This window comes from Mauremys reevesii, linkage group 2 (assembly GCF_016161935.1).
Source record: "Mauremys reevesii isolate NIE-2019 linkage group 2, ASM1616193v1, whole genome shotgun sequence".
NCBI classification, from domain to species: domain Eukaryota; kingdom Metazoa; phylum Chordata; order Testudines; family Geoemydidae; genus Mauremys; species Mauremys reevesii.
The window spans coordinates 190,398,181-190,470,269 of NC_052624.1; the positions used below are offsets into that span (position 1 = coordinate 190,398,181).

The following is a 72,089-nucleotide window of genomic DNA, read 5'->3' on the forward strand; positions in this document are numbered from 1 at the left end:
TTCCTACTGTATTTTCCACTACATGCATCCAAAGAAGTGGGCTGTAGCCCACGAAAGCTTATGCTCAAATAAATTTGTTAGTCTCTAAGGTGCTACAAGTACTCCGGTTCTTTTTGCAGATACAGACTAACACGGCTGCTACTCTGAAACCAATTTTTCAGGTGCTCTTGTATGCCTAATGATGGCCCTGCTAGAGATGTTTTTCCCCTTCCTTTGTGCAGACAGAGAAGTTTATAATTGTAGCCTTGCACACGTGTGGGTTGCTGGCATTCATATAAATATGTTTTGGGGAAAAAACAGCTTTGTAACACTTATTTTGGATCAACCCCCCCCCCCCTTACAAAGAATTACATTGGTTTCACAATGTGGGGTGGGGGTGGGGACAGTAGATCACATCTGGGGCCTTCTAATCTTGACACTGTTTTTAAATGTTTCACCATGGCAAGTGCTTCCTGTGCAAAGACATCAGAAGGGGGCCCGGTGTCAAGCTAATTGCTTTCATCTTCCAAGTGGATGGGAATCAGTAAAATGTCAATGTGACTTTGTGCATACTTGCTTATTTGCTTTTTAATGCTTTTTATGTATTTATGTTGTTCCCGGAGCTTTTCAGCCATAGTGTAGGTAGAGTCTCAAGTCTTTGACTAGCATTTATGGGATTTGATGTGGTGTTGAACAACTGCAGCTTACTAAAGACTTTTCTACTCTCAATAGACATTAAAGTGACTGTATTTAGGTATTTATAAGCTACTTAATTTATTTTCAGTGTTGCATTTATTTTAAAGGTAACAAGCAACTTTACATAATTTGTGACTATATAGGTGCTTGTCTCATGCCATCTGCTGTTTTGGACACTCATAAACCATGGAAAAATATATTAGGTCATACTGAACTCCTCCTGCATCTCCTATATCATATTTACTGCTGCCAGAGCTCAGCTTATAGGGCAGATGTTATGCTTCCTGATAGTGTAATTCATTTCCTACATTTAGAATGCAATGTGACACATCATGCACCCCAGTTACATACTTCGATCTTGTCCTCATTGAGGACTGCCTCTGTTGTCCCTATTCAGGAAAGCACTTAAGCTTGTGCTTAACTCTAAGTATATGCTTTCATCTCATTGACTTTGAGACTGAAGCAGGTGATTAAGTGCTTCCTGGAACTGGGGGATTTAAATCCATGGTACTAGCTGTCATGAGACCTGAGTTCTATTCCTTTGTTTGCAATTGCTTGCCGAAAGCTACACAGCAAATCACTAGACATCTCTGTGTACTGGTTTCACTACCTCTAAAATGTGGGTAATTTTGCAAAGTGCTTTGAGATCTATGGATTCTAAATGTTTTCAGATTGCTAAATCTTAAACTTAAAACTGAGATAATATAATAGTCTAATGTGGAACATGTTTTAATCCTTAGTAGTTGCTGTGCAAATAAGCAGGGGGACATGTTGCTTTGAAGAAAAGAAAAAGAAATTGTGGCATTAGTACCAGCAATAGGTGACTCAAAAGGGTTTGGAGTTTCAGTTCAGGTTTCATGCAAATTTTGGACTATTTATATAGGAAACATCTCAGTATATTCAAACTGCTTTAGTCAAGATGGCTGGCTGGAAATACTGCATGCAAAAAAAAAAAAAAGTGTGCTATCCAGTATATCAGCCATGTTGGGGGATTCTTTTCCTGGTTTTGACTAGCACAAATAGCTAAGTTTGGGTTCATTTTATGTTTTGGATGAAAGTTTGTGCTGATTCTTATATTCTCTGGACTGGTTCTCCCTTTCCTATTACTAATGGATACAGTGCCAACAACAGTAAAACTGGCAGCAGCCCCAGAAGTACTAATGAGCATTTAACATTCATTCCTAATAGCACAGGTTGGTACAACAGGGAAATGAATAGAGTCAGTGAATAGTCACCACCTCCACAATTTTCTTCTTCTTCTTCTTCCCTTCACTCAGCAACCTCCTGTTATAAACAGTTAGTTAAGGGTTAAGGTTTCTTTTCTACCTGTAAAGGGTTAACAAGCAGTACCTGTGAACACCTGACCAGAGGACCAATCAGGGACAAGATATTTTCAAATCCCTGTGGAGGGAAGTTTTTTTTTCTGTTCTTTGTTTTTAGAGAGTCTCTCTTGGGAGTTAAGGGAGTACAGACATCTTAATCAAGTCCTCCCAGGTTTCTGCAATAAATTCTTCTATTCACGCTAGTGAGTATTAGCAAGGAACTAGTATTCTTATACTTTTATTTCTGTATTTGCAATTCTGTGTTTTGCTATAGAATTTCTTTAATTCTGTACTGTTATTGCTTTTACTGAGAAAGAAGGGAGGGGGAATTCTCTCCAAAAATTGATAAGTTTAGACCCTGGGTATTGTTCTATCTTGGTATTACAGAGACAGTTACTTTCTTTTTATTCTTTAATAAATCTTTTCTGTTAAGGACTTGGTTGATCTTTCCTTGGGTAAATTCTCAGGGAAAGGGGAAGAGGGAAAAGGAAGGCATCCCTCTGTAGTTGGATCCCGGTATCTCTCCTAGGAAAAGGGAGGGGGGAGGAAGCAGGGGAGAATGGTTTATTTCTCCTAGGTGTAAGAACTCCATGGATTTGGGGCTCTTGGGATCCCCAAGGATTTTGGGGAAGGACTGTGTCCCAATACACGTACATTATTGGGTGGTGGCAGCTTTTACCAGATCTAAACTAGGATTTTAGTTTAGAGGAGTCCATGCAGGTCCCCATTTTGGAACCCAACAGCTCTAAGTGGGGGTGAGACCTATGACACCTCCTCTCTGACCATTAAACTCATGCCAGTTCTGATTGAGAGCATTTTCCTATGCAGGTCCTGCCATCTGGGATAGCCTTCCTCTATCTCTCTGCCTCATTCACTCACCATCTCTTATCAAATCTCATGTAAAGCAGGCTATACCTATTCTCCCTAAACTGCTTAGTTTATCTATCTTTTTATCATTACCTTTTAACTTTTTGCATGAACGATGCTGTACAAAACAAAAATACATTGTACTCTATTGACAGGCAAATAATTTTAAATAATAGTAATACAAGTTAAATACAAATGGCTCCAAATAATATCCTTGGCCACTTTTCCTTAATACTGTCCCTAATGCAAATTCCTTTTTAAGAATTTTCAACTGCTTCCTAAAGCTTCCAGTTTGGCAACTAGGATTCAGCAGAGCAAAGGGTTTCAACAGCCTGCTGATGATTATTGTAGAATTCAAAGAAGCATCTTATAGATATGATTTGGGGGAGGTGTGCGTTGTGGTTCTCAAAGGGCTGTCCCGAGACACAGCTCCTGTCTAGAACTCCTCCTGCAGTTCACCTATACAGGGTAGCTTACCTAGGGCTAAGAATAACTCTAAATCTACCCTTAAACTAACAATAAACATCAGAATTTTACTGTGTCCTAGGCCTCACTGTCTTTTACATCTATTTTTGATCATCCTCTTCCTATCAAGGAATTAAAAGTGAGCATGCAATTGCTGTAATTTTCTAGTGAAATGTATTGGCAGGACTATGTGTGGTTGTAACAACAATTTATGGGGTGATTAGCAGCTGTATGCTAATTATTCAGGAAGCCCTGGACTTCCTGGGTATGCAAATTATCAGTTCAGATTGAGTGGTGATTTTGTTTCATCTCCTGTAAGGAGCTTCTACATGCAAAAGAATTCTGTACACACCTGAATTTGCAGAAAGGCTTGTCAGAGAAGTCATTGACCATGTCCTTTAGAAGCAAACTTTTCAAGGACTAAGTATAACTGCTTTTGGTTTTCAGTTTAAATTTTTCTTTTTTTCCAGATAGTAAAATGTGTACCCCTTTTTTATATGTTTATTGAAATTCCTTGGATCTCTGCATGCATGTGTATACACAGGGGCATACCTAAGGTGTACGTGTTATACACAGTATATACAAGGTATTCTCAGACCACACATCCTCATTCACAGTGGTCACCCTTAAAAACTTCCCAATTTTGTCTTAGATAAATTAGGTTCCTTAGCATTCTCGTACAGGGAATCTTACGTAATAGAGTTAGTATATTACAGACATTCATGTTTAGTTTAGAACAGATTGCATAATAGAAAAATGTCTCCAAAATAAACATGGTGAGATCATTCTGGTGTGGTTCACAGATTTCTGGATTATTCATTAAAAATATTTGCTAATCCTAGAAGTCTCTCAAATGTTATGAATGATTTTTCATCCCTAATGTCTCAATTTTCACTTGGTTCTGTGTCACTGATTCTGGAGCCACACCAACAACGTTGAAGTCAATGAGACTATGCTCAGGCCCCAGGATCCATCTGTGTGCAACAAGTAGCAGAATCAGGGCTACTACAAGGCCCTTTGAAAGGGAATTGGTCTAGCCCACCTGTGCCTTATTAACAGCCTCTCCATGGGGCATAATAGACACCCTCTATGAAGAGTCACAGGAGAACAAGGAAAGGAAGCTCCAGAGGGTGAGACGCTCCTGTGTGGAAGACTCTGAGCTCAGGAAGTTGTTAAAGCTAGGAGACACTAGGAGTGAAAGTTAGAATAAGGAAGGCCCGGAGCCACCAGGGGAGTTCCCAAGCAAGAAGGCCCTGGGTGGGGGCTGCAGGGAGCTCCTTCAGAGAAGAGACTCCATATAAGTAAATCTGGCAATGGCCTGACAAAAGCAGGGATGAGTCAGTGAAGCTGGACAGTTTGATTTGTCTCCTGGGATAAGGAGCGAATCCACAGTACTGTTTTGAATGTTATGTGGCAAAACTAGACCCAGAAGGGGGATGCTTTATGGACTCAGGACTGGGGGAGTTTATATAAGGAGCTGTGAAGAAGGGACACTGAGGCAGGGCTTCATTGAATGACCCCAGGCCCCAAGGGGGCTTGGGAGGAAGATAACCTGGTTATAGGGCCTACATTGGCAATGGAACTGTTGTTCATAACTTATTATTTTCTGATTTTTAAAAAAATCTGATCATTGAGTCAAAGAAGACAATAGCATGACTAGAATCCAGATCATCAAAGGTATTTAGGCACCTAACTCTCACTGATTTCAGTCAGCAATCACTACACACCACAAACGGTAATGACAATGAACAGTTTGTGAACAGCTCCTCACAGACTGCAGTTTGTTTAAATAAACTATTCAGTGAATAATGTAATTAACAGGAGTTGGTAGGAAAGGCTATCTGTGCAGAAAAAAGCTAACACAGTTGAATAATTTTATATAAATGAATAATACCGACATCTAGAGTAATAATACTTGGAGTTAGATACTAGAGGGGGAGATTCTAGTAAGCCCTTCTGTAGTGAGTAGGGAAAGGAGCCTTTATACTGTCTATTGCCTATATAGGCTGACTAAGGGTATGTCTACACTACAAGACTATTTCGATTCATCTTAATTTGAATTTCTGGAATCGACCTAATGAAGTCGAAGTTGTGTATCCACAATAAATACACTAATTCGACTGTGTGAGTCCACAGTAACGGGCGAAGCGTCAACTTTTGAAGCGGTGCACTGTGGGAAGCTATCCCACAGTTCCCGCACTCCCCGCCGCCCATTGGAATGCTGGGATTTCCCACCAATGCATGCTGGGGGGGGGGAAATTGTGTGGAGGGTGGTTTTGGGTAACTGTCATCATTGAACCGTCAATCACGCCCAGCATCCCTCCCTGAAAGCGCCAGCTGGCAATCTGTTCGTGCACTTTTCTGCTCAGTGACAGCGCGGGCGCCACAGCACTGCGAGCACGGATCCCGCTGCAGTTGTGGCCGCTGTCAGCTCCACTCAACTTATCGTCCCCCTCTTCCACAGTCAGCTGCTGAGAAATTTGGCTAATTTTCAATGGTGCTGCGAGCAGTGGTGGACCATGGGGGACGTTTTACCAACATCAACGTCGGGTGGCCTGGCAAAGTTCATGACGCGCGTGTTTTCTGGAACTCTGGTCTGCTTAGACGCCTGCAGGAAGGTAGTTTCTTCCCGGACCACAAAATAAGGCTTGGGATGTGCAGATGCCCATACTGATATTAGGGGACCCAGCCTACCCGCTAATGCCCTGGCTCGTCACGCCCTATGCAGGCACCTTGCACAGCGACAAGGAATTCTTTAAGTACCAGCGAGCAGCGAGCAGCGTGAACTGTGACTGTTCAGTTTCTTCACAGAGAAGCTGAACCTGCCCCTGTTTCTTTACCAAGTTACTGTTGACTAGCCTCTGCAGTTACATACCCCGTCCACCCCACTTCTCCAACTTCTAACACACATTTAAAAATTAAAGTACGTGCTCCACTGTAGCTTTACAACGGTGTCTTTATTGATGACTTTGCGTTAAAGGGTTGAAAGTGGGAAGCACACTGTGCTGGGTAGGGTGTGTGGTCATGTAAAGACCGCCTCTAAAGTCGAGGTTTGACATGCTCCCACTCCCAGACCGGTCAGCAGTGCCGGACTGGTTGTTTCAACGGATCCTGCCATCCCTCCTTTTTTGGACTCTGTGTGCGGGGGCTATGTGGCCTTGTTGCGGGGGAGGACGGATACAGATTCTTCTGCTGCATGGCTCTGCGGTCCATTACAGGGACCATTGCATGACATCTGTAACCCCCCTCCCCCGCTACAAATGCACGTACCACCCCCAACGACAGAAAACCTGCAAACCACCTCCCATACCAGCTAACCACCTACTGACTGCACTGTGTGTGTGACATGCTGCTGATCCAGTCCCCGTCTCTGTACCCTGCTAAAGGTGACTGTCCTATGCATTACACTACCCCCTCAACTACCCAACGACCCACCCAAGACATCTAACACAGCGTTGTGTAAAAAAAACATGACGGAAAAAGTAAGTAACAGAAAACTACTTTTAATAATCAACAACACAGTAAGGGAAGGACTTTTCAAAATGTAGTGACTGATAGCTTTTGGGTAATTTAACACTGTCCTGTGGTGCAGTGACAGTTTTCACGGCCCCTGGTGACCCTCCTTCTCGTTACTTTTGATGAGGGGGGGATTGGAGTTTGAGGCGTGGGTGGGCGGTTGCAGATACAGTGCAGGGGGGCTCTGTCTTCCTGCCTGCGGTCCTGCAGAACATCGACAAGGCGCCTGAGCGTGTCCGTTTGCTCCCTCATTAGTCCAAGCAGTGTTTGAGTCGCCTGCTGGTCCTCCTGACGCCACCTGTCCTCCCGTTCGCAGAGTGAGCGGTGCTGCTGAGTGAGGTTCTCCCCCCACTGGCTCTGCTGGTCCGCCTCGGCTCTGGAGCAGCCCATAAGTTCAGCAAACATCTCGTCCCTTGTCTTTTTCTTACGCCTTCTAGTTTGCGCCATCATCTGTGAGGGGCATGGTGGATCAGGTCATGATACAGTTGCACCTGTGTGATGTCAAAAAGGTAGTGAATTCCTTACAATGATACATTTTTTAAACAAAGAAACATAGTCTACTCAGTGTCTGTGAACAAGAGTATGCACAGCACCTGTCTCATGCGCACTCACTAATGGAAAGTTTGATTTCTCTGAATGCGCTTTCATTGCCTGGTGTATTGGGCTGCAGATCAGAGAACCTTTGCAGGAAAGAAGAATTCGTGTAGCAGCAAGGCATGGTAAGCCAAACACTTTTGGATTCATAGAAGTGAATGTACAGCTCTGTCCTCTTGATGCAGGCAATCCTGAAAGCATAAACTCGGCCCCTGTTGCACCCCCTCGCGGCTGTTCACTGGGAAAGATCCCTGTATGCTGCCACTCTGTAGACTGCAGCACGTGGCTGTTAAGTGAGGCTTCTTGTTATGCAAAGGAACAGTTAAGCGCTCCCATTACTAATAGTACCCCAATTACTCTAATTTCATGCAGGAGTGTGCGAGAGAGATCACCCTGAGGAGAGTCTCACGGGCAGAGAGAGCGCGCATGCTGGAAGAAAGCCACCACAACCCAGGGGCCTACTCTGCCATGCTCGTGAGGGCAATGGTCCCGGAGTTCCAGCTTATAGCATGGCACGGCAAAGTGTGCTACCTCGGGGCACACGATAAGCTAGCTCTGCCAAGGAACCTCCTGCATAGACTTTCAGATTACCTCCAGGAGAGTTTCCTGGAGATCTCTTATGAAGATAAAAGTTCCATCCCCCTGTATGTAGACCTTCTGTTCTCCTAATGTCTCTCCCTGTTTAGTTACTAAAAAAATGTTAACTCGTTGGTCTTAGCTGCTTTTAATAAATAAATGTTAACTTGTTTAAAACACTTACGGACTGATCCTTCTCCCGATTCAGGGTCCATGGTAACGTCTGGGGAGGGTTGGTAGGGGATCTCAGAGAGGGTGAGGAAGAGATCCTGGCTGTCGGGGAAAGCGCCGTCGACTGCCTCGTCCTCCTCATCTTCCCCGTCCGCGAACATCTCCGAGGAACAGTCCGTCGACACTATCCCATCCTCAGAGTCCACGGTCACTGGTGGGGCAGTGGTGGCAGACCCACCGAGAATGGCATGCAGTGCCTCGTAGAAGCGGCATGTCTGGGGCTGGGCTCCGGAGCGTCCATTTGCCGCTCTGAGCTTCTGGTAGCCTTGTCTCAGCTCCTTGACTTTCACGCGGCGCTGCATTGCATCCCGGCTGTATCCTCTGTCTCTCATGGCTTTGGAGACCTTCTCGAAGGGCTTTGCATTCCGTTTGCTGGAGCGCAGCTCCGAAAGCACAGACACATCGCCCCACACAGCAATCAGATCTGAGACTTCTGGTCAGTCCATGCTGGGGACCTCTTTCTAGTCTGAGATTGCCTGGACTCCTCTGCTGGAGAGCTCTGCATTGTTGCCAGTGCTGCTGAGCTCGCCCCGATGAGCAACCAGGAAATGGGATTCAAACTGTCCAGACAGGAAAAGGAATTCAAATTTTCCCGGGGCATTTCCTGTGTGGCTGGTCAGAGCATCCAAGCTCCGACTGGCGTCCAGAGCGTCAACAGAGTGGTGCACTGTGGGATAGCTCCCGGAGCTACTAAGATCGATTAGCATTCACACCTAGCCTAATTCGACATAGCCATGTCGAATTTAGCGCTACTCCCCTTGTCGAGGTGGAGTACCGAAGTCGAACTAAGGAGCCCTCTATGTCGAATTAAATGGCTTCCTGGTGTGGATGGGTGCACGCTTAATTCGATTTAACGCTGCTAAATTCGATTTAAAGAGCTAGTGTGGACCAGCCCTAAGGGTATGTCCATACTGCAGTAAAAGACTCACAGCATGGTCGTGACTGGCCCAGGTCACCTGACTTGGGTCAAAGGGCTCCAGCTGTGTGGCTATAAAATAGCAGTGTAGACGTTTGGGCTTGGGCTGGAGCCTCGGATGGTGGGAAGGTCTCAGAGCACGAATATCGACACTGCTGTTTTATAGCCCCATAGCTTGAGCCTAACTCAGATGGTCTGGGTGGGTTCTGAGTTGGTTGCATGGGTTTTTATTGCAGTGTAGACAAACCCCAAGATCACAGGAGAATAGCAGACGCTGCGCTCAGGGAAGACACAGGGACTGCACTCCCTGCACCATTGCTGTTGAGGAGGAGCTGGGGCCATGGCACTAGTGCATAGGAGGAACAGGCTACTGGGGTGCGGTAGGGAGCCTGTTCTGCCTGCATGTTCAGAAAGCTACAATGGCTCCCTTCAGGGTGAGATGACTCCACACCATCCCTAACCTGGGCTGCTCCTGAAAGGCATGATCTAGCCCTAAGTGAGCATTCGTCGTCTGACAATGTTTCCAGTATGTTGAGTCTGCAGTACTTTTCTCCCTAGCCATTCATTTCAAGAGTCTTGAAAGCTGCACTTTGAAAACGTATTGTTAGGAGTCAAAAGGCTAAAATGGTCCCTTTCCCCTCTTGTGGGCAGAAGGGATGAAAACATGGAAGAGTGCTGGCTGAGGAGAGCAACGTGCTCCACCCTTGCTTCTGCCAGGTATGCCCTGTGTCCTTTCATGTGGATGGGCCAAACGGGGAGGCAATTCAAAGTCAATTCTGCCTTACGGTGGGAGCACCATTTAGCAAGGTATTTGGAGCCATGATGTTGGGAAGAGGAAGAGATGCAGGACACTAAGGGGAAAGGTACAGGACCTCAGCACAGATAACTATGGCATCTGCTAAATCCCTCAAACTGGGAGCAGAGAGAGGAAAGCAGTTACTAGCAAGAGGAACAGTCACAAGTGCAACCACAGTGATTCAGATACCTGTACGTAAAAATATTGGGCACACGTTGCATTTGTAGCTTACAAAAAAATTTCACAGGGTGAAAAATTTGCAGGTACTCTGTCTTAACATTGCTAAGTGGTTCTATCCCTATTCAGTAAGACACTTAATCAGGAGCTAAACTTTAAGCACCTCCTTCAGTCAAAGGGGTATAATCATGTGCTAAAAGTTAAGCATGTATGTAAGGGCTTTGCTGAATAGTGATGGCCTGCTGAATCAGCGAGACAGTCCCTGGCTGAAGAATTTAGAATCTAAATTTTCATGAAAGAAAAAAGTGACTTCCACAGGGTTGTACAGCAGGTTAACATCAAAGCTAGGAGCTGAACCCAAGGTTTCCTGACTTTTAGCCCCATCCACACCCCATGAAAAGTATGCCTTGTGTGATGAACAATCAGATAATTTTATTTCACATTCTCTTGTATTTTCTTAAAATTCACTGTTTCCACAAGTATTCATGCCAGCAAATTTGTTCACTAGATTATTCATCAAAAACAAAGAGAAATGGGACTTTTCTTTTAACTTAGCAATGTGATCTGCATGAGGTTTGTAGAAACATATTTGGAAGTGCTGTTAGTCTTTTTACTTCTGTAATCTTTCTTCATCTAGCTTCTCTTCTATAGCCAAAAGAGGAAAATGTATGTACTTTAATTAAAAAAGTAAAATATAATTTCTAATTGGTTTGTGGATTTTTATTGAATTTCTGCAAATACTTTAATTGAAAATACAAGATGCCTAATAGTGCTCTATAAAGTATCAATATAATAGAATATATTGTGCTAATCTATTTCCTTATATCTGGATGTTTTCATAGATAGACTGTAGGCAACTTATATTGGTCATAATTAAAAAGTCAGCAGAGCCATCAGAGTACCTGATGTTTCCACATGCATTTTTTTTTATTATTTATATTGCAGCAATAGACAAAACCTCCTCTTATGCTTGTTATTATGGTGTATAAACATATGAGTGTATAGTCTCCTGTCCCAAAGACCTTACATCTCAGGGCATATCTAGATGAAGAAATAAGTTGCATTTTAAAATATTAGTTAACATAATATTTTATATATGACTTTATACCCAGGGCCAGATTTTCAAAGGTACTTAGGCACTTAAAGATGCAACTAGAAACCTATTGGAAAAAGCACCAATGCAGATTAGATGCCCAAGCCCTGGGAAATCAATGGGAGTTGGGCACAAAATCTATATTGGGGCTTTGAAAATCCCAGTAGGTGTCTAGTTGAATCTTTAGGTGACTAAATACCTGTGATATTCTGACCCCTTGTGTTGAACTCCTTAGTAAAAAAAATCAATAGAGGAGTAACTGGGTGTAATTCTATGGTCTGTGGTATGCAGAAGGTCAGACTCAGTGACCTAACATTAATGAATGAAGGGGGAGGAAATTCAAAGTCTTAACATTAATGAATGAATAAATTCAGGTAGCTCATGGTCATTGGTTCCAGTCTACTCTGTTAAACTAGATCTATAGAACAAACAAGGCATGGGATTCCCAGTTTGCATAAGCATGCTTGTGCTAGCTTTCATCGAAGCTAACTCGCTAGAAATAGGGCTTGTCTTCACTCCCAGGGTAAGTCGACCTAAGTTAGACTACTCCAACTACGTGAATAATGTAGCTGGAGTCGACATAGCTTATGTGGACTTCCCATGGTGTCTTCACTGCGCTGCATGGATGGGAGATGCTCTATGGTTGACTTCACTGAGTCTTCTCAGGGAGCTGGAGTACTGGAGTCGACCGGAGAGCTCTCTGATGTCGATTTAGTGGGTCTTCTGCTAAATAAACACCTGCTGCAGATCTCCCCAGTAGTGAAGACAAGCCCATAGGAGTGTAGCTTTGGCAGCAAGGGCAGCAACAGCATGTGTTAGTAACCCTGAGAATGTACCTGCAGGGTTCAGGCAGGTCTGTACTTTGGGCAGCTAGCACTGTGACTCTGCTGGCTGAACTATCACAGTCACACTATTACTTTTAACATGCTAGCTCGATAACAGCTAGTATGAGTACATCTATCCCCAGCTTGTAGAGTAGATTTAGTCCCATTCTTACATTTCACTGTGTTCTTCTCTGTAAGACATGTCTCCTCTTGTTAGTTTCTGTATCTGTAATCTTAAAGTTATCTTCCACAAAGCTTAGGTATATGTTGCTGTATTTACTATCCAGAAGACATTTGGGTAGTTAGAATCCCGTATTATGGTATTCTTTTGAATCATCCTACCTCTAGTTCAGGAACTGTTCATAAGAGCGGCCATACTGGTCCAACCAATGGTCCTTCTAGCCCAGTGTCCTGTTTTCTGAGGTGGCCGATTTCAGGTGCTTCAGAGGGAATGAACGGAGCAGGTAATCACTGAGAAATCTATCCCCTGTTGCCCAATCCCTGCTCTTGGCAAATAAAGGCCACTTCAGAGCATGGTTTTGCATCCCTGCCCATCCTGGCTAATAGCCATTGATGGACCTGTCCTCCATGGACTTGTCTAATTCTTTTTTTAAATGCTGTTATAGTCTTGGGTTTCATAACATCCTCTGCCACAGAGTCTCACACGTTGACTGTGCATTGTGTGAACAAATATTTCATTTTGTTTGTTTTAAACCTGCCGCCTGTTAATTTCATTTGGTGACCCCCAGTTTTTGTGTGATGAGAAGGAGTAAATAACACTTCCTTATTTACTTTCTCTATACCAGTCATGATTTTATAGACCTCCATCATATCTTCATGTCTTTTCCAAGCTAAAATCTCTCAGCCTTATTAATCTCTCCTCATATGGAAGCTGTTCCATACCACTAAACATTTTGTTGCCTTTTTCTGTACCTTTTCCAATTCCAATATATCTTTTTTTGAGATGGGGCAACCAGATTCAAAGTATTCAAAATGTGGGCATGCAACGGATTTCTATAGAGGCAATCTGATATTTTCTGTCTTTTTATCTATCCCTTTCCTGATGATTCCCAATGTTCTGTTAGCCTTTTTGACTGCTGCTGCATATTGAGTGGATGTTTTCAGAGAACTATCTGCAATGTCTCCAAGATCATTCTTGAGTGGTAATGCCTAATTTAGACCCCATAATTTTGTATGTATATTTGGGATGATGTTTTACAATGTGCATTACTTTGCACTTATCAGCACTGAATTTCATCTGCCATTTTGTTGCCCAGTCACCCAGTTTTGTGAGATCCCTTTGTCACTCTTTGCAGTCTGCTTTGGACTTGCCTATCTTGAGTAGTTTTGTATCATCTGCAAATTTTGCCATCTAACTGTTCACCGCTTTTTCCAGATCATTTATGAATATGTTGTACAGTTTTGGTCTCAGTACAGACCCCTGGGAATATTATTTACCTCTCTCCATTCTGAAAACTGACCATTTATTCCTACCCTTTATTTCCTATCTTTTAACCAGTTACTGATCCATGAGATTTTCCCTCTTATTCCATGACAGCTTACTTTGCTTAAGAACTTTTGGTGAGGGACCTTGTCAAAAGCTTTCTGAAAATCTTAGTACACTATATCCACTGGATCAGCCTTGTCCACATGCTTGTTGATCCCCTCAAAGAAGTCTAATAGATTGGTGAGGCATGATTTCCCTTTACAAAATCATCAGTTTTGTCCTCCTCCAGGCCTGGAGGAAGAATCAAACCAAACATGGGGGTAGATGCTTGAATGTCTTATTTTTAGCAATGTTGTCCAGGACACACAAGGACAAACTGCACTGAATTATTTATAATTTTTTAACTGGCATCTTTAGAGAGATGTTAACATAGATCCCACAACAGGCCAAGTTCAGAATTTAACGAGCATACTCCTCACCAGCAGTCTCATTGTTGTAATCCTAACATGCACTGACCTAATAGTCACCTACTGCTAGAGCAGGCTCTAGTCCCAAAGTAGATATTTCAGATATTAATTTGATATCCAAATAATACTACTTCTATATTTAGCTGAAAGAGCAAATAATTCCATCACCTTCCATTACAATCTTTTTTTCATTATTGCCATTATTTATGCCTTGGAATATTCCAAATTTCCTTCCGCATTGCATTCTTGGCCATAACAATTCCCATTCTATTATACAAACCCATTTAGACACTGAAATTAGCTCAGTTTAGTTGCACAGGATTATGACAGCAGTCACCTCCATACAGATTTATAAAGTGCCTCTGTTGCATGTCTAGTGTCTATGGACTTTTGGCTTCTCAATTATTAATCTCTTTATTACAGAGAATACAGCTGGGTAAAATGCAAAGCTGCTATACTCTAAAAACAATCAATTCACACTACACCATTTTTAAGTGATACATTCTGACATATCTTCTTTTGGACAATGTGTTTCCCTCATGCAAGATCAATTTAAAAAAAATAAAGACAGCAGCAAAGCATTCTTTCTAATCTTCTACAGTGGATAGCAGAGGTTAAAAAAAGCACAAAAAACAAACATGGAAACAAATCAATCCCCCCAAAAAGACTTTTTTAGAATTGGCAGGAATGTATGGTGTATTAAAGATATCATCTACCATTGGACAGATTTCTGCATTAAGTTTTATTTGCAGATTGGAAAGGTTCACAACTATTGTGGATAGCATTACTGAACCATTTCCTGAAAGAGAATAGCTGTCAAAAAGGTCTTTCTTTAAGGGATGAAGGGGGCAATTATATTAATGTAGCAGTCTTTCCTTCTGTGTGAGAACTGAGAAAGCAGGATTCTTGATAATAAAATGTAAGGCCCTACTCATATTTGCCAAAGATATGATGTTAGCACATACTTAAATATGTTCTGTAGAAAATTCTGAGTGGCTAAAATAGTTGTGAGAAGCACAGCTGCATACAAATGGCACTTCTGGAGAAAAAAAAATATGAAGTACATGAACATTCTTTACCAACAAGGAGGGACCAATTTAACATAGCCACCTTTTCCTTCTTGGTTGACCTCCGAGGAGACCTCAAAGATGAACTTGGAGCTATCTAAACAAGACTAAGGACAGCATGCTCACAGAAGTGTCCATCAGCTGGTGTCCAGAGGTACCCAGGGGGTGTTTATTAGGAGAATTGTTCCTGGCTAAATTTCTCATATGTTGCCAAGTAATATTTTTCAGTGAAATCATTGACAAAAGTTTAAGGAAAAAGTTGTGGATTATTTGGCAAAAATTCCTGATTACAACCAGCTCCACTACTGATAAAATGAGGAGGAGGGGGAAACTAGAGGGGAGAAAGAGATATTGATGCAAGGAAATGGAAGAGAACCAAGGAAAGAGAGGGGGAGAGAGAGAGAACCTGAGATTTGGGAAATGAAAGTGAGAAAGAAAAGAAATCTAGAAGAGAGGGGAAACTGGCAGAGGGGAGAGGATTTTGGAAAGGGAGATGGAAGTGTTCTAAGAGAAAGGGAAAAGGGAGGTGCTACACAGTCTGGGATTTTCCTACTTGAAACACTTCCTCTCTCCCTCATCCCTATTGCCACAGCTGTGACTGACAGAGCCACTTGAACTTGATCTCTTTCATTATTAAATGGACGGGATTGCTGGCACAGTGTTCTCTGGAAGGACCCCTGTTAGAGTTCCTGGATGAGCAGTAGCTTTGACCTCTCATGCAGTTTTTCAGTGGGCACCCCTTTCAAGCAATCAGCCTAGAACCTGCACTTCTCTCAGAGTGGAATCCCATGAATCACCCATTTTAAAACTGGATCTCCAGGTTACAGCATCCGTGTTCACCAAATGTGTTTCCTCAATAGGTCCAACTGGGTTTGGCCCCTGCAATATACTTCTCTTCAGGAGCTGGGAACAGTAGGTGAATTCAAAATGAAATATTATTTATTTATCCATAGGAACATAGCAATCAGAAAGAAAAGGGTTTAACATGTTGTCTTACCTAAGTTTAGCTTTTCCCTCAAGACAGATCAGCCCAATTTATAGCCGCTACCTCCACTCTTCTGGGGACAAGTAACAGTCTGTTTCACTGAAAACTCTGCTTCTCAGCTTCAAGGTTTAAGCTTTAACTCTTCCCCAGTACTTTGTTTCAGCTATCCCACTTGGATTTCCACCACCTCCTTTGGGGTTAGCAGGCAGCCTTCTGATCAGATCTTGGTGGGGTCAAACCTTCAAAGGAACTCTTGTCTTGTGAGAAAGTGAAATGGAGTTTCAAGCTGTATAGGTCATATGCCTAGTGATTAAATGATGTAGAGCTGGGTGGAAGTAAAAGGCGCTGCTTCTTTGGGTGATTGGTGTTTTGCGGTTCCTATCTTACTGTGTTTTTCAGTGTATGTCCAGGGCTCCTGGAGCATTGGATTGGGCCCTTTTGGTGTTGAATTTCTTTTAGATTAAAATGTAAGGAAATTAATAAAATCACAGTGACCAATGCCTTGAGATACAGGAATGCATATGATCTTATTTAAGAGGAATCTTGAATCCCATTGGTGTGTGTGTCAGACAGCCAGATACCAGAATATATCCCTTTAAGTGGTTCACAAAGGAGCCATTCAAATTTCCTGGGATAAAGGGGAGAAAAGGGGGATACAGTTTATAATCTTCTCTATAAGGCTATTATACACATATCCTTTAAAAATATTAAGATGGTAATTCAAAAACGTTACTACCCTTCAAACCCATAAAGAAAACAAAGAAATGTCAACCTTATCAGAATTTTCATTGTTTGTGTCACGACTTTAATCCAACCTAAATATAATTTTGGTCTGCGAATATGTCCCCTCCTCCCCACAAACCATATTTAGGAAGCAGCGAAGCATGAAGTGCTGTGCACAGCATAGTGGTATGCAGCCTCTTTTGTACTGATTCAGTACAGCTGTAGCTAGATTTTTATGATTTTCTCTCAAGTAATTAGTTTTTGTGTTAATGTTCAGCATCACTGATTGCAGATATCATGTCTCATTCTGGCTGTTCTTATTGATTTATGCTGCAAAACTATTGGACAGAAAGCAATAAATCATGTTTTGTCTCCTTCTAAAATAAATTGATACTTTTTTATTGTATGCCCCCAACCCTAAGCACTGAACTAGCCCCCAATAGTACCCTGCCCCCTAAATATAATGTTCTGTCAGAACATTCACTCTGCTGGAATGAAAAAAAACCCACCAACACCAACAAAACAATTTTCTATGAAAAAGAACACACACAAAAAATACTTCATTCTTCTATGTAATTTACGGTATTCATATTGGGCCAATGCTGTTCCCATCATTTAAAATCAGTGATAACACTGACTTCAATGGTGTTTGGGGTGGGATTATTGCCTGTAACCGTGGGTCACACTTTTATTACGGCCTCTTGACCACTCCTATGTTCATCATAAACAAACAAAAAATCAACACACATTAGCCATAATCTGATTGACCAGAGGTGGCGCTGTTCAGCAGAGCCCAGCCTTGCTGTATAAAACCAGCCATTTCTAGCCCATGCCTTTCCTTTCAGAAAGCTCTGACAAACATACTCTGCTCAGGAACTTGGTCTGACTGGAATTCTCCTCTGAAACATCTCAAGGGTTTGTACTCTTCTAGCCTTTAAACCAACGCTCCACCTCCCCACAACAGACTTTTCATGCTGATGTACTTAGTATCACACACTAAAATTTATGAGCTTGCTTTTCAGCTATAGCAGTCTTTCTCCTTTACCAATCTGGAAATGAAACATGGCTACAATCGTGCAAGTTGCACAATGTGTCTAGAGCCTCACTGATTTCAGTGGGGTTTGCCCTTGTGGAACAGCTTTCAGGATTTGGGGTCTAAGAGTTTTAACATAGTTGAGAGAACAACCAAGCCAGGAATAAATAGAAACAAAATAAGGAGAGATGGTGCCATGCAAGGCTTCTAGAGATGTTGGAGAAGCTAAAGTAGAAAAATCATTCAGAAGTCCCTTTTTACTATTGGTTGTGAGATATGCTTATTTGGGGTGCTCAGAATATCTGTACCCATAAAATACTGAGATAAAACCAAGATATAAAAGCAAACTAGGAAAAGTGGTTCCAAATAACCTACTTCAGGAGCTGCACCTCCAGCAGAAAAAGGCAGGTGAATAGACAAGACAGCTTGTGTTTGCCCTAATCTAAAACAAATTTCCCTGAGAATTGTTTCCACCTCTTTTCCAGCATGCTTGTTTTGCTTAACAAAGGGGGCAAATGGCATCTGCACTGAATGGGGCTGGAACCCATCACATACCATTATTTACCTGTGGTGAAAATAAAACTCAAACACCCTTACAATTGTCTTCTCCCTTGTTAAAAGTGCTCATAACAAATGTGAGAGGCTCTTGTTAAGAGAATCATTTACATGTGATTTGGCTACCATCTCACATACTTGCTTTAATCTTTAAGGCAGAAGTGACCTCTTCCTAATCAATTTTTAACAATCAAAACTAAGGCTGTAGCAAGCACAAGATTAATATCAAGTGTCAGTATGGTATAATGGTTAGAGCAGGGGTTCTCAAACTGGGGGTTGGAACCCCTCAGGGGGTCGCGAGGTTATTACATGGCGGGTCAAGAGCTGTAAGCCTCCACCCCAAACCCTGCTTTGCCTCCATTTATAATGGCGTTAAATATATTAAAAAGTGTTTTTAATGCATAAAGGAGGGGGTCACTCTCAGAGGCTTGCTATGTGAAAGGGGTCATCAGTACAACAGTTTGAGACCCAGTGGGTTAAAGCATGGGACTAGGAGCTAAGAAAACTAGCTGCTAATCATTTCTCTGGCAATGGTTAACTGTATGGTGTTGATTAGCCAGCCTAAGGCAGAGCAAAAACATTTGTAATTAGGGAATAATAATTACCTCACCAACCTCATGTGTAAATTTATATTTAATCAGCTAATATTTGGGAAACCATTAGAGATTCTGTGGTAGCAGGAGCTATATAATTGCTAAATAGTAGTAGCTGTTCAGAGAAAACCAGTACAATATATATGCTATTGAATAAGGAAACGTGGGTACATGTATGGAACAAAATTAATGAATTATAAAGACTTGAGCCAAAGCTGTTGAAGTCTTTGGGATTCTTTCCATTGATTTTTCAATGAGCTTTACATCAGCCCCTAAGTGCCAATGGTCCCTATCCCAGTTAAACCATTAACAAAAAACAATCCCCGTCTTCCCCAACTTTACTTGTTTACCTGGTTATGTATAGTGAATCTGATACGGAGAGACTTTCTTCTCCATACTAATACTCTGAGAGCAGAAGACCTGTTGAAAAAATGACTTGAGATAAGCAAAGGCATATTTTACACTCTTCATGGTAATTTGCACCCTGATCTTGTAAACAAATATGCTGATGAGGGTTCTCTATGCCATGTGGATCGCTCTACAGAGTCAGAAAAAAAGATGATAGTAGACATCCAGCTTTGTCTTCTTTCCCAACTCAAATCAGTTTAATATCGTCTGATTAGTTCTAATACAACCTATTGGTTTTGTATAGAGTAGTTTAATCCATTTCCTTATTTTATGGCCAAGATTGATCATTTTTAAATTGGGAGAATGCAAAACTCCATGAAACAAAGTCAAAGGCCTTTCAGTCTCTAGACTAGTTACTATATAACCATGGGTTGTATCATATTGAAAATGTTTGTAACAACATCAAATGTTTTTAGCTAGAAGTGTTATTCTGTCATGAGAAAAGGGAGTGTTTATATGAAAAATGCTAGGTACTGGTTGTTTCAGTCTTATTTTGTCCAATATTTTGATGTCCCTATTAGGCAATGAAAGAAAAAAGGATGGTCAATACTAAAGGTTCTTGGCTGTGTTTTGTATATGGGCTATTATAATTAGTTCATCTCTTACTGTTTTGAAGTAGCATGCAATCTTCTAGTGTTTACTGTACATGGCTTATTAAGGTATGATGTAATTTCATCAGTGTACTCCTTTATAGAATTCTACTGGCAGTCCATAGAAACTTGGTGTTTCCTGGAATAATGCTTACATTGTTTTAAAAAATACAGTGTTGTTGTAGATGCAGAACCTATTTTTTTTTTATTGACAATCAAGAGTGAAACATGAGTCATGGCTATGACTCAACATTATTGTTTGCAATTTCTGTAGTGCTTACAAACCCATCTCTCCTTCTTTTCTTTTATATTAAGATACTGATTTATTACTTTTGTCAGTACACTTCAATGAAAATGAAATCAGTGGAAATACTGCCTGGTTATGTCCAGCCTCAGACACTACAGTACTTGTACATTTGTTAAGAGTTAGTTTCTTCTTCCTTATTTATTAACTTAATGATACATGACTTTGCTGTCAGCACGGTGCAATGCTAGTGAAAAGCTGAGCAGCATCTACTCTACTATATGTAGCCTCACACACTTTAAAAATGGTAATGTTTCCTTTGGCTAACTTTTGGAAGATTACTGACTTTGAGGAATCACATCAATGAAAATTCTTGCCAGCAAGTTCCCAGAGAGAGTGCAGTCAGAGCTTTGCTAGCACTTACTTTGCCATGTAATTTGCAGTAATGTTAATAGCTTACAGATGCAGCCAGAAAAGAGCATTAGAGCACAGATGATTAAGGCAAAGGAGGAAATAAATAATCCTTTTAATTATTGTCTTTTGGAGGAGACCTTTAAAACTCAAGGTCTTTGCATGGATTTTAAGTTTCCCATTGTACTTTTCATAAGACAGAAGCAGCAGCTTCTGTGTCTGGTCCTTCTTCCTACACGAGACTATAAATAGTAAAAGGGAAACTGGTAAAGGGGATTCATTCTAAGAGTGGTCTGGAGTTGTGTTCTAGAGCAGAGGACATCATGGATCCGCTTTTAAACATTTTCGTCTAGCAAAATTATCTGTTTTGTAGCCACTTGGTTGTAGAAATCCTAGCAAGTATTATGTTTCAAAGTGAAGCTATAATTAGCTGTATAGGTACCAAAAATAGATGCTAGACACAAGACAACAAAGCCACTGAATGTCAAGTTCAACATGAATAAATCACTGTTGCACACAATTGGAAATGGTGATTCAATATTTTTTTTCATACTTTTATATTGCATACCTGCAGGGATCCCAGAATAGTTCTAACCTGCACCTTTTATCTCGTTACATGTACAAAGAGAGTTATTTGATATACTTCATGTGGGGGGGTGGCAGAGTTCTTTTATGGTGAATGAGATTGGTTAGCTACATAATTGTTGGATTGGTTTTCTCCCTGCCTGTGGATTCAGTGGCAGAAGGTGATGAAGTACTAGATCAGACCATAGATCCACAAAGAACAGGGGAATGAGCTGAGTAACTTATCGCTACATATTTTTCTAACTGGGGAGAAGATGGATTTAAACCCCGAGGGATCTGATTTAAAGAAGATGGAGAGTTTTGAAAATTGCACTTAGTCCATTCTTAGTAGAGAAGTATCCACACTACAAAAAAATAGCATTGCAATTGGCATCCTACTTGGCAGTCTTGCAGGTCCAAGATTAAATAGGAAAGAATTTCTCTGTTCCCTTAGAGGTTATCCATTCAATGCAGAGTGTCAAAGTTGATGACCTTGAGACATGGACCTCTTTGCTGTACTTGCTCTGTGTATAAATAGTGGGTTTCAGTTTCCAGATAATTCAGTCCAACTTTTTTTAAAACAGTGTTAACATTCACAAGTAGGAAGAAGTGAACACATTGTTAAAAATGAAGCACTAGAAGATAATGTGTATATTCTGAGTAATACAATTTTTACCTTGTGAGCTGGCTTTCTGAAATGATATTGGTAATGTTTTGATAGTGGTAAATAAATATTATCATAAATGAAAACTAGGTTAGGATAAATATATCTAATTCTCAGAGAAAATATGAGCTATTATAAGATATTTGAGGGCAAAATTAATAAATGAAAGGTTAAGTTCCATTTAGAGCTAGAGATAAATATTGACAATTTTAATTATAAAAACATTCAGTGCCTGGATATTTGCACCAAAGAGACTGCTTGCAAAGAAATGTGGATTAGCTAAATTGCTGAAAACTTCCAAATCAGTTATTCATTATAGTTTGAGTACAAATTACTAAGAGACATTTATGGAAACAATGCTGAACGGAGAACTATGTTGTATTAATCTGATGTAGTTCGATGATGAGTTAATTTAGGTCAAAGGCTCATTCAGTTAACAGATGAATCTGTTCAGCTTGCATTGTACATAGGTGGACTGGACTGGGTGAGAGATAACTGAAGAAGTGATTCTTATCCCTGATAAAAACACTATCAAGTCTGTAGTAAAAGCATTGCGTAATATGCTGAGATAAGCTTAGTAGCTGAGCTCAGTGACAGAGGCACACTGGTGCCATGTGGCTAAGGGTTCACTGTTCTTTACAAGCAACTTCTGTCTTAGACCTGACCAACTCATTACAGCTACTGCATCACTTTCCTGATATTTATCTAGAAAGAATAGCAAGCAAGGTCTCTACTGAAAGCTTGTAACTTATCAATCTTCATAATCATTTGTGATTCAGTATAACTGTACTGAAAATTATGCCCTTATGGTCTTGGAATGAAAATGACTCCCTGAGTTGGGGAATAATGAGTTGGGGGATAATATGTCTCAGTAATGGGCCATTCAAGTGGGAGGGAATTGTAACCACACCCTAGATAGCCCATTATGTGATGTATTGCTCAATTATCCATTGTTGCATCAACCCAGTAAAGTCAATGGGAAACCATCACAGACAAACTATAAATATTGAAACCACTTGGAAGTGAAAAGGAGTGATATGATGGTGAGGAGATCACCCTGTCTGTGAATAAAGACAAGACTGATTCAGAATATCACAGGGTGAAGAAAGATGCTCCATTTGCTGAGGAGGTACCTTGATGAGCAGGGGTGCTTCATGAAAGATTGGGTCCTGGCCTCTTGAGGCTAGCAAATGCAGCAGAAGATTGAACTTTGGGGTGAGAGTCCAGGACTTAGAGGTTGCAATGACTCAACATAACACTGCACTTTTAACCTTGTGCCTACCAATGTATTTTTTAGGCCAAACTTAAAACTAGGATTAGTTAACATTTCCTTCCGCCTAAATACATGTATATACTCATCTTTGCACGTGCAAATGGGTGTGCCCACAAATTTTGTTAGTGTACCAATGGAGTCCAGTTGAATTATTGATTTACATATGCATATATTTCATTTCATAATGACGTTACATTAATACGTACATATTTATGTTACAGTCAAACTGTTAAAAGAACAGTAAGGTTGCAAAATTAAGCTCTCAAAAGTTACAACATGTTAGAATTAAGGTTGCTTGTGCAAACTTAATTTGCCGCCTTGTGTGTATGAATTATGATACTGCCTTTAATTACATGATCTCATGCTATTTTTTTTTATGTAGGGAAACATTTTTTTCCCTACACTTATTTTTTATAAATAGTGGAACTGTTTTGGCTGAAATGTGAAACAGAATCAGCCAGCTGCAGGCATCTGGCATGGAAAATTTCAGTCCAAATAGTTAGTTTAGTTAAGCTGGAAGGCACTGAAAACAGGGTCTTACAATGAAAAGTGTGAGGCAGCTGCATCTATTATAAAGGCTGCCAGTTCTACCTACCATATATACACCAAGATAAATATGTGCATCCATACACCAAAGGCAAGGATATACTTTCAGTCAGATGGACCTTTATTTTCTTCTAAGGGAATAATGTAATTTAAAAAAACCCAACAACCCAGAAGTTAAATCTCCATGGTAGAGCAACAGTGTGTGTGTTTCCTCTGTAGCTGCCTGCACTTGAATACAAAACTGCAGCTGGCTCTGCAACTGGGACTGGAACTTCACTCTAATTAAAGATCCAGTGTACAGAAAGCAAGCAATAACACACATAATGTATAAACATCACAGTATTATTAAACATTTTTATTTCCCAAATGTAAGAAATTTGATCACTTTCATTGGCTACCAGAGAAATATCAATAGTATTGGCAAAACTCCTCCAATAAAGTATTGATTTACATAGTTATTTTTTCTGTTGTATCAGTGATTCCCTAAAGTAATATAAAATTTAATTTGCTTAAGTAATAGGACACAACAGGGTGCACAGTGCTGGCCCATTGTTATGTAAGCCTAGGGTGCATTGGGAGGCGAGAAGTGAAGACAAATTGATTATTGTTTCATTAAAATTTAACAAGCTGAGGCCTAATTGAATTAGAAGAGCTTATTAACACTTTCTAGAAAGGCATGTTCTGATATGCATTGCCATTGTTTGTACAGTTTGGGCACAGAATAGCTGCATTTTAATAGTATTTTCCCTTTTCTTAAAATTTAAAAAGGCACCATAGAGAAAAACTAGAGATATGTCTGCACCAGTGGTGGACAACCTGCAGCCTGTGGGCTGCACGTGGCCCATCAGGGTAATCTGCTGGTAGGCCGCCAGACAATTTGTTTACATTTGCATGACTGCCCGCAGCTCCCAGTGGCTGTGGTTCGCCGTTCCTGGCCAATGGGAGCTGTGGAAAGTGGTGTCCAGCATGTTCCGGTAGCTTGCATCACTTCCTGCAGCTCCCATTGGCTGGGAACGGTGAACCGCAGCCACTGGGAGCTGCGGGCGGTCGTGCAAATATAAGTAAACTGGTGGGCTACCAGCAGATTACCCTGATGGGCCACGTGCAGGCTGCAGGTTGCCCACCACTGGTCTACACTGCACACCAGTGGCGGCAGTGCATAGGGTCTGTGTAGCTACATGCAGCCATGAAAAGCAAGTTGCAGCCACACTGTGGTGTGTATGACATATTTCAGTGAAAGACTCCGGGATGTGGGAGGCTGTGTAAAAAGGCTCTATCAGCTCCTTGCTGTCGGAGCCTTTCCCTACTGCCTTCAGGCTGCTGGAGTCTTTTCCTGTGATGGGGAAAGGCTCCAGCAGCAGGGGAGCAGTGGGACATGACAGTGCTACAAATATCCTTGTAGATGGGGAAGGCATTGCCTGGATGAGTAGAGTGCCGTGTGGGTATATACATGGGTACTTACCCATAGGCTTCAGACGTATCTTTACGCTACTCACCAAAGTCTTGCTTTACTGTCCACACTGTCATTTATACCCATGCTAGGGGGGCTACTTATGTCTGTACTTTATACACTGTCATAAGAAGTGTGCAGTGTTGACACCAGTAAATACCAAGACTACTTGTTTATCTGCTGAAGTCAATATAAAAATGAGTCAATTAACGTAGAAAAGCAAATTTATTAGTGACTCTAGCAAGACTCAAAGAATAAGTGTTACTTATTATGTACAAGCAGCAAAGAGTCCCGTGGCACCTTATAGACTAACAGACATATTGGAGCATAAGCTTTTGTGGGTGAATACCCACTTTGTCGGATGCATCCAACGAAGTGGCTATTCACCCACGAAAGCTCAGGCTCCAATATGTCTGTTAGTCTATAAGGTGCCACAGGATTCTTTGCTGCTTTTACAGATCCAGACTAATACGGCTGCCCCTCTGATACTTATTATGTACAGAAGAATCACAAAGAAGCCACTTACATTTTATTGACAAATGCTTAATTTGTTTTGAGTGGAAGAAAACCTACCCCAGCTACTATAAAGGGAGAAACATTGTTACAAGATACATCTCCTTTGCACAGAATCAACACTGTTCTGTCCCTAGACTACTTAAAAGGATAAGTAGAGTGCGGTGTGGGTATATACTAATCCTTTTTGACCCCAAATGTAGCTAAATTTGGATCAATAAGAATGTTTTGGGGTATTTTTTTAACCACAATAGAAACTGTTATTTAAAACAAACATTCCTATTCCTTTCTTAAAATGTAAACACTGAAATATGGTGCTAACACATGAGAACCTAAAAGTAAACTACTATCTTATCCCCCTTCAAATGGGTTCTCAAGATTCACTTCTGCTATGAAGCCTGCAGAGCCCCCACATTGATAACAATTTGGCTACATCATCTGAAAATATATATATATATATTATTATTGCCTTTTCCTTCCTCCTCCCTAACTCTGCCCACTTGTTTGTTTAGTCTACTGGTCTTGTCATTAGAGTAGACCCTGATGCTGCAAACACTTATGCATATGTGCATCTTCAATTGGGCTACTCTTATGCTTTTTTTTTCAGGATTAAAACCATTTTAATTCAGGATTTTTCCATTTTGTTTATTTGTATTGTAGTAGCCTCTAGGAGCTCATTGTGCTAGGCACTGTGCAAACAATATGAAAATTTTCTGTCCCAATAACATTACAACCTTTGTGTGTGTTAATAATAATAATAATTAATAAATATTAATTAATCTCATAAATTAGAGGAAAATTTTATATTTAAAAGTAATTTGATAGGTAGGTAAAATTTGTTTTCAAAAGCCATTTTAACCTGACATCTTTTTGATTAACCACAGTTACAATCTAGGCATATGTTGCAGTAACTTTCTCATATATCTGTTCCAAGTGAACAGGAAAACCAAGCAACTCACATGGATACTAGCTTAGCCAATATGAATAAAATGAAATAATTAATTCAGTGAAAGTTTGGGATTAATACAATACAGCTAAATATCTAACATTACTGTAACTTAGTCTTACAAAAGCTGAAAAAAATTCACTCGCTGTTTACTGTTGCATTTAATAGTGGAAAATTATAATATGTATAATAATAATAATATAAAACTTGCCCAAAATGGGGTGAAGAGTAGAATTTGACCAGATAATTGTATTTTTTATTTTTTAATCACTGTTCTCTTCCTGCCCTCCCTAGCACAATTGGTTTTTCCTCTATGCTAGATACACATAACTAAAGATAATGATGACGTATAATGGGCGAAATCCTGACCCCAGTGAAGTCAAGGAGTTTTGCCATTGAAAGCAATGATACCATGATTTCACCCAATAATACTAATTGAATAAGCAAAGAGCTTTTTTTTTTTTTACTCTACCTATCGATTCAGGGCCAGGTTTTCAAAAATGCTCAAATTTTGGATACTTCAGTTTTTGGGTGCCCAACTTTAGGCAACTGAAAGCGGCCAGATTAATCAAAAGAACAGAGTGCCCATAACTGCTCTGGAAATCGAGATTTTTCAAGTGCTCTATACCCTCTGAATATCAGGCCATGTATTTTAGGTGCCTAACTTCAGTCACTCATGTTTGAAAACTTTAATCTAGTAATTAAATGAGCTCTAATAACTTCAGTTTGCCTAGAATAAAGTGTGTGGGGTGCAACTATATAGCACTCCTTCTTTGTGTACAATAGGAACTCGCTTACATCCTATTTACTGTATCAGATTATGGTTTTATACAGTAGTATATAACTATGTTATGTAGTTTTGTCTTTCCTGTGGTGATGGATAACTTTAAATGGTTCTAATATAGTGTGTATAAATAATCACATATACATACTCGTGCACCTGTTATTTGCTTTTCACAAAACAATTTCCTTGCTCATAGTCATAAATATGTTAATACAGTAGTATTAAAGGTTCAGTGGAATTTAGCATCTAGAGTCATTTAACTTTTGTAGCAGATTAATAAAGCTTCTGCTTCAGATATGTCTGAACAGACTGCTCCATTAGAAAATCTAATGAAGTCAAAAGAACCAGAATTAAATAGATGATTTAGGTATTTTTTTAAATTATATTTTATTGAGAATTGTAATAGAACTTTTCTCATTATTCAAATACACATCAAACACAAATACATTTTAGAAATAAAGAAAATACTACATAATAAGACATATGCCAGATTATATAACCTTCTCATCAGGTCAATTAAACTTTTTCAGCAATAAATATTTTATAATCTGTTACATCAAAATTTTCTGACAGTTTTTCCAATTATGCTCAGTTAGAATCAGCAAAGTGGGAAAACTCATCAAACTAATGGCATTTAAGCCTTTGTGAAATTGTATTATTCAAAATTATTGCATCTAATTGAGTAGTGTAGAAAAGCTTTTCACTGTATATTTCTGTATAATATAGGAATGATCCTGGCAAACCCTGTCCTTTAAGTCTGACTTCTACTTCAGTAAAACCCAAGCAAGAAACTTCATCAACTTGGAGTTATATTTGGAACAACCATTTGATTCAGTCAAAATAACATAAGGAAGAAGTTACAGTTTTAAACGTTATCCTGGAAATATCAAGATAAATTCACTTTACAAAATCCCCCCCCGATATTCAAAATATGCAAAGTATAGATATAGTCACTCAAATCATGTTAAATCTGTCCATGCAATGGTGTTCTGTTGACAATCAAACTCTAAAACCAGATTATCTGCCCATCAGGCACAGGGGCGGCTCCAGGCACCAGCACCCCAAGTGCGTGCTTGGGGCGGCAAGCCGCAGGGGCGCTCTGCCGGTCGCCGCGAGGGCAGCAGGCAGGCTGCCTTCAGCGGCATGCCTGCGGAGGGTCCGCTGGTCCCGCGGCTTCGGCGGACCGCACTCAGGCTGCTGCCAAATTCGTGGGACTGGGGACCTCCCGCAGGCAAGCCGCCGAAGGCAGCCTGCCTGCAGTGCTTGGGGCGGCAAAATGCCTAGAGCCGCCCCTGATCAGGCGGGTTCATAAAGACTAAATTATGAATGTTTATTGTGGTTACTCATGACCAGGAACATTGTTGGCTGGATAAAGTTATCTCTGAGTTTCTAATTGTTTTCAGAGTGGTTCTGTCGGAACAGATTTAAGCTTGCTTGGGTGATATTTACTGTGTATATTTGCATGCTTACAACTATTTGGTAGAAGGAGGGCTATAGAAGGAAATATTAACTTGCAATTTCTAGTTTTCTATTGTCTCTTAAAGTACCACTTTCTCTAAAGGAAAAATTGCATTGGCCAAAGTGATGATTACTCTGGAGTTAAGGGAGTTTTGTAGTGCTTTGCTTAGGAATTTCCTAGCCAGTAGAGGTGAATAACTGATTCTTTGGTTTGGTCAGAAAACTGAAAAATCAAGACAAATATTCAGTTTGGTTCTGAAAATGTATGGAATTTGTCAGCAAATGGAAAATCCAGCTAGCGTCAGAAAATGGTGTGTGTTTGTGTGTCCCCTTGCAACTTGTAGCTCAGTGGTTAGAAGAGAGGCCTGTGGTTTTTAGTATATATATTTCTACAAAGTGGAACATTTTCAACAGGCAAGACTGAGAGCAACCCATCCCACAAGAGCCTGTAGCCTCCTTTTCAGGATGCTCATATCCCTGCTCCAGAGTGGAGATTCAAACCTGGGTCTTCCATTTCCTAGAGAAGTGCCCTAACCACTGGGTTAAAGGGATGGATAACCATGTACACACACGTGCATGTTTTCTGAAGCTAATCCTGAAAATATTTTTCCCCCAGCTAATACTAATTGGATCAAATTCACAAATAGTTTGGGGTTAAACAAAAGTTCGTTTTTTGGTAAAAAAAATATTACCCAGCTCTACTTGCAGCCTATATCATTTCAGACAGTCTCCCATCTTAACATGTTGTGAGCTTATAATGCACATGACAAACTGACTCAATGTTTAGGTATTTATGTAGCCCCTTTAAATATTTTAACAATTGTTACCTAATGCCTCTCCAGACCAGTCAGGGCCAACCCACAACATTTTGGCACCTGAGGCGGGGAGCTCAAATGATGCTCCCATTTCCCCTTGCTTGGGTCAAAAATTTGAAAGGTCTCAATTCTTCTTTCTTCCTGTTCTACTCCTCTCATGGTACTGCTCTTCTACCTACCCCAATAAAGGAGAACTAACAACTTAAAATGCCTTATTCAAAAATTTTAAGTAACACTTACCTTTCAAATGCCTGAATAGCAAATGTAACTTTTTTTGTCTGCATAGTAAACACTGGCATTTTTATCTGTTTGATTATTCAAAGTGTTGCTTTCTGTGCCTTCTTGGTTGCAAAGATTTGAACTGCTTCCTGAAGGTCCACAGTCTGGGCCAGCTCATGCTCTATTGAGATGGTTGCAAGGCCAACCAGCCTCTCCTGTGTCATTGTGGAGTGTAGATGTGTTTTTAACTTCAGCTTGGAGAAGTTGCATTCTTCACTGGCAGCTGTTACAGGACGTGTTAGAAGTATGCGCAGAGCAACAAAAGCAACAATAGGGTGGTCATCTCATTTGTGCACATATATTCCAGAACTGCCTTTGGAGTTGATCCTGCTGAAATGTATCTTGAAAGTGTTTTCAGTTCATCACTTAAATCACTCACATCAATATCGTTCATGTCATCATGTGTCAACAATGTCTCTAGTGCCCTGCATTGCTGGTGTAAGTCTTCAGGTATAGTGAGGAGTTTTGGAATATCATACAACATCTCAAATATACTGCTGTGTTCCTTGAGCTGCATGAAATGTTCTTCAACTGACTGTATCCCTCATCTGACCGCTAAGACTGTAGGTATGTTTTTGCTTTGTCCAGTTGTTCCATTGCTCGAGCTATATCAAGGTCAACACCTTGGAGTCTCTTGCTTATAACATTTATTTCAAACAGTATGTCATGCCACAACACTAAGCCACACAGAAATGTGAAGTTATGTATGTTTCTGGTGATTCCATTTCCCTCTGTTACTGTTCTCCCACGAACAGTTCCTGTCATAGCATTATCCTCCATAATGGCAACTATGGCATCATCTCTCTTCCCAATTTGGTGTTTGATAGGCTTTATCGGCTCCACTCGACTTTCCCATCATGTGGCACTCAGTGATTTCAGTGTCAGAGAGGATGTTTCCAGATGTTGCTTCAAAATTTGCCATTGATGAGTTGATGAAGAGAAAAATACATAGATGCTTTGAATTACATTAAAAAATTCAGCAGCCTCACTAGAAGCTGATGCTGCATCACTGACCACCAAGTTCAATTAATGAGACCTGCATGAGACGAAAAAAGCTTGAGAGTTTAACTCTTGGATCCATGTCTGCACTCCTCTGTGCTTTCCTCTCATGTTGGCTCCATTATCATAGCCCTGACCTCTCATGTCAGCTATCACAATTCCCGTATCTTCCAGCTTTTTAAGAAGCAAATTTGTCATATCAGCTCCTGTAGTATCATTAATGTCAATAAATTCTAGAAAATGCTCCCTGACAGTCACCATTTCAGAGACATTTTCCACTAGGTTCTGTTATTACAAAACGCACCATTAAAGTCATTTGTTCCATATGGCTGATGTCAGGTGTGCAGTCCAGAATAACAGAGTAATATCTTGCTGACTTCAGATCTGCCATGCCACAATCTTCTGTTTGACTTTTGTTGGCAGTAACTGTATGATCTCATTGTGAATTGTTTTTCCAAGGTAGTGGTGCATGTACATTTCTTGGGTGGTGACTCTTCTTAGATGCTCCTGGAGTACAGCATCAAACTCCACCATCAGCTCCACAATTTTAAGGAAGTTTCCATTGTTTGGCACATACAGCTGATCTGAAGTGCCACGCAGTGCTAGGTTTTGGGTAGCAAGCATTCTCAATGGCGAGCCTTTTCAGAACATTTTGCCAGTGAAGAGACTCTGATGCAATCTTCTCTTGATGCTGATCATCTATGGTGGCCTTTAACCTTAGTCTCATCTCAAGATCTTTCCACCTATGGAACGCTCTCTGGTGATTTGCTGCCTTCTCATGGCATGCCAGATTTTTCCAGTCCTTTGTTCCTGTAGAACCCAATGTGGCTCGAACATTAGACTGGAAGAGTTTGCAACAAAAACAGTATACATCATTCTGGGTTTTTGAGTACATAAGCCGTGGCCTCTCCACTTTGCCACCATTGGGGATTTCATGCCAGTAATGTGTAGGATGGAAACGTCTGTTTTCATTGTCTTTGGAGAACATGAAGTTTTTCCACTTGCTGTGGCTCATACAGTACAAGGAAGTCCCTCGGGCTACAGCTCAAGTGGGTCCATAGACCTGGATCATCTAAACTTAAGGAACTAAATTCAGCAGCAGCTGTTTCTTGCACCTCCACCACACTCTTCTCCGATCTACACTTTTTTCTTCAGGAATATGCATGGTTACATACATTTGAGATGGAGATATGGATGCTGCAGTATCTGCCAGGTCACCTGCACTCTGACTAACTGGAAGGTCAGGCATCTCCTCACCACTCACATCCTCACTGGGGCTGTAAGGCTCACTGTGAACATTTGTGTCTATGTATCTCAGGAGAGCTCCTTCCTGCTTAGATAGAAAAGCTTCCTTTGCTTTCTTTCTTTTTCTGAATGCTGCCCCAGAGGGACGTTTTCTTCTTTCACTCATGACTGCTGTTCTGTGCCAGCTATAGTGGCTCTCAACACTCAGTTGAAGGGGACAAATAAGCAGGATGGTAGCAGGGCCTGAGTGAGGGAAGATATCAGCATCTTAAGGGCCTAACTGGCTCCTACTACTTCAGCTGAATGCCTGTTCTCCTCAAGTGAGTTCAGGGAAGCAGCAGGAAACAGAAAGCTCCCTGAGAAGCTGGTGTTAATCAGTCCAGGCTCCTGGGGGTGCTACAGAGGTAAATAGGGGCTCCCCCTCTCTCTTCCTGCAGCTCCTGCTGCTTTCTGTTATTCCCTCTCACCTTTTCTCCTGCCAGCCTGTTATGTCTCTTGTGCCCTCCTTCCTTCAGCACAGCACTCCACCATCTCTGTGCATCTAGAGCAGAGAGAATTCATATGCACCAGCAGCAGACACAATTTTGCCAATGCAGAGCCACTTGCACCCCCCCACACACACACAGAGTCTGGCACCAGAGGCGGCCGCCTCAGTTCACCTCGTGGTAAGGCCTGTCCTGAGACCACTAAAAGGCATATTTACATGTAAAGTACAAGGAAAACACATTTAATAAAAATTGAAAGTCTATCTCTGAAACTTCATGTATGATTTGCCCCCAAACTTTCCAGAAAAATCTATTGTGGGATGAGAAGAGACCTGTTAAATTAGAGTTGAATTGGTCTGGTTTTGGTGAAGTTAGATGAAAAGTTGGAATTTTGATTTGTAGTGAAAATCTAGTTTCTAGCCTACCCATCGAGCGACTAGCATCTCTCAATAATAATACTAGAAAATATATTGAAAGCAACTAGCCTGTATTTACAGTAAGGTTTGATGATATAATAGTTCTCTTTCCTGTCTCCTAGTTGAATGATTCTGTACTGTAACAAATGTGAAAAGAAAAAAAGTAAACAAACATCTACAAGGTAAAGAAATCATAAACAATAAGCATAAAGGTTTATAAAGAAGAAATTGTGCTAAGCCAACTTGATTGCTTTTTTTATCGTATTAAAAATTAGTGGATGAAGAGAACAAAGTAGATGTAATATTTGTATTTTTAATACAGCCTTTCATATTGCCTCATGAAATCTTACTTGAAAAATAAATTTCAATTCACTTGGATAGGAACATTCCTGTGGACTAAAAAGTCCTTTTAAAAAAAAGGTGGCTGGTTTCTTTTTGAGGTGTGGGGCATGGTGATGTCTGCTGTACAGAGTATTAATTTGTGGAGCGATGTCTAGATGGATATTGCAGGAATATGTAGTACTCTCCTAATGATCTAGAGAACAGAGTATAAAGGATATGAATGTGCTAAGGATATACAACTAGGAGGTTTGGCAAACACCAGTGAGGTAAATATAAAAATAATGGAATAATAAAATAAGATTCAATGTCAAAAATACAAGTAATTGATACTTCCAGGAAAAAAATAATCTAAAAGGGTATACTCAGTGGCAGGAGACACCTGGGAAGCAGTAATGCAATGAGAGACCTTGAGTGATAGTGGACAACAAATTAGATGTGTGTTTGCAGTTCATTACAGTTGTAAAATAGGCCAATTTAACTCTGTGTAGCATATACAGAGGCTCATGTCTCAGAGTAAGTAAGGTCAGCATGGGTGTGGAATGTTGGAAATATTGCATCTAATTCTATGCACCTCAATGGAAAAACGGTATTCTCAAACTGAAGAGGTCCATAGAGGAGCAACAAAAATGAACAGTGGCTGTAGCAATTGTCTCTTAAGGAAAGACTACAAACTAAACATAGGCAGTTTGATTAAGAGATGGCTAGCCAGGATGGGTGATGAGGATATGATAACATTTATAAATATTTGATGGATGTAAATATGAGGGATGGAGAGGGATTAGTGGACTTTTTATTTAGTGGTAGGGTAGGATGTAACTGCATAACCTAGAATAATGGGTTGAAATTAAGAGGGAAAATGTAAATTGGATAACAGTGAGATCTAATAATCTGTGGTATAGTCTTTCAAGGGAAGAGGTGAAAGCCCCATGTTTTTGGATTTTCAAAATTAAGCTACATAAAACAGTAGTAAATATAGTATAGGGATATATATTGCACCAACAGCAGATGTATTGGGTGACATAAAAAAAGATTTATCTTTAACTTTTATAATTATATAACCGAACACTAATCTGTGATATCTGATAAATAACATTCTTATTTAATTTATGGATAACAGCGAGATAGGACATATTCCTGCTTTGGATAGTCTTTACCCCTCATCAGGTGCATATAGGGGTAGAGTATTGATAGTATTGATTGAGTGGACCAAGAATTAGGATCCCTGGATTATAAACTTGTCTCTTTCACTTTCTCAATGAGGGCCTTCCTATTGAAGTCAACAGGATTTGAATCAGGCTCTGTCTGAATATGGGGCAAATTTTTAAAACTTTTGAATCACTCAGTGTATATTCTACCCACTGGCAAAATAGATATAACACCCCTGAGAGTTAAGTAAGTGTTATTATAGGTAACATTCTCAAAATACTTTTAGATCCTAATATAAAGTAGAAAAGCCAATTGTGAATATCTTGGACAATAAGACACAGGTAAGAAATTCAAGGATTTTTGAAGTGCCTAAGCAAATTGACTCTGGAGACATTAGCTCTTGATAAATGACTGATTTACTCCTGCTCAAGGATTTGGATGATTTAGGGTTATTAAACTAAAGCTGTGGAGAGATTGTGGGTTTTCAAAATATTGCTTCTAGTGATTTTTGCAAGTATGGATTATTACCTCTTCAAATATTCTGACTGCTGTGTATGTAGCTTTTTAGGGGATGTAGAAATTGTCAGCATTCATAATTTCTGCATTTCAGTGATAAGTTTGTCTTTTTCTACTTTTATGTGATATGATAAGTTGTTTTTTTTATTCCAGGCATCACAAAGAGGGGCAAAGAGACTGCATAATTGAAAATAACTCTGTATTCATTTTGAAACACTTTTGAAAGTGGTTTACTGAAATCATTATTCTACTAAGAGTTTAACAAGAAATTATCTATTTGTTAGTGACAAGTGACAGCAGAGAGAAAGAAACCTTATTTTGTTCTTAGCAATGTGTCTGGCCTGACCATCCTATAACTTGACATCTTGTTCTCATCAGGGCTGATGAGACTTGAATATTTTATTATTTATTTTTGAATGACATGTATTTTTTTTTCTTCCTATGTATCTTTCAATTTGTCTCCTTGACTTAATGCCTGAGTCAAGTATGTTTTCCCTAATGGATGTGCAATGAAAAGAAATAAAAAGTGTATAATTTCAGATAATCATTATGTACCAACCAGCTAATATTAATGCAATACCACATTGAAATCCATCTTCATTGCGCTAGAGGGAATTGGATACATCTCATTTTTGAAGGAGCTGTGCACAGTGAGAGGAATAGGTTAAAGAAACTTGGTTCTGATAATGACAAAGGAAGCTCTAATAATTTCCTTAGATTAGTCTGATGACAGCATTTGAATAAAGATGTGAGCCCACTCTGTTCATCCTTCTAATGCACAGCATGAAGCTTTAATTTCTTCTTTCAAGAGATAGGATTCTTAGTTTTAATTATTAAGAACTTTAGTAGGATGTTTGGTAGTGAGATGCAAGAGCTCTTCTGCAGTACTTTTTTCTCCCTGAGATGAAAGCAGCTGTATTACTTCACTGTGTATTACTTCACTCCTTCCTCACACAGAGAGCACTAAAGCACTGTAATCTATCACTAAAGGTAATGTATCACTAAGGCCTCTAGCGTTTAGTTTAGATAAACTGTTTAACAAAAAAATTTTTTTTACCAAAACAGGAGTTAAAACCAATTATTTAGCTTTTTACTAACGATTTTATTTTTTTTTAAACTGATTTTGTCTCCTCAAACGAGAGGTATCAGTTATAATTCGAGATTAGGATTAGTGTGGTTAGTGACGGATATCGACGGCGGAACAGGTGTATCCCACTCAGTGCCAGCGTGCATCGGACCCCGACTGGCAGCTGCACACCAGGCAGTGGACAGGAAAAGCTGAAAAGGAATGCAGATTCAGGGAAAAAAGGAAAGCAGCCCCCGCGAAGCGAAAATAAATCAACGTGGGTCAAGCCAATGGAAGCCGCGGAAATGAAAAAAATCAAAGGATGGAAATGATCGCAAATCAGGCAAAAAGAGCTCGCATGGCGGTGCATCCAGAAAATCAAAAATCCGAAAAATCAGCCCAGACACAGCAGACAGAAATCAGCAGAAGCCCAAGCCATGCAGACTCAAAAGAAAGCCAAGGCGTCAAAAGGACAAATGGCAGCTGGAGGATCAAAGGGAAGATCATGGACTCAAATGGAGCTCCTGCATCTTGCATTCTTATCAAGTTTCTGCAGGCTCCTCCAAGGTCAGTATTCAAACACAGTGTCAAATCAAGTCACACACAGCCCACCAATCCCCCCCCACCCACCCAACTCCCCCCCACCCCCCCACACCCCACCCCCACCCCTAAAGGTTTACAACATGTCACCTATCTTTGCTGAATGCTGCAGATAGCACCAACAACCATGCTGCTCCCACCAACATCCTTGCTGCCCAAACACCAAAATCCAAAATCCCATCAATGATGGCTGCAAATCATCATCATACAAAAAATCATCTAATCATCAGGATCCTGCGTCCTGGCTGCCGTTGGCAGCTGCAACTTGGGTGGATGGTGATGGATGTGGATGGTGGCCATGCTAATCATCCCTGCTGGGGCTGAGGCTGCCCAGCCCCATCACAGCAGCCCCCCCCTCCCCCCAAAAGCCCTGAGCTTCATGCTGGCTGGGCTCTCACTGGCCCTGGGATGCTGTCTCTCACTCTCACACTGCTGGCTGGACTACTCTTCCACTCATTTCTCTCTTCCATCACTCATGTCTCACTTTCTTGTTTCTCTTTTATTCTTTCTCACACAAGTGGGGACACAAAATGGGGACAAAGGGGAACAATGAAAGGAAGAATGGAAAGGGGGGGGGGGCACAGAAACAGCACCCCCATCAAGCACATAGACAGATCATAAATAGCATACACATCTGACAGCAGGCAGCTCTGCTCTGCTTCTCTCTCTGCTCTCTTCTTCTCTCTCTGGTTCACATATTCTAGCACTTAGATTCTATTTCTAGCAGATTTAGAGGAGGATCAGGAAGGAGGGATCATTTTGGATTCTTTTTTGCCCCTGGCTGACGGCTTTGCCTGGCTGATGGCACAAGCAGCAACATATGCAGCAAACAACACAGCAAACAATGGAAGGTGCACATGGCTAGTAAATCTTCTTGATGGGCTGGGGGCTGGGCAGTGCAACAACTAGAACAAAACTACTAGAATAGACTAGTAGCCATCCATCATATGTTGGATGTTTGGATGGTTTGCTCTGGATCATCTCACATGCCATCCATCTCTGCTGTCATGCAAAAGCAAAGCGCTGCTGAGCTGCTCGCTGCTGTATCTGTGTCACACACGTGACACAGTACACAAACACAAAACACACACCATCAAAACCATGCACATGCATATGCAGGCATGCCAGGCCAAAAAAAAAGCGAAAATGCTGAAATGTGCTGCGTTGCTTGCTGTGAAGGAGTGAGTGACGACATTTTTACCACACCCCAATGATTTTTTTTGCCCATTTTGCCCCCATCAGCATCTGGGATCCGGAAAGGGGCGGGGGCGGGAGGGGGGGGGGGGGGGGGAACTAGGAATAGCTAGCCCACAGTGCAACACAGTGCAAAAAAAACGCCACGCCCACGGACCATGCCACACCACCACCAATTTAATGTGTATGTATGCGCCCACCCACCCGATTTTATAAATTCTGTTTTACAAAACCGGTTTATGCAAATTCGGAATAATCCCGTAGTGTAGACGTACCCTAAGGGTCAAAGAGATAACTTGTTGAATCTTGCCTGGCATGCAAGCTGAAGTTTGGTGGGTTGCTAAGAGAGGTAGAAATAAAAGTTGACTTTCAGTGGAGGGGGAAAAAATGGGGTGCACATATTTTCTTGCTCTTTCAGAAGTCCTGGGAAATAGAGATAATAGGAAGAACAATGGCACTAACAAAAATGTGGGCCCTGATTCTCTTCTAGCATTAGTTTTAAACTGGTATAACTCACTGTATTTATTGGCGCTATGTCAATTTACACCATCTGAGGTTCTGGACGACTGACTTCACTGTGCAAATTTAGTTGAGAATCAGCCCCCTGGTATTTAATTGTGCTGTAGACATTCCTCCAATCACTTTAAGATAAGCAATTGGAACACGGTATGTTTTGCAAGTGGCTCTGCATTGGCAAATAGAGAGTTTGGTGTATTCTGAGAACAGACTGGTGTAAAATGTGTCACTCCACTGGAGTCAAACAAAAACATACTTGAAACAAGCTGGCCTGCCCCTTTAAGGGCCAGGATTCCAAGGAATAGCCAGCCCTGTTCAGTCAGCCCCACCTGTGCCATAATCAGATGCCTAAGGGGCCTGGAATAATTGGGAGTCAGGTGACAGTTTGAGAAACATGAGGGCCTCACAAAAGGGAAGAGAGAACTCTGTTAAAGGGAGCAACCACAGGAAAACAAGTTCCCTTCCTGTGGAAAGCTCTGAAATAGGACCTGGAGGGGACTCTAGGGAAGTAGCCTGGGAATCAGTGCTTCATCCCAGAGCAGAGAAACATAAAGGGTGACCTAGAAGGGGCTGGGAACAGTCCAGAGGGTGGGCTGAAGAAAAGCCCAAGTGAGGTGTTGTTTTGTTTGGGTCTTTTGTTTGGACCTCTTTTACCCTGGTGAGGGGAAATTGAGGCAGGGAACACCTGCAGCACCATGCTTGGCCAGCAAGGGCAGGCAGGCCCTATGTCAGTGCTCTTCCCACCCTGAATTGTGATGATGTAACACATTGACCTGATTTACACCAGTTGAGGATCTGGTGCCAGAGCTTGATTTTGTATTATCAGTTAGCCAAAAGCAGCTATTTTTATACCGATTAGAGGAAGATATGTATGGGACATAAAATATTTAAAGATTAAAACAGATTCTGATGTCACTTACAACTATCTAACTCGGGAGTAACTATTTAAATAAATCAGTGGAATGTCTCTGAATTAACAGTTGTGCTGTACATGCAGATTGAAGCTGGCTGAAGTCTCAGAGCCATACGTTTTCTCTTACTAGCTATTAATATGTATCCAAATTAAAGTAAATAGCTTAAAGGGGCATATATTAGAGCTGTTTAATAAAGAGATGTATTTGCAAAAATGCATGCAACACCTATTTGCAAAATTCCAAATAATTATCTGAAATTCAAGAGAAGTGTGTACATTGATGCATATGCAGGTGCTTAATATGAGAGAACAACATCTATTTGCACAAATACATATGGATTTGGGGGCATTTAATAGATGCTCACATAGATTTGTGGCTGTCACTGATGCGTAGGGATAAAAAATGTGGCCCAAAATGCCCTTAAGGTTTTAATTTATCTATCTTCGTTCTTTTTTTCTCCCATCCTTTATATCATAGAATTCCTCAGCTCAGACATATGCAACAACTGCTACATCATAATCACAAGAAGGTCATGGTATGTAGTGCTCATGGGTGGAATGCTAAGCTTTCTGATATCAGTAGCTCTGTTGGCTTTAATGCTTGGAGCATTTTGAATGTCTCAATCTCTCAGTTATTTTAGAAAAAATATTTTAGCTTTGATGTTCAAGTATCCACTGATGAACAGTAATTTGAGGCTTACGCTGCATTGTAAGTCCAACATACAAGTGGTAGTGAGCTTTTTCTTGCAGAACGTAAGTGGTTAAGTTTCCCAGTTTGCTTAAATATGACATTTTTGAGAAATTATCATAAAAATATGTAAGAGGAAGCTAGACAACTTTTAATTGTATGATTGAACAGAAAAATCATAGATAGATGTCAAGTTATTTCCAGGTTTCTCTGTCCATGGACTCTTTCTCATACCCAACAGGAAGAGTGATCTTACGGGGGATTGCACCTTCAATCTTTCTTTAAACCCACTGTGGTTGCACATTAGTACTGTTTCTGATTCATGACATGCTGCTTCTGCTAATTTAATAATGTACCTTGGAAAATAGTCTTAATTACAAATCTATTAACTCTTTTCACAGCTTTGTGGGGCGTCAGTTGTCCTGAGTGTGTTTTTTCTTTTTTTTTTAGTTCCAGATTTCTACTGAAACACAGTCTACAATTTTGTACACCAAGTTCAGGCTTTAAGAGACTGGACTTTAGATTTTCCTACCCACAAGGTCCATTGCTATGGGAGTTGAAGCATCTTTACTTTCCTGAAATGTGCCTTTTTAGGGAGATGAGTCTTAATTTAGGCATAATCCATTCCAGTTTTCTATTTCAAAATGCCATACTAGTAGAGGAGATGCAGACAGCTGATTAATCATCATAATGTAACAATCTGAGGCCATCTTTGAGTGTTACAGTTGCCAGTGCTTCACAGTGTGGTACCTTGGAACTTCATAGGAGCTTTTTAGGGAATAAAACCACCACCTTCTCCTTCTCCTGCTCTTTAAAAAGCACAGGAAGCTCCCTGCCCCTGGAGCTAAGGGGAAATCTTCTCAAGATGTATAGGGCATTGTACACACTTGAACAAATAAAAGAAAATAGAACCCCACGCAATATATTCTGCCAATATATTGAAATTCAGCAGGTTTTTAAGACAAATACGGTGGCTTGATTTAAAAATGCTAGCTTAGTTAATGAGCACTAATAACATTTGCACTTCTGCACACCAAGATAATCAGCTGTCATGGTTCAGATTCTAAGAGGACTTCCTGCTAGGAGCAAGAAATATTTTTTCTCTCATCCTCTATTCTCAAGTTTTACACTGTCTCACACATTGGGCTATCAATAAGGGGCGTGCTTTTGTTCTTAAAACATCGGGCGTTGACTACTGCTGGATGTACTGCACTGTGGAAGGAGTCTCAGTGCCAGCCCCTCATAAATGACCAAACTACATGGATCCAAAGGCCCTAGCACCCTACACAAGTGGCACAGGTGGCTGATTTCCAATTGTAGCTCATGGAAGGAATATGAGAATGAGGGAAGGCTGCACTGCAGTTCCATGTCCCAGTTTGATTAATGCATTTTGCCTCTGAAAACATACATGTATTTCACCTATATGAAGCAAGACTATTCAGGTTGCATGAAGTTAAAATGAATTTCCATCCTTTGTGCTTTTTAATCTACCCATTTGTTAAATAGAGTGCATATCAAGTTCCCTGGAGTGTCAGGAGGCTAAATTCATTTGGACAGATCCTGAGCTGGTGTAAATCAGTGTTGCTCCATTGAATTCAATGGAGTTACATTGATTTACCCCGGCTGAGGATTTGGGCTTATTGTCAACTATTTTGAGATTCCCAGAAGGCACTGTAGGAGCGAAAACATTACCATGATATAAATATATGTCATGCCAAGTGTTTGATGCAAGGTACATTTTGAGAGAGATGATGTTGGGCTTTGTTTGGTGAATTTGATGCAATGACTCTCCTGGCTGGCTTTTCTCATTGCTCTTCCTGCCATAAAGATGGGCTATCACTGTGAGCCAGTGCACAGAGAGGTGGAGTGATGGCTCCATTTCTTCACAATTTTTCCTGTTTAACCTCTCAGCATTAGACTGGTGCAGACCTTACACTTCCTGAGCATAAGGACTGAGATGGGCCTGGACTCTGAGGAGCTTGCAGGGGAGGGACTTCCTGCACATCTCTTCCTCCTTTTGCATATGCATACGGGGTGGGCACAATCCAACCCCAAATATTTCTGATGGCTGGCAAGTTAATTTTTGTGTTGATTACTTTGTGTCATGGGGGTGCGGGGAAATCCCCAGAAGATTTTTTTTTTTTAATGGGTTGGGGAATGTTTGTTTCTGGCTTTTTTTTTTTTAAACCTGTTTAGGAACCAGACAGGAAAAATCTGGCAGGATAAGATTGAGAGTATGGTCAGATCAGGAAAATACAAACAGAATGAGAAGGAACAGCAGCAATAGGGATTTTGGAAGGATGCTGATTCTCTGCCTTAATACAGGCATTCCAAAGTCACGAAACTTGAATACACAGCTAAGGGAGAAACTAATACGACCCACAGATCTGTGGCTATTTCAAAACTATTGCAAAGCTCATCTGTAAAGTCTCCCCTCTTTTGAGTCTATGGTACAGACTCTGAGTTATGCCTCATAGGGGCATGCTGCTTGGAGGGAGGTGCAAAATGGCTTCAAGGACTCTAGGCTGGCTGGAGGCCAGGGTGTCCCCCGGGGTAAATTAGCCTCAGGAGATGCCCTAACTTACGGCAGCCTTACCCAGACTGCTGATGGGCTGCATGGTTGAACCACAGCCTAGAGGAGACATGGCTATGGTGCTACGGAGATGTTCTCCCTCCTTGCACCTCCCAATACTGCAAGGGATTCTGCTGTGCATGGCAGCCCTACACTGCTCCTGTGCTGAGGGAATTGTTCTCCACTTTGTTGCAGAGGTGTATAGGAGTGTGTTGCATGCAGCTATCCTGTGCTATGAGGGGAGGGGGCAGGGACAAAGGTCCTGAGCTCCAGATGTAAGTTAGGGAAATCTGAGGACTGCTCTCATTTATACCAGCTGATAGTGGCCCAGAGGGACTGAAAATAGCAGCTGTGGATCACTGCAGCATAGGAGTGTTCTGGCCATATCCACTGCACTGCCCTGGTACAAGAGGTGAGGTGTCTGTATGCCTGTGAAAGGTCTTACTGACACTGAGGTTGTGTCCTGTGAATGGTTACATTGGATTTATGGTCAGAATCTGCATGTGGTGAGCTGCAAAGCAGCTACCCTGCACTGGAGAACCTGACATCAAGATGATCTCTGTATTTCTAATGTTTCTGCTGGCTGTTTTTCATAACCAGCTAACAATACAACTAATTTCCTTAGACGTACCTGCTGCTTGAGAGAAAAATTACACTGATGCATTTCCTTCTGCTGACAGAGGCAACAGAACTTAAAGCAACTGTGTTTAATTTTTGACCAAATACACGTGTAAAGATGAGTACTAACTCCTTCTTACCAAGAGGTACCACTTGCTGCTGCTCTGTAATCTGTTTTTTTAGAGCTTACTTAAATTCTTAGATGACTTACATTAGTCACCTTTAAATGGCTTCCATGGGCAAGAACTTCACTACTATTTCTCCAGTTATATTGCCATCTATGTAGGCTGGCTAACTAGCTAAAACTGGCCGTACTTCTAGGAGAGTGGGACCTAAAATGACAGTGGGAGCCAGCTAATAAAGACCCTGGTCTTCCCAACACAGCCTGCAACCACTTTCCTTGGTGTCTGGTTAAGAGGCATGAAGTCTCTGGCCATGGGTTGAAACAAAAATTCTTAACCACTTACCTATCCACACACAGTTCACCTAGATCCAGATTTTCAAAGGTATTTGGACACCTAAAGCTGCAGATAGATTCCTAGTGGTATTAACAAAGGCACTGAAGCAGGTTAGGCATCTAACTCACGTTGAATTCAATGGGATGAAAATCACACTAGGCACCAAACTGCATCTTTAGGTGCTTAAATTCCTTTGAAAATCTGGCCCAGAAAGCTGTATTGATGTTTAGTGAATTCACAGATATGAAAAGGAAAATAGAGGCTTCAAAACAAAAACTAGAAAGCTTCATTTTTGTTCCTGAAATAAAACAATCTAATTAATATTCACTATTGTTCATGTAGCCAGCCAAAAAACCCTTTGAAGATGTTATTCTCTGCTATCATCAGGAGCCATAACAACATTGGTCAGAATCACTGAGAATTTCTTTAAAATAAAGAAGTTTATAATGTGCAGTACAGAATTCTCCTTTCCCTCACTGACTCTCTCATTATAAGGTGCTGGGTGATTTTTGTTGATGGAGGTATTGAATTGATCTTCAGGTTCATAGTAGTCCAAAATCTCCTTAAAAAGAAACACAGAACCTGATATCTTTAGACCTGTAGAGAGGATACTCCATCTGATGTTCCATTTCACTGAATAAAACCCATGTCTATGTAGCAGCCAGTTCCTTTGAGTTTCAAGAGCTGCTAATTATAACTGGCTTTTATCTCTGGCATGATGAAACCCCTATTTATTAACTTACTAGGTCAAGGCTTATCTCCACATGATGTAGAAGTTAAATGGGTTCTCAAATTGCTTTCTGTAAATAAGACTCATTAACCCTGCTACCCCTAGAACATTTTCAATTTAGGATGCTGTCCAGAGAGAGGAAGTCTGCATTTTAATTCTGCTGCTGAATATTCACCCTCTTCTGTCTCTTCATTACTACTACTGAAGTTCAGCAAACACTGTAGCTTTAGTGTCATAAATGGGAAGAAATTAGAGAGATCCAGCAAGGAAGATCCAGTGATCCATGAAACAGGAGCACTGAGTCATCAGTATTATTCTGGACCACTGTGGGAGACACATGGGGCCACATCTTCTCCTGTTGTAAACTGACTTAGTTCCACTGAAGACCTTGAATTAATTGTGAATCATATCCTCAACTGGTGTAACTCAACAAAGTCCTTTTTGAGGTCAGGGAATTTAGAACATAAAGAGATAGAATGACTTTTTTAAACAAAATAGGAATGATTCCAGAGGAAATAGTATGGAAAAAGCTGGTAAAGTCCTTTACAAATTATTTTAATGACTCTTCTTATACTTAACTGCTTTAAAGCTCTAAATGTATATATTTTAAAAGGCTTCGTTAAATAGAATTATATAATGACTCCAAGTTCTCATTTCTAGGTTCACATTAGTTACTGTTAGTGCTTTGATAAATAACACGAGTAGTGGAGACAGCAAATAGTCTCCACTTTTAAGGAGATTATGAAGAATCTGCCAGCCAACTCTGAGCCCCCTTAAGGCAACCATTCAGAGAGCCCAACATAGAGTTGAGCTGTGATTGGCTGGTAGTGGCATGGGTCCTTTTGATTTCATCCTGGGTGCCTTGGCTAAAGACTCCTGGCTCCCATTATCCTAGAATCAGGTGAATTATAAGGGACATCAGTGGAGATGGAAGCCAGCATGTGGCAGACTTGTATTTAGGCTTGGAAGGATTTGATTTTTATTGGCAAATATCTGTAAGCATTGATTTCACCATACACACACAAACTGATGAAAAAAATTTCCATTCATGGTCACTGAAATTTGCAGATAGGAAAAGTAAGAAAAATGCTGCTTGAGAACTACAGTTTGACTTAAGGGTATTATCTTTGTGTAGTTTAACATGCGATGTTGACAATTTGTGTTTTAACAGCTTTAATCTCAAAGTCCATTGTCATTAAATAATTGTCATATCCCCCATAATTTCCTGCAACTGTGAAAAATTAATTAAATAACTGGAAACGTTTTAAAATAAACATACCATCTGTCAAAATTACATAAAATAAAAATCAAATTCTGCTGAGCCTACTTATATTAAATAGCTTTATGAAGAGAATGGGGCTGCTACTATTATTCCTTTTATCTCCTTGAAAATAATAGGCATAACGATGATAGGTTTCTTGCAGATTGTAAAGAATGAAGATGTGCTATATCTTTTATAACTCAAGAATACGCATTCTGTGATAGACCAAATAAGAATTAATTAATCACATAAAATACTGCAACCAAAAAGTATACTTAAGATTAATGTGAAGCATACTTAAAAAAAGCATTATAGCTGACATTGAATTATTTTGTTTCATGACAGGGTGTATATGATGTATTCTTCCATAAAATGAAGCAGATGCATCGAAAATTCAGCATATTGCTTGATTACCTGCTTACTATATTCTGAAAGATGGTAAAAACTAATTACCTTATTTTAAAAAAAGCAATAAAAGCAATCCCCCAACACCTTTAAATCCCAGATTTTCAATTTTCCTCTATTTTTGTGGGATCAGTTTTGTCCCCCCCCCCCAAAAAAAATTTGTGTTTACATATTTTGCCCTCAATTACTTGCAGAATCAAGTGTACTAGGTATTATAGATGTCTGCAGATGTTAGTAGGTATTGGAGATGCCTAACCATGTGTCTGGGATGGAAAATCGGGCAGTTTGACATCTATCTACTAATATATTCTCCTTCAGTTCATTGCAGAAACTAAAATGCAAGCACAATCTTTTTTGTTAAAATAAAATTATTTCTGGAGGCCTGTTGGAGCCCATCTTAGAATTTTTGCTTTAAGCATTATTTTTAAAGGCAGCACTAGGTAATTGGATTAAAATGAGCAAATAAAACTACAAAAAAATTGTGTTATTGCCTGTGATGCTCGGAAAATAAAGGATTGATTTGTTTTCAATTTTAATGTATTTTACTTATGTTTGCTAGAACAAGCTGTAGGTAAAACATCTTTCATGGCAGTCTTATTGAAGGTACTACAGATTGGAGATGTGCCCAGGCTTCTAAGGGGGGGAGGGATAGCTCAGTGGTTTGCGCATTAGCCTGCTAAACTCAGGGTTGTGAGTTCAATCCTTGAGGAGGCTACTTAGGGATCTGGGGCAAAAATTGGTCCTGCTAGTGAAGGCAGGGGGCTGGACTCAATGACCTTTCAAGATCCATTCTAGGAGATTGGTATATCTCCTATTATTATTACCCAGTGCAGTCCAATGACATATCAGAGGCTGCAATTCCAACCCCTGGGCTAAGTAATCATGGACTCGGTGATCCTGCACCATCTCTCCCCTGGTCTTCCCATAAGCTTCCTTCCAGGGTGCACTGTATGGAGTTGGCACAGAGTCCAGCACCACACTATATAGTTTAATCCAGCTTTTCTCAGATGCAACCGCTGTGGTCTCATGCAGGCAACAAAGGCTTTTTTGTGCCCACAGCCTCCTGGGTGGACTGGCTAGGGAGAGGCAAAGCAGCAGCCATGCCCCTCTGGCTGCCAGCAGTGGTTGGGCCCTGGCGCCCTCTGAAGACACACAAGCTGGAAGAGCAGGCAGCCAGTGAAATCCACACCTTCCTGAGGGCGTTGGGGTCAGGTTTCAGCCCTGGAGTGGTGGGTGGGAGGGTCCAGCAATGGGGCTTTGGGCTCCGTTCCCCAACCACGTGATGGCAGGCTCTGTCCCTGACCTCCCACTCCTCCCCTCCCCCCCCATCACTCCTGGCCTCCATATCCATCTCCCCATACAGGTCTTAATATGGCCCCAGGCTTGCCTGGAACAAGTCTGCTGTGTAAAAGTGATATTTGTGTTTGTTAACATCACTTTTCACAGCAGACTTACTAGCTAACAAGTCTAAAAAAAGCAAAAGAAACCACAAGAAAAAAAGCACCTTATTTGTGTTTCTATTCTGTTTCGGTCCAGTAAAACAACTGTGCATTAATTTTATTATCGAGTCTACAAAAAATATCCTGCCTGAATAAATTACTATAATTTGGACGTGTATATGTGCATATTTATTTGTTTCTCCTAATGTTAATTAAGTTTTAGGAAAAATTATCAGAGTGGTCCCCAACAAGAGTTGTTAGCTGCACTCTGAGGCCACCAAATTTTTGTTGTGACAACCCATGATATAGTTCCTCTCCTCATCCTTGCAGCAGGCCATGTGCTGTGCAGAGGTGTTCCTGTGATTCCACTGTCATGCAGCCCCCTCCTCCCTGGAAGAATCTCACACTGTAAAAGCAAAGATGTTTCACATGCTCTCTCTTGGAAGCATGACTTGCAGATGGATACATTTGGCACCAAACAGTCAATATGGCTGTTGCTTGCCCTGCAGGAAAGGAAGGATTTGGAAGTTGTCATACTTTGTTCAAGGAGGATGTGCTGGCCCTGAATACACTAACTGACCTATTCTTTAGGTCCATCAGTGCCATTACTGACTATCTATGCTAGCCCAAGATGGGGAGGGAGTGGAGTTGAAACTCCAGAATGTATGTTACTGTATGTAAATCATTAATAAATCCTGCAAAAAGATCAACCTACCTTCAATTTACTGTAACCAAATGATCCCATTTACAACATTTGCTCTTGCTTGGCAATTCATTTTTATAACTACAGATAAGAAAAAAAGCCAATGGAATTTCAATATATAAAAATTTGTTTGTTGAGGGGGTATGATCTCTAGAATTCATCCCTTGGCTTTCAAGCTGCTTTCATCTAATAACCTGGTGAGCTACTGCCTTTCATGTTGCTGTGTTTAAAATAGCTCAATTTAGTGTCTGGAGTTAACCTACTGTTGCTTCAAATGCTGACAATGTGTGTTGTCAAATCCTGTGTTAAAATGGAAAAACCCAAGAAATCCATTGAACAGTGATAGAGATAAGCATAATGCTTATCCTCCTCTATATTGTTTAAAAAAATTATTAGTCCATCTTTATTTATTCACTGAGAGTTACTTTCCGAATAGAGAGAAGTCATTTCTGACCTCCCACGGAGCAAGGCCAGGGTTACCTCTTGTTAAGCCATGAACTCCTGGCTTAAATTTGTAATCTTTCATGCAAAGCCACTCAGAAAGAGAAATGATCTTTTCTGTGTGCTGCACGGTATCTCTAATGAGTCTAAAACGTTCAGAGATACTCATCACTCTTTGGGAATTGTGTAATAAGTTAGACACCAAGACAGAACTGTAGTTGTTGGGAGGGAGAGGGGTGCAATACTGATGCAGCTCCACTGTGCATGGTGATATGTGGTGCCTATGGGAGTAAGGAGGGCATGAAGGTCACTCTGATGGGGTGTTCACCCAACACCAGCTCGGAAGGGGTCAAGGTGCTCAGAAGGGCCCAATTAACCTTACAAGCTGCACCTGGAGGAGAGTCAGGCTTGACTGATAAGCACTAATTGAAGATGAAGCCCAGCTGGGCTTTGTAGCCAGTTAGTTCATTTTATCAGCCATTTATCATTGTGTTCTTTAGAATTGTGGTCAACTCATATGCTGTTTCGTACGGAATCAATGTATGCTAACTACATTTAAATTGTAGGATTATAGGAGTATAAGACTGACAAGTATTTAGGAGTGATGAGTGTGCATTAGGTATACAAGTAAAGCATGGCTGTAATGCAAGGCCTACAGGCTGAGACCTGTAAGATTTTAGCTTAGCCATACTAGGTTGTAAGTTTAAGAATACTTGACATTGAGTGGGTGACCTAGGAATGAACATAGGCCAGTAAGATCACAAGATTATTGTAAAAGATGTGCCAATAGGTGATGTTACTAAAAAATAGACTGCAATGTGCTATCCAAGACCACAAGACACCTGACTGTAACATCGTGGAATGTCCTGTTTTGACCACAGGCTACCATGGACACGTGTTTTGCATAGATGATAATGAGGATAAGGAGAGCTAAGACAACAACCTATGAAAAAGGGGCACCCAATATTCATGGGGTGTAGGAGTACAGAAAGAAAAGAGGGATTGAAACCTTCATGCATATGCATAAGGTGTTAGACGTGGTCAGCACAACAATATAAAAGAGGTTCTCTGGTTGCATAAAAGTGGGAAGACCACAAGGGAAACCCCAGCACAAACCACTGTGACCATCTGTTGAGAGATCCATCAGACCTAGAATGACTTGGAGCATGTGAGTATGACTACAGTTTTAGTCATTCCATCGGGTTTTGTAGGATTTATATATCCATGTGTAATTGTAACTTTACTTATTGCTTTAATAAAACTTGTAGTACCACTAAGACTTTGTACTTGTGATTGTGTTTGTGGTCACTGTCCTTGGTCTTCCTGTGTGTTCCTGGAGTCTCTCCAAATTTGAGAAAAGCACCAGAGGTGATTTTCACTCAGAGCTTAGCTGTAGCAACAGGAGCTGAATCCATAGGTAGTTTAATACAAAATCACTATATTCAATTTAAATAAATAAATAAATAAAAAGCTAAAGCTTGTATATAGCCAGGAAGTTTGTATCAGAAAGAGGCTTCAGGGGGAGAGAGAATCTGCAGTTGTACTCTGGGTACAGACATGTGAGTAGGAGGAAACCCATGGGGGGAACAAAAGCCTTAGGATCCTATATTTGACAGAAAGGGTTTACCCAGAGGAGTTTCAGGGCGCGTCAGAGGAGAGCAGGAAGAAGCCCAGGGCAAACACAGTGAGGGATGAGACAGTGTAGACCTTGGCTGAAACCCAGAGTAGTAGGCTGGCCAAGGTTCCCCTACAAGCCATTGGGAAAGTAGCACAGACCAAATCCCAAGAGGGAGCAACTGAGTCACGTAGAGGGAGAGCACCATGAGTCTCAGAGAAAGAGAGAGTCTGCAGGGCATGTGAGTGAGAGATGGGTAGGGAAGTCAGACTGGGCAGAGCTAATCCTCAGAGCAGCTAGGAGGAGGTGTCCAAGTGGCAAGTAGAGCATCCCGTGACACTCATGCACACCGCTTGCATGGCAGCATGTAAGAGGTGGGAGTGGAGGATGCACCACTATACTCCCCTTCACCATGTACACATCTTACCATGTAAAAGATCCAGGTGAACTACCATTTGGCTGAAGCAGCTTTGTAAAGTTGTTCTGCCCTGCCCTGGCATGGGCACGGGGAGGAGAATTCCTCCCTGCAGGCCTTGCACATTGACCCAGCACATTAACCTGAGCACTGAGCTCAGGACTGGAGACTAAGGGCTAATTTTTTAAACTGCAGATATCATGGTTGCACTGCAGAAATAGGGGAACAAGAAAACCACTTTGCATGTGCAAAGGGAGTCTACATACTTTTGCAGCTGTACTCCTTGTACCTGCAGCTATAAATTAGATACTGACAATTAAAAAAATCCTATTCTCGTCATTATACCATGGACTGCTTTATTGAAGAATGATGACCACACACACCAGGGATATATTTTCCCTCTTCTGTGACATTAATGGGATAGAAGCGTGAATAGGTTCTCCCTTAGCTGCAGTGATATCAGTACCAAAATGTAAATTTCTCACTAGATTTTCATCATCCATCCTTGGTTTTCAGTAACTGAAATCGTGTTGGAGATTTTATCCTAATTATTTCTGCACTTTCTGGAATTTAAGAGCTGGAGCCTTTGATAAATTTATAACATCATAAAGAAGATTAAACCATCTCAATAAAACATCTTAAAGGTTGAATCAGGATTTTTTATTATGATTAATGTTATTACAATGAATGCCTAAAAGTAATGTGTTTTTTCCATTTATTTTTTGCTAGATATTTTTATTCCATTTTGTGAAAATAAATGTTAGCACCTGATCAGTTCTAGAAGCTTCTTGTGTAATAAGGAGCCTCTTTCACTGGATATGTAAAGGCAGAACAAAATTGTAGTGCTGGTACCTGGGGGAACACTAGAGTTTCTCTTTTATTATTTTCTGGATGTGGAGAGAAGTTAGTCATGGTTACACCACCCCATGAGCCAGCTGTGTTAGATGAATCCTTGAAAGGCTGTAATAATGTGTGCTCTCATATTCATCTGGCACTTTTGGGAGGCATTTCCCTTGCTCCTCCTGGGTCAGTGTAGATCTGCACCATTCCCAAGCCCACAAAATACAATCTAGCCCCATAAACATATGAAAAAGATGATCTCTCTTGCTCAAGGTAGAGTCTAGTGATGTACTTTACAAATGGGTTTTGCTTCTCTATTAGTGGTTCTCTACCAGGGGTACATGTAGCCCTGGGGGTATGCAGTGGTCTTCAAGGGGGTACATCAACTCATCTAGATATTTGCCTAGTTTTACAACAGACTACATAAACAGCACTAAGTCAGTAGAAGCTAAAATTGCATACAGACAATAACATGTAAATACTGCTCTATATATTACACAGAAATATAAGTACATTTATTTTCCAATTAATTTATTTTATAATTGTATGGGAAAATGAGAATGTAAGCAATGTTTCAGTAATAGTGTGCTGTGACACTTTTTTGTATTTTTATGTCTGATTTTTGTAAGCAAGTAGTTTTTAAGTGAGGTGAAACTTGAGGTATGCAAGACTAATAAGACTCCTGAAAGGGGTACAGTAGTCTAGAAAGGTTGAGAACCATTGCCCTATTGTACCTGGAAGCTTTAAAAAATTAAACTGTACTTGTCTGCATCAGTCAGCCTCAATGAAGCCCCTGAAAGGCATTTTCTCTCCATCAGCAGGCAGTGCTAAGGATGGAAAACACTTTACTCTTTTTGGACTATGAAATATTACTAATCTAGTTAGGGAGCGAGCAGGCAATTCAGATATATCAATATGTGCCTCTTCTTAGAGCAAACTTTAAGACCTCACTTCATGAAGTTGAACAGTATCGTAATCCCTTCCAGAAGTGATGCATAATTTGCCATAATACGTTCTAAAATGTTGATCTTTCTACTTTTTTTCCCCAACAGAAAGGAAGACATTGTGGGTGTTTTTGTTTTGTTTTTTTTGTTATTATTATTATTATTAATCCCTATAGTTAAGTAGTACATAGAAGTATTAAATATGTGGGGTCTGATTTTTAGAGATGCTGTGGGCCCACAGTTACCACTGACTATAACTGGAGCTGTTGATGCCCAGCACTTTTTTGAAAATTGAGCCTTTAAGTCATGTGCTAGGGCCCAGGGTTTGAAATGCAGCCACTTAAATGTTTTCAGCACAATTTGCATGGGCACAGAAATCTCACATGCTCACACAATTTCCTTAATGGCTACCTAAGAAAATCTGCAGGGAAGAATTTACAAATGTGCTCCTAGGGACCTGATTCTCCTGCTAGATTCATCATAAGTTTAAATAGAAGCTTTTTGATCTTTCAAATTTCCCTGGCCAAGAGGAATGTGTAACCCACCCTTAGCCCCTGTACTGTCTGGAACTTTAGAAATCTGCTGCAGCCTTTCACACATTGGGAAGTTTGAGCTCAAAGGAGGATCATGCATTTAGATCCAGATCTCCACCCGGCTCAAATCTCTAGGCAGGAAGAGTTTGCCTCAGTCAGAAGTGACAAAGGCTTTGGCTGTCAAGCCCTGGAGTTGAGGAGAAACACCAGTGGCAAGGTTATGACCCTCCATACTGTGTCCCTCCATACTGCTAGCTTTTGCCTGTAAAACTTTGGAGGGCAGTGAGGCTTCAGCTAAAGGGGAAACATACATTTAACGCTTACTCTGTCATAATGGTCTCTGCCCACTTGGCCTGGAAGACTGTGGGCTCAGGGGCAGTGAATGTCATGTAGCGTGGGCATTCCCAACCATCCATGAGTCTGGTCCCATTTTATCAATGTCTGTGGAGCTCAAATCCCATGAACACTGGAGGACTTCTGAGCAGACCGGATAGATCAAGAAGGTTGATGGTGCAGAGCTGGCATTCCCTTTGTCTGCATCTCACTCTGATGCTGCCACATGACCATTTTTATTTATTTAAACCTGTTTTTTTTTAAATCACTCCAGTTGTGGGTGCTTGTCTGAACATTTAAGATGTATAAAACTAGAGGATCAATATCCACAACACAGAGACTGGCCATGAGGAGGAGGGGAGAGAAGAAAGTTGTTAATCATGATGCAAATGCAACAAGAAGGGAGCAGCATCCCCTCCTGACTACTGCTTTGAATTTATAGTAGAAAAAATATTTATTGGAATATGAATAACAGAATCTGGGCCAGAACTCAGTGAAATCCTTATTGGAATTCATACTTTGGCATAGCCCTAGTAACCATTATTCTCATCAACTGATTGTACAGAACCTGTACAAAGAGATTCTGTTTACTCGGCAAATAATTTGATAGAGAATCCTTTAACATTTTCAGTGGAATACTCGATAACAACTTCCTGAGTTTTCACTGTGCTGGAGCTCTTACAATCAGACAATGTATGTCTTAGCGAAAACAAACAAACAAAAAAACTATTGCCTTCAGCAGTAGTCTTCTCTCAAACAATCTCTCTTGTGCCTTGACTACAAAGTGAATTTAAATAAATATGGCATGAAGAAATGCAGGAAGAATTTCTAAAATTCCCACAAAATACAACATGCACTCAAACTAATGCCAATTGTTTCTGTTTCATTTGCTCCCCAGTCACTTAAACTGGAAAACAGCCAAACAGTAACAGATGGAACTGGAAGCACAGGATACAACCAGCATGCAGTGCACTGACATTTCCCTTTGGTTATAATTACTTTATTGCAGTTTAGTTACTTTTACTAGGTTGAAACATTGTGGGGCAGAGTCAGATTGGTGTTGCTACTTAGTCTGAGTTGGCAATATTACCCGCAGTTTTACTTTCTGCTAACTGGTCGCTAGATACAAGAATAGGCTTCCCTTATTAGTCATTCAGTTGCTGGACTCAGTGTATGCCTCATTGTCATTATAGCACACAGATTCTTCTTGGACCATGTTAGTCAATAAACAGCAGTTGAACAAAATGAGTCAGGAGGGACATGAGCAATAGCAGTCTATTGGCATAACGTAACTGAAAATACACATGTATTGGGGATGGGGGAGAGAAGGACCATAAAATATGTGACTTGTGCTGTGTCCCTTCAGGTGCTGATCTTTCTCCACTCATATATAAACTATAAAGTGATTTGAAGAGGTTTGGTATTGGCCTCAGTTCAAAGAGAATGATCCATGCGTAAGAGGCTGCACGAACCAGGCCATGACGTTATTTGTGCAAGCGGACAGGCAGTCAAAACTGTCATTGCAGAGATGAGAAGATGGGGAATGATGTCATGCAAAATGAGCGGATTGATTTAAAATTGGTTCTTTAATCGCAGGCTGATCCCATGTCACATGCAGAAAACAATCATGTTGGGGTATTCTTTATTTGCAGATATGGTATCTCAATAATCTTCCTATTCTGGAGGCAGTTTTTCCCCTGCCATTCCCTACACATCATTCTCTACAGACTGTATAGAACAAATTTAATGGTAAATAAATATATGTTGTTTACCCAATCAACAAACAGCTCCAGTTATATTGTATTTTTTTCATTTCAATTGCTATTAATATGCATGGCATGAGTTGAGAATGTATTGCCTATTAAATGCTATTGTTCTGAGAAACAGTTGAACTCTTCTGTTAATAAATTACTTGATTACTGTCATTTGACACAATGTGAATAATCTATCAGTGACAAATGTCTTCTCTCTTGGGTGAGCTAAGGTTAAGCTCAGGCAGCAGAAAAGCAAATATATGAACGTAAACATATAGATTCCTGAGTTTTCCCCTCTTTTATATGTAGTAGCCATATTGTTGTTTAATTTTGTCTTTCCTCAATCAATTTCTTTTTTTTGCAATGCCTACTGCAATAGGGAAATTTAAGATTCTGCAGCTACTAAATGTTGAATGCAATGAATGAGGAAAATATTTTTACATTTTTAAGAATTAGCCGTTATTCCTACTGGTGCATATGGGCCATTTTTTTATTTTTTACAGTTCTGCACTTTGTCTTCCCTATAGTTCAAAGACAAGGTACATTGTCCAGTCAGTCATCCCTTACAACAAAACATACGTGTATACAAGGCATTTTAAGGTTCATCTGTCTTCTAAATAGAATAGAAATTAATAGTCTAGATTCTTGCTTTGCCACATTGCAGGAGAAGTCTCATTGGACAGAATCTCACTGGCTTCAGCAGTCTGGTTCCTATGGAGCCTCCAGTGGAACCTAGAATTGCCCACACCAGTGGAATCCCTGGTAAGAGTGGCCTTTTAAATGCTGCCTGTCCTCTGGGTGAATCCCCTTGAGACACAATGGGGTAGATGGCAAAGGGAAATGCAGTTTGCACCAGCCATCACCAATGCAGGTGAATTAGACCCTCTATGTATTCTCAGTGTGCACTGACCAAACCCTCTTCTCTTTGGCAGTAATGATTTGATAAATGATTTGACAAAACTTAAGAATAAATATAAATAGTTTATTGTCCTGTTTACCTTTCCTGTTGCTGTCTAGGCACACTGGATACTAGCTTAATTTTACTGTATTACAATAAGCTGCTTAGGCCAGGGATTCTCAAACTTGGGTTGCCGCTTGTTCAGGGAAAGCCCCTGGTGGGCCAGGCCAGTTTGTTTACCTGCCACATATGCAGGTTTGGCCGATCGCAGCTCCCATTGGCTGTGGTTTGCTGCTCCAGGCCAATGGGGGCTGCGGGAAGGGTGGCCAGCACGTCCCTCGTCTCACACCACTTCTCACAGCCCCCATTGGCCTGGAGCGGTGAACTGCGGCCAGTGGGATCCGCGATCGGCCGAACCTGCAGATGCAGCAGGTAAACAAACCAGCCCGGCCCGCCAGGGACTTTCCCTGAACAAGCGACGGCCCCAGTTTGAGAACCCCTGGCCTAGGCCATTTTATGTCATTGTACAATTTATGCAACCAAGATAAAATACACTTCCAGAAAAAAACACTTGCAAGTTAATTATTATTATTGTTTATTATTGTATTACCATAGCACCTAGAAGCCTTAGTCATGGACAAGGAGCCCATTGTGGTAGATACCAACGCAGAATACAAAGTCCCTGCTGCAAAGAGCTTAGAACAATCTAAGTATAAAACCAGAGACAACAGATGGATACAGACAGACTGACAGGGGAGTAAAGGAAACCATTGGAACTCTTCCCAAGCATGACAGGGAGCATAGGAGACAGCACAAAGGTTAATGTGGAAGGATGCAAAGCGAGGGCTAGGAAATGATCTTTGCAGCAGCATTCTGAATGGATCGGAGTGAGGCACGACTGCATTTTTCAAGGACAGAGAAAAGGATGCAGCAGTAATTAAGATGTGAGATGACGAGAGCCTAGACACTGTTTTAGCTGTGTGGGTGTGCAGGAAAGCCACAGAGATGTTACGCAAAAAGAATTTGCAAGATTTAGACATAGCCTAGTTCAATTTTTCACATCTTTCTGGGGGAACTTTAGTAGTCTTGACACTTGTGTCTTGGCTCTAGATGCAATTGCCATAGATCTGTAGAAGAACTCAGTCTCAGAACTGTGGAACATAATGAAAACAGGAAAAAATCACAGAAGAGATGGTTGGTCTGGGCCTTGAGCTCAAAGGTTCAAACTGCTCTTCAGTTTGAGGAGCAAATTTTTACCTTTGCTGAGGCTGCTTACTTAATACTTTATTACCCATGGTCTGGGAAGGCTTAGTAGGGTGCACTGACCTTTCAAGAGCAAGCACAGATCAGCACTCCTGTTACATGCATGGCATTTTGTGGGTCAGTCCACAGCCAAGGCATGTGCCTGAGAACAAACCTTGCTGGGGGAGAGGGACCAGCAGGATAATAGACAGGGCTTGTTTCTCAGTAACAGAAGAAACTAGGGATGAAGGAAGGCCTGGAGTGGGGCTTCCCATCAAGACAACAGGGGAAGAGTCAGAGCGAAGGAAGTCTGTCGAGGAACCCCAGGGTGCAGGTAAGTTGTCTGAGGCCTGAAAAAGCAGGAGACAAAGGAATTGTTTAGCTTATGGAGGGTAAATTACTATTGTTATTAGACTTCCAAAAGCAGGAATGAACCCATATATGAGGAGTAAAGACATACAGTTGTGTTGGAAACAGGAAAAATACATTTTAGCCTGGAATGAGAGAAGTGATATGGGCTCAAAGGCCCAGTATGTGTGTATACACATTCTTATTTAGTGTTCCTAGGTCAGGGCTGCCTGAGACAGCAGGAGGAAGGCCCACTTTTTGCTCCCCTGCATCGTGGAGGAAGACCGTATGGATTCTGGGAAAAAGACTGGCCCAGAAATGTTACGCCAGGAAAGTGAATTTTTAATGTGGTTGGAGAGCCAAATCATTCAAACAACCCAACCAACCAGAGGGAAAATAAGCCACTGTGGGGAAACTGAGGCAATATGTTCATTGGTTTTATATGTGGAACGTAACTAGTCTCCTTTTGTTCCAAAAAATAAAGAATCTAAATAGCAGGTTAGTTAGGAACAGTAAGCCACTAAGGAATTTGTGCTTCTAGTAGAAAGGAAGAGAAGAGAAGAAGGAAACAGTGAGTGTGATCTGATTCTCAAATATCTGGGTTTTCAAAAGCCGGGTAGATAGTATATGAAGAAGATTTATTATTTTTTAAAGGAAGGGTGACTAGGAGAGGGGGAGGAAAGAATTCGCTTTTCAGATTCTGTCTAAAAGGCTCAGAGAAATCTGGGCACAGCAATTTTTATTTTCAGACTTAGTTATTCTCACTAACCATACATTGTTGCCAGTTGATGAAATATCAATATGTCAGCAGTATCATTTTACATTAGTCCAGCAACTCTCTATACGTTGGTCATTTGCACCATCTGTCACACAAATATTACTGGAGAGATAAACAGAAGAGAACACTTCCTGAAAACACTTGAAATGACATTTAGAATGGAATAAATAGCTCCAATGGCAAAAGCCAACAGAATCAAAGAAGCTACTAGGAACAAAATGGAGGGAGCAGAGTTGGGGAAAGGTGGGAGGGAGAGGGGGAGAGAGAGAACGAGAGAGAGGAATAGGACAATGACGGCACTTTTCCTAAATCCTAAGGATCATCTGCATTTGCTGCAATCCTACTTTTCCTTCCTTGCTAATACTGTAGAGTTAGAAAGGTATGAAATATAGAATAAGGCAACACCAGGTTTTTGTTTACTTTAAATGTGCAATTAGTTCAGAGCAAGCAACATTGTACGAAATGGTGACAAGGAATAGTGGACACAGCAAACTGTCATGGTGCTTATAAGCCAGTAGAATAAGTTCATTGCTGGGCTACTATTGCCTGTGAACGTGCTTTCTAGTAAACCATTGATCATATTCATAAGTTCAGCTGTGTGCTCTTTACTATGTTTCATCTTGCAGGTTCATCTTAAAAAAAATGTTGCTTAGTTTTCTGGTGTAATGATACCATGAGAACTCTTCTGCACTTTGTCTGGAATAATCAATCAATCATACACTCATTTTCACTGCAATTGAAGACATACAGTAAGGCAGTAGACTTTAAAATCATCTTTTGCCTATGAGTACTGGACAGCAGTATGCAAGACTGTCTACTCAAGAGAATAACTGAGATGCCTCAGATACCATTGTGAAGAACTGTTGGTGAATACTGACTTTTTGTTAATGGCAACCACTGTAAATGAATGTTTCTGAAGACTTTTCCCCCCAGCTGATCAGCTGTTTTGTTCTAATTAAGAGTGTTTGGATCAGATTTGGGGGCTTATCTCTAATACTAGGCCACTACCTGTAGATGCTGGCAAAGAGCCTTGGATTACTTTTTTTCAGAGATCTAATCATTCTAATATTGTGGTATTAGGGTACATACAAAGTTTATGATTGACGCAGGCCCAGCAGGCCAGGAGAAGCTAGCTCTAAACCACCTTTCCCCTAATTCTGAGGGTCCCAGGGGATGTTATGGCCCACTAGAAAAACTCAGAATAGTCTAATATTTGGAGGAGTCTGACCATTCCCCAATGAATACTCTTCACTGCACCCAAAGAGGGGAAAGGGGAGCATAAAGCCTGATCATATTTCCTTCTGGGTAATCTAAAGACAGGAGATGGTATAATAATGGTGGTTTCTTGCCCTGATCTCACTGTACTTGTAACAGTAATAAACCCAAAGAAATAAACATCACTAAATGCCATCACATGTTACTATCACAAGGAATTCAATTTGAAAGTGCTGCTTATTTGCTAGTGAAATTAGATAGCATTTCCTACAGGAGAAAGATGCTTAGCCTTAAGGCACTGGGGATGCAATTGCTCTAAATAACTTCCTTATGGCTAGAAATTATCTCAGAAAAAATGACATGTATTTTGGCGCTCAGCGGTGCAAGCAGCATATGGATTTTTGCCTTGTGCCTGTTTGGGGAGGAGAGGGGACTGTGAGTCTGAAGTGGGGGCTATTTACAAATTCCCGTCCCTACCTTTAGTAATGATGGAGAACAATTGATCACTCTACTCTTTATAAGAGGACAGAACATATTTGAAGTTACATATTATCAGGTCCTCCCTCAATTGTCTTTTCTCAAGCTAAACATGCTCAGTTTTTTTTAAAAAAAACCTTTTCCTCCTAGGTCAGGTTTTTCTAAATCTTTTTGTTGCTCTCCAAGGGACTCTCTCCAATTTGTCCACAGCTTTCTTAATGTGTGGCACTCCAGAACGGGATACAGTACTCGAGCTGAGGCCTTACCAATGCCGAGTAGAGCAGGACAATTATGTCCTGTGTCTTACATATGACATTCCTGTGTAATATACCCAGAATGATAATACATCCCAGAATATTTAGCTTTTCACAACTGCATCATGTTGGCTTATGCTCAATTTGCGATCCACTATAATGCCCCCCCGCCCCTGGCAATCCATTTCAGAAGCACTATTGTCTAGCCAGTTATTCCTTATTTTGTAATTGTGCATTTGATTTTTTTTCCTTCCTAAGTGTAGTACTATCCGTTTGTCTTTATGTTGACATGGTGATTAGTAAATATGTTACCAATTCCATCTGTCTCCTCTTTGATGAGACTCCATCTAACACCACTGTTGCTTCCTGATTTTCAGGGTCAATATGTAAAAGCAAAATGCAGAAACATATGAGCGTGAAACATAATCTTAAGGGTGAAAAAGAGTTTGTGGCCACTAACAATGCCACTTGCATATATAAGCAACTCCTTCACTGTAGAGGCGCAAAGTCAGATCAGAATATTCATGGTGTTGAGGAATATATACAGTGGAAAATGCCTTCTCCTTTACTTGTGTAAGGGGCATGATCCAAAGACCACTAATGTCAATGGGAGTCATTCCATTGATTATAACGGGCTTTGAATCAGGCCTAAGGTGAAGAAACAAAAGCGAAGGATTAGGGAAAATCTTCCTTAAATTATATAAATAAACCTAGTAGTATAAAAAGCAGCAAAAGGGTGTGTGTGTGTGCTTTGAGACTAGTCAGTCAGTAGATGTCTGTCACGCACACCCACTGCAGAAGCTGATGACGGTACTGCAGTTTTTGAAATGCCTCTTTCAACCCTCTTTTACAGCACAACTGTCATCTTAGCCTGAGTAATGAACAGCTCCTGTTAGTTGCATGTGTATTTTTCTTACGGGAGAATGAACACAACAAAAATTAAGGGGCAGAAAATGACACATCATCTCAGAAAAAGCTTTTAGAAAAACATATCCAAGATCCAGTGAACAAACATAACAATATTGAAAATTATAAGTAATGTGGGTGGTTGCCTTTTTACAAGTCCTCTCTTGTATTCGCTCTTGCAGCTACTCCATATTCACCTTCTTTTGAGTCTGGTGTTAGAATTGCCTCAAGGGACCGATTGGTGGCTTGAACAGGTATAGGTTGGGACCTTCAGAAATTCATACCACTTTATTTAAGACATTTGAATTGAAATCAAATGCAGAAGCCACCATCACCTGCATACTGTCTAGAAACTTTTGGCCATGGGGTTATGAATAAACAACACAGCGTAGGTATTGGTTTGGCAAAACGGGCCCATTATGTTAGTTTATTGTTATGTTGTCATTGGCTATGTTTCTAAATATTTATTACTATTGTTTGCTTCACAGTAAAATACATGAGTACGTTTCAATGCAGTAACTGAAAATATGTGCAGCGCTCTGCATTAAAATGTTGACATCTATGTAGGGCAATAAATGAATGAATTTCATGTTAAGACCAGGGTAACATCTATTACTTTACAAGCAGTTCATGCTGACATTGTAATGCTGAGCACTGTATTGTACATTATGACTTCAGCTTTCCAACTTCAGTAAGTTTACATAAAATATTAGAAAATAAGTTTGGATTGCTGGCACCTGAGCAAAACTTATATTGCAATAACTTATTCTATATAGTTAAATTCCATTTTAAGAAGAAAATTAAAAGAACTTTATTAAGTTTGCAACATCAAACACTCAGAATTTAGGAAAAACGAGAATTAAAGTCGATTAAAGCTTAATTTAGCCCCTGTGTGTGTATTCATTATGATAGTCTTTATACCATGGTCACATTTTTTTTTCTTCAAGCCCACACCTCAATTAAGTGCACAGAATGAACAATGCTCACTGAGGGGATGTCTACATTTGAAGGTTCACTGCTCCAGGCCAGTGGGGGCTGCTGGAAGCGGTGGCCAACACATCCCTCATTCCACGCCGCTTCCCGGAGCCCCCATTGGCTTGGAGCGGCAAACTGCGGCCAGTGGGAGCAGCGATCTGCCGAACCTGTGGACACAGCAGGTAAACAAACTGTCCCGGCCCACCAGGGGCTTTCCCTGAACAAGTGGCATCCCAAGTTTGAGAACCACTGCTCTAAAGGTCAACAAAGGGACAATTCTGGACCAAAAGAAGGACGTTGAATTCCAAAGACCAGGACCTCTCATGGAAAATAGTGTCAGTAACTTTCCTCTCATATATACTGAGGCTGTCCCAGCTCAAAGGTCTCTTTTGTGTCAATATAGTATGCAGAGAGAGGCGATCTCTTAAGCATGTCTCAAACTATTTAGGTACAAGAAATGAATTATTAATTTAGAGCTGGAAAATGAGGCTTCTAGGTGGATTGACTGATATCCATGAAAGATTCTCAATGGTTCTTGACTGACTTGTTTATTGAAAGAAATATGACAAGATAATTTTTATATATTTTTATTAAAGCTAAACTGCTATAACATGCTAAGTTAGCTAAGGGTTAAAAATACAATTATCAAATTGAGGTCAAAATAACGTGACAAATTAATGGCAATATTAGAATGAAATCATCACTTAGTCAAATCACTAAACTAACACAGTGGAACATAGGAGCTAGCTGTCTAATTATGAAAAGTTAGAGAACTTTTAACTATGGCACTGAAATTAACTGTTGAATATTTTAATATAGAAATCAAATTACTGTTTGTCTAAATCAGAATTTCAAAGCCAATTGAAATTTCCTTGTTAGATGTTATTATAATGTGCTGTGGCTAACCCCGTTTCCTTCTAACCGCTCTCTGCCTTCTGCTCCCCTTCCCTCCCCCAGCAAAAATACAGACTTTAATAAAACATTCTGATAAGAGGAATTGGTAACTTTCACTTAGTTATGTATAGCTGACAGTTCAGTTTCTCGGAAAATACATATCTCTCAAGTCTAGTGAAGGCCAGTGAGAAAAGACATATATGTTTCATAAAATTGTATTAGAAGGGTAAACTCAGTAGATTGAATTAATTTTTAAATGTAACCATTGTACAGTGATTATACCTAACCTAGTTATTAATTGTTGAAACTTTATGCTGATCAGTTTTGGGGCAATCTTGATATAGACTTTACTCCCATTAATGTTAACACACATGTGATGGGGTGTGCATACCACACACTGGATAAGAGAGGGTTAACCCCATGCTCTGGGTGGCAAAAGTCCCGCCCCTCAGGCCATGCTGGGCATGCTCCAACTGCTGCCTCAGTATAAATGGGAGCAGCCCAGCTCATTCTAGGCTGACCACCAGAAGGGAAGGACCTTTGGCAGAGGCTTCAGCTGAAGAACCTTCACAGCCCTTGCCTCCAGGAGCCAGAGATCCTGATAATTGGACTGGAGGTCTGTAGCCAGTGGAGCCCCAGTGAATCATCTGTGCTGAGAAGCCTGGAGATCCCAATGCCCCATGGACTGCAGCTTCTGGAAACACAGTAGGAAATGACCCAGGGAGGATGAGCAAGTAGTGTCTCCCACCCAAGTGAGGTCAGTGTGTTTTGGTGGGATTCCCTGTTGACCTAGTGATGGACCACTCCACTACTGTTAGGGCCCTGGGTTGGGGTCCGATGGAATCGGGTGAGCTGGTGGTGGCCCCCTGGGTACTGGCTGCTAGGCTGCACTGTCCTGACCACAAGGGCTGCTGTAATTGACTCTGGCCATTGGGCCACACTGCCCTGACCCCAAGGACTGCCATATTGTCCCCGGCCTTTGTGCCATCCCACTTTCAGCCTGAAGACTATCAGGAAGACTGTGTAACAGCGGTGGTATTACAATCCTGCCATGCCCCAAAGGAGGACAGGGTATGCATATCACATGACATCATGTAACAAGTGCAGAATCAATCTATAGTATGAGAGAGTTTCCTAGAAGCTAGAATGCTAACATCAGAGAGGAACAATTCGAGGAGGATTACAAGAAGGAAGAAAATGAAAATTTCTGTCTACTACTGTACTTAACGGTCACCATATGGCTATATATATCCTACTGTACATATACCATATACCAGTATTACAAAACAGTCCAAAATGATGTTTATTTTTACATTTCAAGTTTTCAGGGGTGGGGATGGGGGACTGTTTGCCATACAATAGCATACATGAGTTATTATTGCAACTACAGTATATGCAGATTCCACAGCTTAAATGTGGTATCACCTACAATACTTACAAACTCCATTAATCAGAAAAACTACAGAGAAAACAGAATGGCTATACAGTGTCAATCTTTGTGAGAGGCATCCCTCCTTTGTGTAGCTATCCCCGTAGGGATAGCAGAGGAGAGAGATTAAGATAATTACTACAAGTGTGGTGAGCCCTTGTAAGGTAGCCACTGGCCCACTGTGCTGTGAAGCTTTTGAAGGATTCCACAGCTAGAAGAAGCCTTTGTAAAAGGAGCCACTGGGGCTTTAAACGATCTGGCATTGATGGAAAACATAATGTTACAGTTCCAGAAATGTTCAGACAGGTTGGTCTAAAGAAAAGATTTGGGGGGAGGGGAGAAGCATACCTCAGAAAAATTATGTGGAAACTAAAGGCTCTCCTGATCAAACTTTCTACTTGCCTGTGGCTAGGTGTACAGTATAGGTACAATATAAATTAACAGATTTTAAAATTGTTATAAATGCTAGACTAATATTGTACATATAAAGATATGTACATCCCAAGTAATAAAATGTGCGTATTGAACAACCGGGTTAATCCAAGCTGTCTTTACTCAGTGGTTGATGTTTCTCCTGGTGCAAGTAATCATTACTTTCCAGATAAAATCAAGTGGATTGAAAAGGAACTGTCTGTGGTGTGCTTGCAGGGTAATAGCTAAAAGGGACAAAGGCAAAATTGTCTTAATTAGAGTTTATGCTACTATTGCTCACTATGCTACCAGAAGTGTTGGTATTGCTTCCTGTCACAACTTGTGTCTTGATCACGTCTGTCAGATTGAGCAAAGGCCAGTGAGGAAGGACTGTGTCCATTAGTGGTGAAAACTTTCAGTGCCTGTGTAAGGGGTGGCAGGTTGCCAGCTTTCATGAAGAAACTCATTACCCATCATTAAAACCAAAAGCAAACACTATACAATCTGGCCAGCTGTCCTCCAGTATCCATCTTCCATTCTTGAGCAAGTTGTGGTGAGACCACAGAATAGCTAGATGCTTCACATCTCTTGGATCCTTGTCAGTCTGCGTACTGAGCTGCATGTGCCACTGAAACTTCTCTGGTTGCATTGATCGGTGACCACATGGTAATGGGTGACACAAGGTGGGCAAATTGAAATTACTCAGTCTCTTAGCTACCTTACATAGCATCGCTCGTGAGGTGATATTATCTCATCTGCAAGCCACAATAGAAAAAGTAGGTGAGCTGATCATCACTGGCTTCCTGTTTCTCTCTCAGAGGGCCCTTCTGCTCAAGCGCTGTCTCTTGTGTGATTTTTTTTTCTTTTTATGTACTGTGTGTCTGTACCCCAGTATACTCTTCGAAGTTTGCCAGGAATGATAAGCATAGTAAAACATCTGATGCTTCCATACATATATATACTGAGGTTATTAAAATTAATGAGAATACATCAGATGCTCCTTCTCGCAGAATAATTAAAGCTGAAGAATTCATAATTCATTTTAATATAAATTTCAGAAATTAATTAAAGGACAGAAGTAGATTGCCATAAATGTATGGCAAATAGATTATTTTATTTTACTTTTATTTAGGGAAAATATCTGTCAGGAATTGTTTTTTAATGGAACTGAGTGGCTTTTAAGTTTGCAATGAAATGGAAACTGTTGCATGTACACTTTTACTCAGAATGTTAAGTGTCTGAAGTCTTGATGAAGTGGAGGTAACACTCTGTTACAGGGATTTTTTAAGGGAATTGGGTACCAAACTCCCTTGGGCTCCTTTGAAAAATCACATTCTAGAAGAATGAACACACTGGTGGGAGCCTGATACTTCCAAATTCTATTCTCTTCTTTGCCATGAGTAGCTCTAATGCAGGGGTAGGCATCCTATGGCAGCACATGAGCTGATTTTCAGTGGCACTCACGCTGCCTGGGTCCTGGCCAACAGTCCAGGGGGCTCTGCATTTTAATTTAATTTTAAATGAAGCTTAAACATGTAAAAAACCTTAATTACTTTACATACAACAATAGTTTAGTTATGCATTATAGACTTATAGAAAGAGACCTTCTAAAAACGTTAAAATGTATTACTGGCACACGAAACTTTAAATTAGAGTGAATAAATTAAGACTCGGCACACCACTTCTGAAAAGTTGCCGACCCCTGCTCTAATGTATGTAGCACTTCACAACAGAATGCACTTAGGGCTATTAATACCCTATCATGATGGTAAACATTGTTAGCTCTGTTTTACTGATAGGAATATGGATGCTTAGAGAATCTCACAGAAAATCACTAATTATTAGAGAGGAATAGAATCCATGTCTCCTAATTCCCATCACTATCTTTAATCCAGTAGACCCACTGGCCAAGTCACACCAATTACGTAGGATCAGATTGACTTCCACTTACTCAGACAAGTAGTTCCATTGTCTTGAACAAGACTACTTGCCTGAGTAAACACATTAACACAAGATAACCCCTGATTTTCATCTTTTCCCACATTCAGAAAGAGGGTAGTAATAGATGCCAAAGGCAAAAATGGAGCATAGGTACAAGATTCTGCATGTTCCATTAACAATTCTCCAGGGCATTTAGTCCCTTAATCATTAAACTGTTAGCAGTAAAAAGATATTGTACCTGTTTGTGCTGTTTTTTGAGAGTTAATTGTTAAGAAAATATCAGTTTACATTCATTTTATAAAAATGCTCTTCAACAGAGATGTACTTTTTTCCAAAAAGTCAGCTAAGAGTGGCCATACTGGGTGAGATCAGTTGTCCATATAGCCCAGTATCCTGTCTCTGACACTGGTTAGTGCCAGATGATTCTGGCAGTTAGAGGTTTAGGGATGCCCAGACATGGAGTTGGCAACTAGCCATTGATAGACCTATTCTCTCTGTACTTATCTACATTCTTTTAGAACTCACTTTTTTACTTTTGGCCTTCACAACTTCTCATGGCAACGAGTTCCATAGGTTGACAGTGCATTGTGTGAAGAAGTACTTCCTTTTGTTTGTTTTAAACCTGCTGCCTATTAATTTTTTGGGGTGACCCCTAGATCTTGTGTATGTGAAGGGGATAAATAATACTTTTATTCACTTTCTCCACACCATTCATAATTTTATAGACCTCTATCATATTCCCCCTTTAGTTGTCTCTTTTCTCACAGCTTTTTTAATCTCTTATACTATGGAAACTGTTCCATATCCCTACTCATTTTTGTTGCCCTTTTCTGTACCTTTTTCCAATTCTAATATATCTTTTTTTATAGGGCAACCATACTTTTTTTTATAGGGCAACCATGCAGTATTCAAGGCATGGGGGTTGCATGGATTTATATAGTGGAATTATGATATTTTCTAATGGTTCCTAACATTTTGGTTAGCTTTTTTGACTGCTGCTGCACGAGTGGATGTTTTCAGAGAACTATCCACAATGACTTCAAGATCTTTCTTGAGTAGAAACAGCTAATTTAGATCCCTTTGTTTTGTATGTATGGTTGGAATTATTTTTTTCCAATATGCATTACTTTACACTTACCAGCATTGAATTTCATCTGCCATTTTGTTGCTCACTCACCCAGTTTTGTGAGAACTCTTTGTAACTCTTAGTTAAGTCCAAAGCAGATTGCAATTTTGAGTAATTTTGAGAAATTGTATTATCTGCAACTCTTGCCACTTCAGTGTTCATTCCCTTTTCCAGAATGTTGAACAGCACAAGTCCCAGTACAGATCCTTGGTGGACCCCACTATTTACCTCTCTCTAATGTAAAAACATGTCAATTTACTCCTACCCTTTATTTTCTGTCTTTTAATCAGTTACTGATCCATGAGGACCTTTTCTCTTATAGCATGATTGTTTAGTTTGGTTAAGAGCCTTTGGTGAGGGAACTTATCAAAGGCTTTCTGCAAGCACACATGCTTGTTGACACTCTCAAAGAATTCTTATAAATAAGTGAGGCATGATTTCCTTTTACAAAAGCTGTGTTGAGTCTTCAACATATCATGTTCATCTATGTGTCTGATAATTCTGTTCTTTATTATCTCCATCCTTAGAGGTTTTTAAGGCCTGGCTTGACAAAACCCTGGTTGTGATGATTTAGTTGGGATTGGTCCTCCTTTGAGCAGGGGCTTGGACTAGATGACCTCCTGAAGTCCCTTCCAACCCTAATCTTCTGTAATTCTATAGTTTCAACTCATTTGCCTGGTACTAAAGTTAGGCTTACTGGCCTGTAATTGCCAGGACTGTGTCAAGAGCCTTTTTAAAAAATAACTGTTACTTTATCTACCCTCAAGTCATCTGGTACATAGGCTGAATTAAGTGATAGATCACATATCACAGTTAGTAGTTCTGTAATTTCATATTTGAATTCCTTGAGAACTTTTGTGTGAATACTATCTGGTCTTGGTGCGTTATTACTGTTTAATTTATCCATTTTGTTCCAAAATCTCCTCTATTGGCACCTCAATCTGGGACAGTTACTCAGATTTGCCACAGAATGGCTTGGGTGTGGGGATTTCCCCTATATCCTCTATAGTGAAGACCAATTTAGCTTCTCCACAATGGCAATGTTTTCCTTGAGCTCTCATTTAACCAAATCATTAACATTTTTTTAATGAATGAAAGCTTTATCCTAAAGTCAATATCTGATTGTTACTGACTTTAAAATATCTTAAGTTTTAGCAAGAAGAGTACTGGAGTCATTATTAAAGGTAGGTTATGCTGCATGTATATTTAAAAATGCTAATAATCTCTTAGAAGTTATTTGAATGTATTTTAGATTAGCTAGAGTTCTTAATTTACACAGCCTTCTACAGAGTAAGACACATTGTCTTCCCCAAAGAATCTAAAATACTAGGCCCATACGCATGTTGCACAAGTCCGATCTGACTTCAGTGGGATTCCACATGGAGTTAAGGGCCCACATGGGTGAGTCCCTTTGCATGATTGGGGGCCTGAGATAGATGAGCACAGTAAAACAGTTCAGGGAAGAAAAGTGATGGAGATTACTGATGAGGAAAAATAAGCATGACGTTCATGGAAAAATATATTTTATGGAGGAAACAGGAAGAGGTCAGACAAGAACACTGAAGAATTAAAAGTAGGGAATAAAGCTGGTCAGAAACCTGAATTTATCAGAAATTCTGAAATGTTGAAATTTGTTCTCATTCCAAATTGGACTAGGGTTGGTCAAAAAATGTACAGAACAATATTCTGTTTTTTTAAATTTTCAATCAAAATGTTTAGAAGGAACATGCCAGTTTTGATGGGGCCAGGTATAAACATTTTGTGTTGACCATTCCCCTCAAACTTTTAAAATTGACACATTCCTGCAAAATGTTTTTATTTAGATGAAAATGCATTTTTGGAATGGAAAACTGTTCCATCAAAAAAAAATTCAACCAGCTGTTGTAGGGAACTATTTGAAATGTAAGGGGTGGCACTTTAGAATGCACAAAGAGCAATAAAGAAGCAAAAGGAGTAGTTAGAGGTGGGAAGGAGCAAATGGTGTGAGCAGGAGAAAATGAGATCTGGGATGTGCATGTACTTTCATCCATGAAGAGAGAATCAATTTAAAAGGCAAGAGACCAAAGTGTTTGGCTGATATTTTGTTGTTGAAGACTACAAAATGATATTAAATATCACAAATACTGCTATTTTCAGATACTTAAATCCTTCATTAATCAAATCAAAGTATATATGTCTATAGAAAATGTTTCTGCTGAATAAAGCTAATGACTCAGGTCAAGCAGAAATTAGAACTATACATTGTAAAGATTTTAGAAAATGCAAAATAAGTGAGATTGAGGGTTTTTCCAGTCCTGGCTTTTACCTGACCCGGCTTTCACTAACTTTGTTCATAAATCACAATTAGAGGGGCAAAAATATGTTCATACTTAAATTCAATTTATATAATTTGTATTTTTTGTGATCTTGAAAATTGTCCTGTTTTTAATTACAAATTTCACTAAGTTACTTGAATTAGCAGAAATGAGACCATTTTCCCAGCATGAATGGCTGCTCGAAATTGAATCATCTATTAACATGGGGCTATCCGCCAGCTGAAAATGGCTGGAGTGCTATAGCACTCAGGCCACATGCTCTCCCACTACCTTATGCCTTGCCATGGCTGGAGGGCACTGTGAGAGACAGCTATGCTGACTCAACATCAGCTGAGTACTCAGCAGGGCCGGCTCCAGACCCCAGCGCGCCAAGCGCGTGCTTGGGGCGGCATGCCACAGGGGGCGCTCTGCCTGTCGCCGGGAGGGCGGCAGGCGGCTCCGGTAGACCTTCCACAGGCATGCCTGTGGAGGGTCCGCTGGTCATGCGGGAGATCCACCGGAGCCGCAGGACCAGTGTACCCTCCGCAGGCACGTCTGCAGGAGGTCCACCGGAGACGCGGGACCGGTGACCACCAGAGCACCCCCCCATGGCGTGCCGCCATGCTTGGGGCAGTGAAATTCCTAGAGCCGCCCCTGGTACTCAGCAGCCTTCTTGGCTGGTGAGATCTGGTCAATTTCCTCTTTCTTTTGTACTTTTGGAATGACCCTAGGAGCCATCTTTCCTATTTTCTTTCTTTAAAGATTTGTATCCTGGGGTTTTTATCTAGATAAAACTATTATTGCATGCAGTCAAAAATCCTCTCATTGAAATAAATGACAGTTCCCATTGACTTCAGCAGAGCCATGATTTCACTCTGAGTGTTGAAATCACCTTAAGACTACAGGATGTGCTCCTAAATGTTGTAAATTTTGTACAAGTACTAGTAATATTCTTAAAGAAAATCTTCAGTACTGAACAAAATTGTTAAATCTGGGGTTTTGAACATGATGATCTTACAAAATCTAATTGTACACATACTAAAATGAAGAATTTCTAAGTGCTATTCGAGAGACAAGGTGGGTGCGGTGATATCTTTTATTGGATCAACTTCTGGTAGGGAAAGAGTCAGCGTGAAAGCTTGTCTCTTTCACAAACAGAAATTAGTCCAATAAAATATGTAAATTCACCCTCTCTGTGTCTCAAATTTCCTGGGATCAATATGCCTATAACAAAACTGTAGAGGTGTGCGATTTTACCTTTTTTATGGATTGTATTAAATAAAAACAAAACTTAAGCTTGCACAGGGACTGATGATACCATAATAAGTCTGTTGTTTTTAAAAGGTAAATAGAGTACCATACTACTATGCTGTCCTTAGTTTCCAGAATAACACATGGCACAATCCCTGGGTAATTCAATTAACTTGTGCTCTTGGCTTCAATAGATTAATTGCTCAACCTGCATTCCAATATCTGTTCCCATTAGTAAAAAAAACAGTACAATTATTGATTTTGTTTATTCTTTCATCCCTAGCTGTAAGTCTCTTTATGTACAGTGAATAGTGCTGAGAGTTCCAAAACAACTTCACTGATTGGCAGATATATAGGATTTCACAGCTAGGTGCTTAGGTTGTTTCTATAATGAAAAGTTTACAGAACAGTGCCAAGAAATTAATGGCAAAAAGAGCTGGAAAATCCTAAAGGTTATGAATCTTTGCTTTGCTTTTAGAATACATGGTGACTATTTAACCTGTTTGGTGCCTATACCAACATTTTTTATTCTTCACAACATTGTAATCACAGTATTTTGGTTGTATACAGCTTTTAAAATTGCAGGTTATATAATT

General features: G+C 40.5%; 2 long non-coding RNA genes across 2 annotated transcripts; one reads left to right on the plus strand and one right to left on the minus strand.

Moving 5' to 3' along the window:
• Positions 1–12,464: 12,464 nt before the first annotated feature.
• On the minus strand, positions 12,465–18,400 carry LOC120398801. The gene is made up of 3 exons (XR_005594716.1): positions 18,340–18,400; positions 16,031–16,646; positions 12,465–12,492 (listed from the first exon to the last, which is right to left on the minus strand). It is a non-coding gene; the product is annotated as an uncharacterized LOC120398801 (long non-coding RNA).
• Positions 17,591–48,252, plus strand: LOC120398800. Its single transcript, XR_005594715.1, has 4 exons — positions 17,591–17,656; positions 39,784–39,841; positions 45,978–46,070; positions 47,807–48,252. It is a non-coding gene; the product is annotated as an uncharacterized LOC120398800 (long non-coding RNA).
• Positions 48,253–72,089: the final 23,837 nt, after the last annotated feature.